This window comes from Gorilla gorilla, chromosome 19, assembly GCF_029281585.2.
Source record: "Gorilla gorilla gorilla isolate KB3781 chromosome 19, NHGRI_mGorGor1-v2.1_pri, whole genome shotgun sequence".
Lineage (NCBI taxonomy): Eukaryota > Metazoa > Chordata > Mammalia > Primates > Hominidae > Gorilla > Gorilla gorilla.
In genome coordinates this window covers 44037645-44098592 of record NC_073243.2, presented here as the reverse complement: position 1 = coordinate 44098592, position 60948 = coordinate 44037645, and the positions used below count along the sequence as shown (strand labels likewise).

Below are 60948 nucleotides of genomic sequence, written 5' to 3'. Positions count from 1 at the left end.
TCATTCAAAACCAAAACAAGAAGACTAACAGTCATCAAAGCCTCTTCTTGTAAGTACATCCCACACTTATCTTATATACTTTCCGAGCTCTAGCATTCTCTTCCTGTCCCTGTACACCCCGGAACTGCTCTCTCCAAAGTCACCTCCTGGTTCTCAGTCTAGTAAGTACCTAAAATCTATCACGTATATCTTTCTCTTGTTTTTCTCTGTTGCTTTATTTACTGGGGTTTAGTTTTTTGAATTTTTGGTTTCTGGTTGGCTCTTATGGGCCTGAGCCTCCTTGTGAGGAGCTCTTTTTATTTTTTTCACTGAAACTTTGCCATTACTATTCCTATGATGTTGTATTTGAAGGTGTTGGGTTAGCATGCAGATGAAATCAAGAGGCCTGGAGATAAAGAAATAGCTGAAAATTGGAGCCGTGAGAATGATTACAGAGTTTGGAAGCAGAACATGGCATGGAGGTTGGAATTTTAAAATGTATCTCAGAAGTCCATGGTAGAACAGTCACATTGGCCAGAGTGGCAGGGCTGGAATAGGCCCAGGTTTGGTAGGTTTCCCTGAGAGATTTATAGAGGGATACTGTTACCTCTTCTCCACACGAAAGAGATTGAAACCAGCCTGGGCAGCATAGTGAGACCTCATCTCTATAACAACAACAACAAAAACAACAATACCCCCCAGAGCCAAAAACTTTTTCTTCCTTTAAATTTTGTGACTATCCTCCCTCCCAGTTTTCCTTGGGGCTTGATTTTTCTTTTTTTGGCTGTTTGTTATATTTGTCTGTTTAATGTTGTCCACAGCACTTTTCCTGCTACAAACATTCCTGGTGTATCTATATCTCCTCCCAATCTTAAGTCAAGTGCTATATCTTAGTTCTAGACATTTTTCCTAAATTTCATTTCAGAATGTTGTCCATAAGGGATCTCAATATTTTCTGCTCTTTCCTCCCAAAGCTGCTCTTCCTTCATATTTTTGGACCTAAATTATGACACTGTTTACTTAATTCTCCAAGACATAAATCTAAACTCCTCCTTCTGCTTTACTATTAAGAGTAGATTAAGTCCATTAAGAATACTGCTTTCCCAACCTTCTAAACCAGTGGTTCTCAACATGCGGTTTGCAGACCACAAGAAGGAGCTCATCTGGGAACTTGTTAGAAATTAAAATTTCAGGCCCCACTCCAGACTTATTGAACTAGAAACTCTGGGGATGGGACCAGCAATTTGTTGTAACATGCCCACGGGCTGATTCTGATGCACACTAAAGTCTGAGAATTGTTCAAAACTAGTTGTTAATCTGAGAGATCTATGGTTGGACTTCAGGAGGACCAGAAAGCATCAGTAATTGTAGCTAAAAGTGAGTTTATGTCCATATATATTTTTCTGAGTGGACAGCTTTTATTCCTTTTATCTTCAAATGAGTTCAGTGATTCTCAAATTTGGGGCTGTTCCTTGCTTTCCACTACTACCACCTCTTACCTTTGTTCATGACCTCATTATAGCTTATTCAGATTATTGCAATAACCTACCCAGTTTCTTTGCCTCTAGTCTGTACCCTTTCCAATGTATCTCCAGGTTGCAGTCACAGTCATCACTTTCTTTCTTTCCTTCCTTCCTTCCTTTCTTTTTTGAGACAGGGTCTTACTCTGTCACTCAGGCTGGAGTGCAGTGGCACAATCACAACTCATTTTCACCACAGCCTCGAACCCCCAGGCTCAAGCAGTCCTCCCGTCTCAGCCTCCCCAGCAGCTGGGACTACAAGCATGCACCACCATGCCTGGCTACTTTTTTGTTGTTATTGTTTGGTAGAAACGGGGTCTCTCCATGTTGCCCAGGCTGGTCTCAAACTTCTGGGCTCAAGCAATCCTCCTGCCCTAGTCTCCCCAAATCCTGGGATTACGGGCATATGCCACCGCACATAGCCAGTCATTTTAGAACATGAATCTGATCAGGGTCACTCTTCAGCTCCGAGGTCTTCAGTGGCTCCCAGCTTATGATAAAGTAACCTCTACCATGACAAATAATGCCCTTCATAAAGGCTTATTCCTTTGCATGCATCTCTAGTCATTTTCAGCCCAGCAATAATAGACTTTGAATCTTCTGTACCTCACTCGAGCTCTCTTTTACCTTAACCCTGCCTTTGTATATTCTACATGCTCAGTCTGGAATGCCCTTCACTGCTCCTCCTTCCCTCCTTGCCTGGGTAATTCCTATTTGTTCAATATTCAGCTTAAGCAATATTTCTTCTGGGAAGTATTCCATTAGAACTAAGTTTAAGAGGCCCTCCTGTGTGCTCTGAATTCCCCCATGCTTATCCCTATGGTAATAATAATTCTCAAACATTTTGGTCTTGAGTCCCTTTACATTCTTAAAGATTATTAAGGACTGTAAAATGCTTTTATTACTATCCATATTATAAATTAAACCTGAGAAATTTGGTATTTTGAGATTCATTTAAAAATAATTATAAGCCCATTATGTTAATATAAATGATGCATTTTTTCTTAGAAACCAAGATTGAAGGCAAAATGATGCATTTTTATGATAAAATATTTTTCCAAAAAATTGGTGAGAAGAGTGGCATTGTTTTACATTTTTCAAACCTTTTTAATGTCTGCTTTAATAGAAGAGAGCTGAATTCTCCTATCTATGTATTCTTTATTTTTTTTCAACTTTTATTATAGGTCCAGGGGTACATGTGAAGGTTTGTTACATAGGTAAATTCATGTAATGGGGGTTTGTTGTACAGATTATTTCATCATCCAGGTATTAAGCCCAGTGCTCAATAATTTTTTCTGCTCCTCTCCCTCCTTCCAACCTCCACCCTCAAGTAGACCACAGTGACTGACATTTCATTCTTTGTGATCATGAGTTTTCTGTGTATTTGATCTGTTGTGATATGTTTTGGTTGAAACATATGAGGGAAATCTGATCTCATAAAGATAAGGTGTTGGAAAAGGGAAAACTACTTTATAGCCTTTCCAGATAGTTCTAGATATTATTCTTTGATACTGTACCAAACTTACATGTGGTAGTTTCTTAGCCTTCATTGCAGTGTGGACTGAATCTGAAACCACATCAATTAAGGACTGAAATCCATCAATCTATCTTGCACATACCAGAGGCTTTTTGCCTTTGTAATGGCACCCACTGGCCATTTGAAAAATAGGTGTCCACTAAGTTATAAAGATCACAAAAATGTTGACATATTTCATTATATAGTCAAAAATAAATTGTTAATATAATGCTTCTTTTACTAGAAAAGTCTTTAAGTACTGGCAAGCTGTCAAGCTCAAGTTGGTGGATACAAGTATAATAAAATTTGTATTTTTAGGTGAAAATTCAAAGAATTACACTAGTGCTTTTTCCGGAGACAACCATTTCACTTGGGCATGTAGCGGCAGTAGTTTCCATTTTTTCATACATATTCTTTAAAAGACGTGTAAGCAAGGATGGATTTGAAAAAAAATACACTTTTTAGTTATTTGTGAAGGACATTTTTAAAGTGAAACTAGCATATTTTAAAACCTTAAATGTTGTATGATGTGAAGAATACAAAATGCAACTACCAGTACAAGACTGGCGCCACTGCCTTGATTGCTGCTAAGGTGTCAGCAGTTTAATCTTTTACGTTACCAGTGCAAATGGCAACAAAGTGAAAAAGGTCAAAAAACTCTTAATATTATTATGAAAATCGTTTTGAGCTTGCCAACTTACTGAAAAGGTCTCGGTACCCTTAGGGATCTGCGGAGGGCATTTTGGGAGCAGCTGCCATGGACTCACTACTGTTGTCTCTCATTAGGTTGCAAGTTCTATGTGAACTGTCTTTAACTGTGTTACGTGCCCTTGCCTAATAGTGCCTGGGACATAGCACTCAATAAACATCAACACCTGTGGAACGAGGGAATAAAAACAGGTTATAAACAACCCCTGCACAGCCTTCATCTTACTGCCTCTTTCCTTAATTCAACCTGAACCTACGCATTTTGTAAAATTTTGTTTTTTTCACAATTAGGACGCCTGCCAACTTTTAAAAATAGTTGGAGTTGGGGTGCTGCCTGTATGTGATAAGGCTGCCCTACAGTTTGGTCAAGTGTTCTTCCGTGTTGTCCAAGAGTCATTCCTCCTTTACGGTCCCGCACCAGTAGGTCAGGCCGCTTGGTTTCCCAATCCGAGACCAGAAGGAACCAGGTAGACAGGAGCACAAGACTCTCATCGACTTTTGGGGAAAACAAAAACACCGATAAAAATCCAGGCGGTGAAACGAGCAGCAACAGCCCCAGAGACCCGGGAGCTGGAGGCCGCAGCCGCGCGAGAACCGCCGGGTTGCCGGGGCGACGCTTCCGGCTGGCGCGCGCAGCCCCGGGAGCAGGGGAGTTGTGAAATGGGCGGCTAGATCTGCCCGGCGCTGTGAATTCGCCAGCGGGAGCGCGCTCGCGGCCGCGCGTTCTCCGCTTTCCCGGCTCCGTCGCTGACGCGTCGTAGACGTTGGGGAGCGGGAAGGCAACGGCAGCGGGATCGGGATGAACAGCGGCGGCGGCTTCGGTTTGGGCTTAGGCTTCGGCCTCACCCCCACGTCGGTGATTCAGGTGACGAATCTGTCGTCGGCGGTGACCAGCGAGCAGATGCGGACGCTTTTTTCCTTCCTAGGAGAAATCGAGGAGCTGCGGCTCTACCCCCCGGAGTAAGTGCTGGAGCTCGGCTGGGGGAGGGGCGCGGGCGCCATAGAGACCTCGGGAGCCGAGGCGTGGAGGAGAGCGCGGACGCGGGCGCGCGGTGCATGTCACGTGATCGCCCGGGCTTACCTTGGTGCCCATATTTGATTAGGGCACCGGGTTCCGCCGTCCTGCTCTCCTTAGTCGGATTTGGGGGGTTAACTACTGCACGGAGCCCTTACCAAGGATTTAGAATGGTTGCCCTTACCGTGCCTCCGGGACTTGTGTTCGCTGCTGGGTCTTCGAATTCCGTGCCCCCACACTCTTATTTCCCCCCGAACTTAAGATGGCCGCAGGTGGGCCCGGAACAGCCCTCATGGCAAACGTCTCAGAGCGTTTTTCCCCTCCGAAAATCGCGGAGACCGCGCCTGAGCCACAGTCCAGTTTTTAAGGCCTTGGTGTCAGGCCGTTTTGCTGACGAGAAAGCCTGCTGCTGGTGACAAGATGGAACTGGGGCTGTGTTTATTTCCCAGGACGGTCGCACAAACTTAGCATCTTGATTTATCTAACCGAGCGCATCCATGTTCCCAAAGATCATGTCTGTTAGCCCTTTTGACAGCAGATTAAGTTTTCCTCCTGAAAGGTCACACTGTCCCAAAGCTTTCAGAAAAAGTGTAAGTCGGTGCAGGGTTATCCCTCCCGTATACATTTAAAGTCCAGATCTTGGCTGGCATTCACAGCTCGCGGCCACTTCCCAGATAGTGTATTTTGGAATGGTAAAATTTCCCTCGTACGATATTATTTAGAAAACTCGCAAGGGGTTTGTAGGTTGTTCACATTCTTGCACACAAACTTTTTTTTTTTTAATGGTAGATCTTACAGTATTAAGATCCTCCGTTTTTTGTTCATTATATCAAAATCCTTTGAGGGAAGGGGTAATTGTTCCCCAAGATTTATTTCTTTAAAAAAATTTTGATTTATTTCGTAGTGATGCATTTAGACCTATTTTTCTTTAGTTTTGTATCTTAGGTTATAACAGTGCTGTTGCATAACTATATAAAAGTTCTGTGGATATTTAAAATTTACTTTTTAAGTTTTTCTTCTCTGCTTTTTGTTTTGGAATATTTCATGCATGCAGAAAATTTGAAAGAGTAATACATTGAACATCCATGTTCCTTTTATGAGCATTTTGTCTATTTTTGGCTACAGTTGATTATTAAAATTTCCCCAGTTATTCTAATAATGCTTTTTTGTCTGCTTTTGATCTAGTATGTAATTAGATATACTGTCTCCCTTGAATATGCCAAGTAATCCATGTATTAATAGTTATCTCCTTTAATCTAGGACAGTCCCGTCCCCTTTTAAAGATTCTAAAGTCGTGACATTGATATTTTGTTTTGTAGTTCATTTTGTCTTGTAAAATGACTCATAATCTGAGTTTATATAGATGAGATATATAGATGAGGTATATAGAGATATGTGTATATATATATCTTTATATTCGTGACGAGATTCAGGTAATACATTTTTGACGAGAATGCTGCATAAGTGCACGCACGTACATTTTGATTGATTAACCGTGGCATTATTGCTTTGGTTATCTTAACTTTTGGAAATGCGTTCAGCCATCTCAATTTAAGTTCTCAGAACATTTCTTAATAGTTGAGAATAATTGAGAATTGTTTGGGGGAGTGCCGTATCCTGCAGGCATTGGAATCAATCAGTAAAATACTTTGTACATGAACCTTTGTAAATCTTGCTTTCAAGGCTGTGGTAATAAGGTATCTCATAGGTAGAAGAATTATATTGGAGAATGTTCTTCATTATCAACATAATATTTATTTGGTTGAAACCTGGGTTTGGGTGACAATACATTGCCATAACTGACAGTAATGGGCCACTTTTTTGAAATCAGATGTTATTACTTGGAGTTTAAAAGTCAAAGAGAATAAAAAGTTCTTTACTTAAACATATGGAAGATTACGGTAGTGTATTTCACAAACTGTAACATTAAGCAAAATTGTTGCATACGTGTAATATATATAGGCCAGGCAAAATCCTTAACTAGTTTTTCCCTAAGTGCAATACTAGATCCCTCATTCATGTTTTGCAGCAATACTGACATGCTTTATTCACAGGTTTTCTGCTTCGTAATGAAGTTGTCATTGCCTGGTCCTTATATTAGAAGATGTGTTTGCAAATTTGGACTGAAATGGATACAAAATGCAATAGTAGTAGTTGTATTGAAAATATATTGTCTTGCAGTGTCACATAAATTATTTTATGACATCTTTAGAGCTAAGTAGAAACTTAAATTGTTTTAAAATTGGAAATATATTTATTTTCAAATACATATTTCCAGGTATATTGGAAATACATTAATAGAATATGAAAATAGTTTCTCATTAAAATTTTGTGATTGAGCCAGGTGTGGTGGTGTGCACCTATAGTCCTAGCTACTCAGGAGGCTGAGGTGGGAGAACAGCTTGAGCCCAGGAGTTTGATTCCAACCTGAGTAACATTGAGACCCCTATCTCTTAAAAAAAAAAAATGACTTAAATGACTTAAGTTGCTAATATGAAAATTCAGATTTTAAATTTAATTCTTTTGGCATGATGCAGTGGTTGAGTTTCATATTTATTTTTTAAACGTTAAGAATTTTTTAAGGCTAGGGAATTCTTGTGAACATTCACTGTAAGCATTAAGAATTCTTATTTGTAGTTTGTCATCCTTTTTTTGTGCTGCCAGTTGATAAATATGTAGAATTACTGTTAACTTTTTGCACAATAAATCAATCTCACAGCTTGTGAAACTTTCTTACACAAGTAAGAAATCCTTGTTGTTTTCTTCAGTAAATTTTTCATTGAGGTTTAATGTACCTACAGAGAAGTGCACAGGTCGTAAGTGCAGGTTGGTGAATCTTTACAAAGTAAACATACCTATATAACCAGCACACAGTCAGGATTATCTGCACCCTGTAAGTTCCCCGTGACCCCCTTCAAGTAACTAAACCCTGAAGGGTAAGCCTACCCTGATTTGTAACACTAGACATTTTTCCTGTGTTGATTTTTTTTGCTTGTTGATTTCCTTCACTTCTCTGATCTTCTAAAGTTCTAAGAAAGAATGGAAAAATCTGTCAACTACTTAAGTTTATTTAGTTAAAAAAAAATATAACCACTAAAGCCACTTTATAGAAAATAGAGAAAAGGAAACAGCACTTGTGATCCCACCACTCTATCAAAGCTTCTCTCCATTTCCCTGCAGTCCTTTTCACAGGCATTAATAAATATTGGACATATTACCTCATTGGTTTTAAAAATAGTTGTATAGTGCTATCATTATGTAATATATGTAATATAGCGTAATCAAAGGAATCACACTGTTATTTTACTTTTTTCACTTTGTCATAAGCATTTTCCATATTGCTGTCTTATTTATAGTAATATTTAGAGATTAGTAATTTCTGAGTGTATTGTGTGTTTTTGAAATTCTATTGTTGGATATTTTGATTGCTTTTTTTGGTATTACAAATTAGTGGATTTTAGCTAGAAATTGGGAGGTTTGTCTTTTTGATTGTCAACAATGATTAGAGGGCCTGTTGGCATTTAGTGGGTAAATGTTAGCAATTTATAAGTAGTCTTAAACAGGAGGAATTGTGCTAATTCATAGGGCCACTGAAGCCCAGTGGAGAAACCCTGTTATAAATAATGCACCAACTAATATTTTTGTACATGATACTGTATGCTTCGCTCATGTTTTGGCATATCTTTTTTGGTAGGTCCTCTGTCCTCTAAAGGATGTGTATTAATGTATTGATAAAATATTGGACATATTATTACCTCATTGGTTTTAAAAATATTGTATAGTGCTATCATTATGTTTAATAAAAGACAAAATAACCAGTTAGGGCCAAGAAATTTAACTGATGCCCAAAAAGTTGGTTCTTTGGTTTCTGCGTTTACTACCCACTGAAAAGTTTTAATTTTTTTTGAAAAATTGATAAGATTTTGTATTTTAAAACACCAAAACTTAAGTCAACGAATGAGGTCAAACTAAAATCTGCTAAATTTGGGTACTGCTATTTTCTTCTTAAAATTTATTTCTAAAATTTTATTTATTTATTTAGTTAAGTAGAGACAGGATTTCACCATGTTGTGCAGGCTGGACTCAAACTCCTGGGCTTAAGCAGTCCGCCTGCTTTGGCATCCTGAAGTGCTGGGGTGACAGATGTGAGCCACTGTGCCTGGCCTGCTAGTTTCTATAGATGCATACATTTAGACCAAATGGAATATGTCATCCCTTTTTATGTGTTTTTTTTCCCCCAAGGTCTTCCTCTGTTGCCCAGGTTGGTCTTGAACTCTTGGGCACAAGCAAGTACACATTTGTTTGATGAGCTATCTGTTTGTTGGCTTGCTACTCTAATAATTTTAGTTTATAATGGTCAAAATAAAATAGTGTTACCTTTCCTGAAAATTTCAAATATTTGCATTTTTATAAAGTAAATGTAAGTTGGTCTTTATTTTAAGGAAGGTAATTGGAAATGAAGATTAAGAAAATTGGCCGGGTGCAGTGGCCCACGCCTGTAATCACAGCGCTTTGGGAAGCCGAGGCAGGCGGATCACGAGGTCAGGAGTTCGAGACCTGTGTGGCCAACATAGTGAAATCTTGTTTCTACTAAAAATACAAAAAATTAGCTGGGTGTGGTGGTGTGCACCTGTAATCCCAGGTACTCGGGAGGCGGCAGGAGAATCGCATGAACCCGGGAGGCAGAGGTTGCAGTGAGCCGGGATCCCGTCATTGCACTCCAGCTTGGGTGACAGTGTGAAACTCTGTCTCAAAAAAAAAAAAAGGAAAAGAAAAGAAAATTGCTTAAATCAGTGGAGTAGCCATACCTAGTATCCATACTTCCATGATAATGCTGTTCAGAACAGACCAGCATTTTTTTAACCAGTTCCCAGGCTTCTGAAATGTTGGTGGCATGTCTTCACATGTAGTTGCGTTACAAACCAGACTCAGAATTCCTATTCCTGTGGATGTTTTAAGTTTGAAATGAAGTAGATTTCAACTAGGGGTATTTGGAAATGTGGTTTTAGTTCTCAGTAGTGCTTACTTACGTTTACATTCCTTCACAAAAGGATCCGTCAGTTTAGGAAATGTTGCTTCAGAGATGACTGTCAGGCTCTTGAAGATTTCAGAGGCGAAAGAGTTATTCCTGTTGAAATTGCTAGGGCTTTAGTAGGTTATTATAATCACAGATTGTTTTTGGTTAAAAAGGACAGAAACAGTGTTACCCAAGGCACATCGAGAAGAGACATTATTATTAGAAAGATTTCAGTACGTTGAAAAATAAAGATTGTAGTACAGCCAGGCCTCATGGGAACTAGGACTGGGAACCAGAAGGGTATCAGCAATCAAGATGACTATCTGCTTCTTTCTCTGCAGTGGTTATTATCAGTTCAGTTTGTTTCTATCTACTCCATTTCTTTGCATACCTATTATGTACTCATCATCTGGCTTACAGCTTACTGTAAGTCACCTTCTAGCCCAATAGAGAGAACCTGATTGATTGATCTAGCTCATTTGGTTGAGCCTGACTTCCAAAATTAGAGGTTGCTGGTCAGCCAGGGAAATGGGCCCTTGAGACTGGTGACTAATCATTTATGGCTAGAGAAGCTTATAGGATCTTTTGAGGGTTTCACATAAGGAAACTGTGCTAAGGCCTGTGCCAAAGCAATATAGAATGTCTTGGTAGCACATGTAGGAGGCTGTACCTAATGATTGCGGTATCTTAAGATGGTTTACCAGAAGACTTGGAAATTTGAGCCTTGAAGAAAAGTGGAATTAGCATTCAAAATGGGAGTTAGCAAGGACATCGTAACCAAATGGAACAGCATATATGAAGACCCATATGTTTGTGATGTGTTGCTGGAACCACAGGTATAATTTTTGGGTGCACTTTCATGATGAGGCAAGAACAGAATAGTACCTTTAAGGAAATTTGATATGTGGAGTGACACAATGAAATTTAGTGTTTAGAAAGATCACTGTGGGGGCTTTGGTGGAAGACCATTAATAAGGATTTGAGGTTGGGTGCTGTGTGATTTCTTAAAAGCTGTTAAGTAATCCACATGAGAAATGATGAGGGTCTGAATTAAGGCATTGGTAATGAGAATGATGAAAAAATTAATGTGACAAATATTTACAGGGTACTCTAAGCAGGATATATTGACCAATTGGATGAGGACAGAAAGGTCAAGGATAATTTATCAGAATAAGTAGAGTTTTGGAAATAACTTCAGATCTTTGTAGTTTGACAATTTTTTTTTTCTTTTTTGAGACACAGTCTCACTCTCTTGCCCAGGCTGGAGTGCAGTGGTGTGATCTCGGCTCACTGCAAACTCTGCCTCCCGGGTTCAAGCAATTCTTGTGCCTCAGCCTCCCAAGTAGCTGGGATTACAGGTGTGTGGCACCACACCCAGCTAATTTTTGTATTTTTAGTAGAGATGGGGTTTCATCATGTTGGCTAGACTGGTCTCAAACTCCTGACATCAGGTGATCTGCCCGCCTCTGCCTCCCATAGTGCTAGGATTACAGGCATGAGCCACCCTGCCTGGCTGACAAAATATTTTTTAGACTAAATTCGTGGGGGTGGGAACTTTACTCATTGTGGTTATTCACTCTGGGATGAAGTTGATGAGTCCCAGCCATCTTTTGAATGTTGCCAGTCGTTGTGGCGGAGGAAAAGAGTCAAACAGTGGTTCTCAGAGCTTCTTCAGAATAGTGACACATGTCAGTTCTGCTCATATTTAACTGACCAAAGCAGGTTACATGGCCACACCTAACTTAAAGGAACAGAAAAATGGAATTTTATTGTGTACCTAGAAAGAGCTTTGGAAGTAGTTGGTGGGCAGTGCTTAGGACGGTCACACTAGTGACTCCTAGGTTTCAGACTTGGGTAGTATGATATCTTTTACTGAAATATGGAATGCAGGGGACAGAGGGCAAGACTGGTAAGGAAGGAGGTTGATGAATGTATTTTCAACTTAGTGACCATCAAGGTGTAATATTCCAGCAGGCACTTGTACCTGGGAGTCTAGATCTCACAAGAGGCCTGAATTGGTGATTGATTGGTCATGTAAAGGTGGTGAGTTAAGTCTGGATGTGCATACAGTTACCTCAGTGTCAGTACACAAGTTGCTTTGACTTAGGTGTTGGGTTGGGTAAGGAGGGGTTTTTGTTGAGGGCTGATGTGAATCCTGAATTGGATGCCCTTAGGCAGAAGTGAGTTGGAGGATGCTAAGAGGTACATCCTTTTTTTTTTTTTTTTTTTTGAGAAGGAGTCTCGCTCTGTCGCCCAGGCTGGAGTGCAGTGGCACGATCTCGGCTCACTGCAAGCTCCGCCTCCCGGGTTCATGCCACTCTCCTGCCTCAGCCTCCTGAGTAGCTGGGACTACAGGCGCCCGCCACCACACCCGGGTAATTTTTTGTATTTTTAGTAGAGACGGGGTTTCACCGTTTTAGCCAGGATGGTCTCAATCTCCTGACCTCGTGATCCGCCCGCCTTCTGCCTTGGCCTCCCAGAGTGCTGGGATTATAGGCGTGAGCCACTGCGCCCGGCGGTACATCTTTTATTTTCAACTTTAATTAGCCTTACTAATTGTGTTAATAATGTAAATAGTTTTAAGTTCTAAATGCAGATACATTTCATCACATTGTTTGGTTAATAGCATAAATATATATAAATTTAACCGTTATTAATGTGGTTATTCTACATTGTTTAAAGATGGTTTTGTTCCTGGACATGAAGAATTACAAAGAAATCTGGATTTTTGGATTTTAAAAACGGCTAATGTTTGTGGAATTGCTAATTTAATAGTATGTCAGAATGGTTTAAAGATTCTTGATTAGTTGAACGATTACAGTTGCATGAAGTTTGGAATTAGATGATTAGACATTAGATGTTAACTTTGTGATTTACTAGTTCTGGAATTATCAGTTTTCTTTCCTGTTTTGTAAATAAAAGTAAATGACTATTAAGTCATATATTTTTCAAGTGATCTCTCTTTTTTTAGTGTGAAAAATCTTAAATGTTTCAAATAGATTTTAATATAAAATCTGTGTTACAGATTACGTATATACTTAGTTTCGGTCTTTTTTTTCCTGCTAAAGACAATTACAGATTTTAATGAAAAGTAATTATGGATAGGCTGACAAAATGATTATCCATGAGGATAGTATATTTTCGAATCTAACAGGGTGTATTCATTTTAGGAAAAGTTCCTTTCATTTGTGCTTTGTCTGGTTCATTTTTACTATCGGCCTGCCTGGATTAAACTGAATCAAGTAGGACCAGTTAGAGCCTGTGTTGCCTATAAAATATGTAAGATTTTGTTTGTAAAATCTTTTGTCTGGAAAATCATCACTGTCCAGCTCTGGTGTATGCAAAAGACTTCAATTTAAATTCCATACTACCTGACTCTTTCTAAGACTGTTGTGAAGTTTTTTAGTGATGTAAATGCTTGGGAAACACATTTAGGAAGAGTTGGAATGATGATAAAATTTGAAATCTTGAGGATTGGAGCTTTTATAAAGGGATTTTTGCTTACATATGATACACTTTTTGAGTTAATTTTTGGGTTAAATTAGCTTTTTTTACATTCACTCAGATTAAGGATTGATTAATTTGAGTTCCAGGTTTTACAAGTAAGGCAGTAGGCCTGCCTGGATTGCCTTCTGTCGTGGTAGACAAATCACCATTAAATGACTAAGTTTCACTATTTTATGTGTTAATGATCCTTAATAACAAAATGTTTTAAAGTCTTAATTTCGTAAGATTATGTAAAGGTTAAGAAAGAAATTTTAAGTGAAAATGATAAAACCAAGCAAATGTTTATTAGTTCAATTGTTTTTCTTTTTATCTTGCAGCAACGCACCTCTTGCTTTTTCCTCCAAAGTATGTTATGTTAAGTTTCGTGATCCATCAAGTGTTGGCGTGGCCCAGCATCTAACTAACACGGTTTTTATTGACAGAGCTCTGATAGTTGTTCCTTGTGCAGAAGGTTGGTATCTTGCTTTTTTTCCTCTTATTTGAATTTCTGTCCTGTCTGTTATTGCCTTTAGCTTTCCTAGAGATTGGCAAGTAGACAGTACTCTTGGTGTGTGTGTGAAAGTAAGAATGAAATTTGGAGGAGGTAAACCTTTTTACCTAATAGTAATATTAAAATGGTTAATTTATGACATGTACATTTGAGATTTTACAATTTAACATTCATTGGCCTCTGGTTTGCTTTGGCTTTCTGCAGTCAATTTGCAGATTGCAAAGAAAGCTTTCTGAAATTAAATAATTGATATGGGAAATTATTTTAAATGCATAAACAAGCATTTACCTTGTGTGTTCAGTATTAATACTATTACAAATGAAAACAGTGTACACATTTTGGCAAATTGGGGTTAAGTGATATTTATAAGAAAATATTTGTAATTTATACTTTCAAGTACACTCTTAAGGTAATTTACCTTAATTGTTACTATGAGATCATTATTTTATATTCAATGTAATTGTTTGCTTTGCAACTGGAATTTAATTTTTTCTTTTATTGGCCCCAAAAAGGGGCAGGAGGAGTGTTGGAAAAAAAGGAAAGCAATTTTCCAAAGCCTCCGTGAAGGAAATAGTTGTTGAAGATAGGAACAAAGGCCTTAAAGTATCCATTAAATTTTATGACCTAAACTGCTTTAAGAACTAATTATTACTAATATTTTTTAGTAACTTCTATTTACAGAGCCACTCACGTATAATAGACTGTGCTGAATTTTGACACTTCTGGTGTGTAATTAACTTTTATTCAGAGCACTGACTAGCATGTGTACAGGATTTTAGAATTGGGTTATTATAAATTAAAATGTCTTAAAGTAGATTTTCTCTGGTGGATGATTGTAACTGAAACTGTTTTAAACATAAAGGTTTATGGAAAGCAGTTTGATGGGCTTTCATATGTAATTTTTAAAACCTCTTTTAGTGGCCAGGCTGACATTAAAATAATATATAATAAGCAATTTGCTGCACTTTCAAGGTTTTATGCTTATTTCAGAATGCCTGTTCTGGGATGTCAAAAACATTACAGTCTAATACAGTGAGTACCAGGCTCGTATTTTTTAAGTCCCAGAATAGGACATTCTCAGCATTTTTCAGATAAATTTGGAAGTGTCTTTCCCATGCTTAGGGGTTAGAGTGGGTAGGGAAGATAAAAATGGATTAAAGTTAATTATTGGCCAAATGTATCTTTATCTGCTGATCTGTAAGGCTACAGTAAGCCCCAAATTGGTGAGGTGGGAAAGGAGCTGGTGAATGGTTTCATTCTACAAACTTTGTAGTGAAATTTCATACTGAGAAACTGCATGGGAAAAAAGAAATCAGGTAAAAGGTTTATTAAACTGGAATATTAATTATATCAGAAAATTAATACCAATAACACTGGATCTTTTATTGTGTTAGCTTATTACTGAATTGGAAGGAAGAATTTTATCAGTGTTGCTTGGTTGGAACCTGCTTTATTCCCATAGAATCTTTCATATATCTGAGAAGCCCTACTGTATTTTCTTATAAATGTTCAAGATGATGGGCATGTAGATGTCCCTTTTATTGTTTATTTTACTTGATAGAGATGAATAAATGCACAGTCAGATGTACCTTTTTAGTGTTTTTAATATTACAACTTGGACAGTTTTACTGTTTTTGAACAGAAAAATTTAAGCATACTTTTATTGCAGTTTAGTTATGAGTAAGTAAATATTTTGAAACACTAACCTACAGTTGGTATTGGTGAAACATTCAGATATACGTTTTTCATTAGTTGTATTAAATACGGCAGAGATGAATTTATGGAACCTCGAGAATTTCACAGTGAGCTGTTAAAATACTGATTATGCACTACAAGCAAAGAAATAGTGCATTATTGTACTAAAAAAGATAGCAGAGTGAGTGTGAAATAACCAAAGGAAAGTATTCCAGTGGAGTAAGTTCTGTAAGAGGAGATGTGCTGTGGTGCTGTAAGCAAGCAGTGTTCTGCTGACCTCACTGAATGCATCCTTTCCTTGATGTTGAACAAACAGCATCATGACATAAGTGAGAAAAACCATAGAAAAAAATTTAAGAAGTGTTTTCAGTTTCTTTGAATTGCTGCTTTTTAGTGTAGACAGTAATGTGAGAAGATCCTAAGTTGTAAAAGTAACATTTGATGTGTAACAGTTTCATGCATATTAAGCCTTAGCCTTTGTTAATGAAACATGCCATTTCAAAATAAAATATGCTTTCATTATACTTGTCCAAATATGACCTCTTTTTGTTGTTGCGTGCATTTCAGATTTCTTTTTATAAATGTTAACACGTAGAAAAAGATACGGTCAAACATAACAAGGGTGTCAGCCTAATCATCAGTCATAACTTTATGTCCACATTTTCTGGTAGATGGATTTTGACTATTAATTTGGTTTTGTATGTTTTCTCTATGTGATATTTGTGCATTATTAGATGACTAGACTGGCCAAGGCAGACCTGTTACACTTGCCTGAGTTAGGCATTGTTTGCCATGCCACTAAACCTGCCGTCAAGTGAAACCTTCATTGGGGAAATGAGATCGGAGTCTGAACCGCAGAAGATGGACGCCCTGTCTCTGTTTTTTATTGTTTTACTTTAATTTCATTTCTTTTTCTTTATTTTGTCCCTTTTTTTGTTTTTGTTTTTGTTTTTGTTTTGTTAAATCTCTTTCACTTTAACTTGTGAGCTGGTTTTCCCAGTTCTTTGTAAATGGTATTTCATTAAGGGTTCATAACGTGTTGCAAATTATATTGGGAGATGATTAGTAGAGCTCAACCTTAAGATAAAGCAAATTTTCATGTGGTAAATTAGGATACAGTGTTGTGAAGCTCATTGTGAGTCTTAATTTGTGTGTATGGACTCATAAGGTACATTTTATTCTTGAAACATTAAAACACTGATAAGTATCTCAGGAACACTTTCTGATCTCAGCGCAACATTTTTCTAGTTTTTTTTCCCCCTAGTCTACATCTCTCATAAAAACTGATAGCTTCTAATTTTTGTCCTTCCCCCTGGAATTTTAGGCATACAAAATCACCAAGGAAAATAAGTAAATATAACAATCTGGGAGTAAAGAAGAGCCTTTCATTTTTATGATGGTTATTTATCATATAACTTATTTCCTTGACTTACGAAGACTTTTTGTTGCCTATGTGGGGAATGGATATTTGAGAAACTTAAGTATTTGCATGTAGGTTTTTGTTAGCTTGAATTTTTTGTTGAATATTTTTCAGAGGTTACTAGCTTCTAAATGGATTCTGAGATTAGGACTATTACTTTAATACTGTGAGAGATGTTTTCCTCAGTTGACTTTGAGGAGTATAGTTTGGGAAAAATGCTAAATGCTTATTTGTTTTATACTTTTATAAGCTCTGTTATTTGGAGGGTAACTTCGGTAGAATTCTATCTTGGAAATTAAGCAATGGAGCTTTTTCTTAAAGTACTTTTGCCATTACCTTTAGGTAATTAGAATAAGTATATAGAGTAATTAGAATGGTAATTAAAAGTTAATTTATTAAAACATGTGCTTATAGTGGAGTTATACATTTATAGTAGTATACTATATTTATAGTAGTATACTCTTTTGAAAGGCAGTGAGAGAGTTTGACAACCTACTGATATTTAAGCTGAAAGTGAAAGACTTCATAATACTAAGTAGTCAACTTTTGGCCAGTGTTGAATACCCTTTTTGTTTGTATAGTCTTTCTACAATGTCTTCAATAGGTAGTTTTGCTTATTAAAGGACAAGTAATATTAAATTTGGGACATTACTAGATTAGAACTCTTAGTTTCCTTAGGTGCATACATTAAGGTAGTGAAGATGGAGTTTCTGCCTCAAAACCTCAATTTATCAAGAATGTTCAGGTTTTACAAACCTTTTAAGATAATACCAATTTATAACAGATAAAACAGGTGAAATCAATATAAATAGTATAGTGTATAAGTGGGTATATATAAATACATGTGTTAATACCAATAACTAATACATATAAAGCAGATTATTGTTATTTGATGTTTTCAATAAGGCCTACCTGCCTTTTGTTGATGCATGTTAAGAAATCTGTTCTCCAGAATTTTTACTGAAATAATAAAGATAACTTTGTTTTTGAAAGTAATAAAGTAATATAAACTTAGATGCTGCAAAGGTAGAAAATAGTAGGTTTTATTTGCTTCCTATAAATAAGGCATAGCCATTATTTAAATCAAGTTTTAAATTCCGACTTGAGTTCCATCCATGTTTAAAGATATATTCAGATAATATTGTTTAGGGATTTATCTCTGCACATGTGGTTGTTTTAAATATTTTTACAACTGAAACCAGGCATGGTGCTTGTGGAAATTTACTGCATATGCTATATTTCAGTTTAGCATGATTTTGTGCATTGTCTTTTAAAACACTTTTGGAGAATTAATAATAGAAATGCTTTACCAGCTACCACATTGAGTGTTCTTCTAAATATATCCACATGTAGTCAACTATTTAAGAATTTTTTTTTTTTTTTTTTTTGCCTAAGGGGATAAGGAAAAATAACGTGAAAGTTGCAGTCCTTATCAGAAGTAATTGATTAGAATTCAGCAATGAATATGACAAATCGTACTTATTTCAGAGTAAGTTTTTCATTTTTTTAGGTTGTAGGGAGTGTTTTTCCTACTGAGTGTTATTAGATTATTTTAATGTTACTATTGTTATTAGGCAATTAAAATGTTTTTAAGCAAGCTTTAAGGCATTAACCTCCCCCTTCAGATAAGTATACATAAATTGGTTCTAAAAGTTAATAAGACGTTTTCTGAAACCAGGGAACTTTTTTTTTCCTAAAACATTTTTAGTAGTTTCCCAAGGCATATTTTTTGGAACTGAATTCTTTTAGGCATCTCTGATGTTGGTGAGATGCCTTATTAACTGAATGGATGTAGGCTTCCTTTTACTTTGAAGTTGATTACATGGAGTAAGTTTTTGTTTTCTATTTGAAATTAAATGGAATCTGTTGGAGGGTTATCAAAATTGTTTGCATCACAAATAGGTAGTTTCAGTAACAGGATAGGGGCACTCATTAAGAAATTTCAATTCGCACATATTTGTTTTTTCTTTTTCTTTTTTTTGACTAATTTGGTTATTTGCCATTTCTGGGGATTAAACTTTAAAAAATGTTCTTCTTTTCTGTATCTGATGTTCTGTGTGCTATTAGTGATGCAGCCAACACGAACGGTTGTCATGTGTAACACAACTTTCGATCACCGCGAAAACACCGTCCTGGGAAAGCGTCCATGCTTGATATCGTTTGGTTCATGAACATTAAGTTTCCAGTACAGGTGACCCATAGCTCAAAGTGTTAAATAATTGTCTACATTATTCAGTTTTTAAAATAATATTCCATTAATGAGATTGTTAATATTTGAAGTTTTGCTCACTTTTATTTTTCCTAGTAGAGCAGGATAAAAGGAAAGACTTAAGTTCTTATTTATTTCTTTATACAGATCTGATAGATAGATTCATTTATTATTATTATTTTTTAACTGCAAGGGTAATTGTAAAATCATAGTGTAAAGTTTGTGTGGTGTTTCTGCTTTTTGTAATGTTTGGAACTTGCCTCTGCAGGTAAAATCCCAGAGGAATCCAAAGCCCTCTCTTTATTGGCTCCTGCTCCAACCATGACAAGTCTGATGCCTGGTGCAGGATTGCTTCCAATACCGACCCCAAATCCTTTGACTACTGTAAGTACTATAAGCCGGCTTATGAAAGAGGTGAACGTTCAACTGTGTGACCAGTTGAATAGAGAGCTTCAGATTATTTGCATTTGGATCTTCTTCTTCTTTTTTTTTTTTAATAGAGAGGATTCAAAATCACTGCTTAAACTTTTTTTTTCGCTTTATCAGTGACTTATGCTGCGTTTTGGATTTACTCCTGAAGTAATAGGGGATTCATTTAAATTTGAGAACCCCAATAGATTATTCACTAGAAAATCAGTTACTAAAACTCAATATTTTAGATAGCATAGAGGATCTAGGTAACTGTATTTCTCAGTTAATGAGGATTAAATCCATTTAAAATACGTGAAATGATCCACAACTTTGGTAATGGGAAAAAACAGGTCTTTGATATTGAGAAAATGTAATAAGGTGAAAACATGGCAAAATATTTTTCCATTAACTATGCAGAATTAAATCATAATTTAGTAATGCTTCCTTTGTGATTTCCAAGTGGGATTAAAAAAGGATATTACGGCCGGGCGCGGTGGCTCATGCCTGTAATTCCAGCACTTTGGGAGGCCGAGGCAGGTGGATCATGAGGTTGGGAGATCGAGACTATCCTGGCTAACACGGTGAAACCCCGTCTCCACTAAAAATACAAAAAATTCTCCGGGCATGGTGGCGAGTGCCCGTAGTCCCAGCTACTCGGGAGGCCGAGGCGGGAGAATGGCGTGAGCCTGGGAGGCGGAGCTTGCAGTGAGCGAAGATTGTGCCACTGCACTCCAGCCTGGGCGACAGAGGGAGAGTCTCAAAAAAAAAAAAAAAAAAAAAAAAAGGGATATTACTATTACTGGCTCTTGGTTTTTGCTTAAAAAACTCTGGCCATATTTATTTTAAAAGAAGTGCCATTTTTCTTCAAAAGACAACGTAGAACAAAATACAAAGTTTGCCTTAATTGGAAGTTGAATCTAGCTTTGTGGTGTTGGATAGGGATTGAACTAAGAAATGAACTATGTGATTGTAGTTAATTTATCTAGATTGTAAGAGTGGTTTCTGAAATTTTGAAGTGCAAAATTTTAGATTTGTAGTTTTTACATAACATTGCTATGCTAAAGACCTGCATTCTGATTCTTGGGGGGAAATGTTTTTTAATTGAACTTATGTGTTCAAGGAACAGAGTGGTGGTCAGTATGGTTGAAGCATAGTGAGTGAGGGTCATGAGTGTTTGAGATTGGAGGGGATAGATAGGACACAGATTATGGTAGGGCTTTTTAGACCATGGAAAGAGGGGTTCGAGTTTTATTCTTAAGGTAATTAGAAACCATTGATGGGTTTTAAGCAGGGATATGACATGATTTGACATGTTTTAAAAAGATCAGACTGGCTGCTGTGATAAGAAGTGACATTGATTTCATAAACTTCTGTTTTCACCATTAGCAAGTGTCATTACTTAACAGTTGTTAAATCTTAGTTCTGTATCATATTTGTATATATAGTCATTAATGGTCAAAATGTTCTCTAATAGTATAAGTGGAAATGAAAAGAGTTGTCTTTTTTTCCTTGGAAGCTCTTTTCATTCTGAAAAATTTTTTCTGTTTTCAAATTCTGAGATCTTATATTTCTTCTAGTTTACATTCATATTAAAAATAATACGTTCCTTAATGCTGAAAGTAAAAACTGAATTTAGTGATGCTGTAGAAAGATCATTCAAAGTTTTTTTGAAGGTTTTTGTCCTTTTCCTACCATGGCATAAATAAAGGCTCAATATTTTAGATATATTTTCTTAGGTAAACTTTCAGCATGATAATAATAACCCATTTCTTAGGGTTGATATGAGGATTAAGTTACTACCTCAGTTAAATTCGATGCTATGATAATTGTTGACTATTAGGAACTCATACTCATACTCATCTGTGTTTTTCAATGACCAAGGTACAGTTGATTCTCATTCTTTGTGAATTCTGTATTTTTGAATTCACTTAGTAAGTAAAATTTTTTTGAAATCCCGACATCAACAGTTGGAGCACTTTTGTGGTCGTTCGTGGACATACACAGAGTGGTGAAAAATTGGGATTTGTCTGTTTGCACGGAGGTCGAAATCTTGTTTTGGCACTCAGGCGGTAAACAAGCACGCAGTCTGTTTAGTGCTATGTTCTTTGAATTGTTGTGCTTTTTGTTGGTGATTTCACTGTTAAGATGGGCCCACAAGTGTAGTGCCAAACTGCTGTGTAGTGTTCCTAAGTACAGGGAGATTGTGAAGTGCCTCATGGAGAAAATATTAAATACATGTATTAGATAAGCTTCATTCAGGCCTGAGTTGTAGCGCTGCTGGCTGTGAGTTCAGTGTTAATGAATCGACAATATATAACAGCTAAGGTGTCTTTAAACAGAAGCACATATAAAATAAGGTTAAATATTTTATTAGTTAATGTAAATGTGACCAGAGGCTTGTAGGAACTTCACCCTGTATTTTCCCTAGGAATAATGATTCAGTATTCAATAATTCATTGTTCACAGAAACTATAGAACATAGCTATGTCAAGTAATGAGAAACAGCCTGTCTTTTAGGGTCAAGTTTAAAAGTGGCTAAAATATCCAGACAGTAAAATATATTTCAAATTACATTTAAAACTAATGTGACCTTACTTTAATAACTCAGACATATATATGACTGAAAGTTCGGAGTCCCTAGTCTCCTTTCATTCTTGTTGAGTTAGTTCATTCTTTTCAAGATTAGAGAATGGTAGCTTTGGATACTAATAGAAAATATGTGTTCTGTGTGTTTTTTTTCTTCTTTCGATAGCTTGGTGTTTCACTTAGCAGTTTGGGAGCTATACCAGCAGCAGCACTAGACCCCAACATTGCAACACTTGGAGAGATACCACAGCCACCACTTATGGGAAACGTGGATCCTTCCAAAATAGATGAAATTAGGAGAACGGTTTATGTTGGAAATCTGAATTCCCAGGTAACTAATTAAAGAAGAAACAAAGCAGCAGTAGCCCTTATTCTTTTTCTCTTCTTAAAAATCATATCAGTGGATACAGTAATATTTACCTGATTTTTTAAATGGATATATTTTATCAAAGTGTCACTTTGTTCCCTTAGACAACGACAGCTGATCAACTACTTGAATTTTTTAAACAAGTTGGAGAAGTGAAGTTTGTGCGGATGGCAGGTGATGAGACTCAGCCAACTCGGTTTGCTTTTGTGGAATTTGCAGACCAAAATTCTGTACCAAGGGCCCTTGCTTTTAATGGAGTTATGTTTGGAGACAGGCCACTGAAGTAAGAAATCCTAAACAAAGAAATTTTAATGATTTTGAAACATTTAAAGTATTTTTGATGTAATTAAGGCTTTTTTTTTCTTTTTAATAGTAATTGGCAGTTTGTGGAAAGGAAGACTTTGTGTTAAGTATAAAATGAAATACATGAGATACTTACCATTTTAGTCTTTACATTCCTTTACTTAGAGACATTTATTTTCTCATTTTCTGTTTTCTAGGGTCTAATTCAGTGTTAACATTATTTATATACCCTGCGTAATGGTTCTAGGTCTTTTTCCATAAACTTTAATAAGTCAGGTTGGTTTTACATTATGACACTAGACTAATTGAGCAACTTAACAGGTGGGTTGAACTACAGTACTTCCAGTAACAACTGTGGTAAATTCAAAATCTACAGAAGGAAATTATAAGTGCCCAGAAATGTTTTAAACCAGAAATTTTGACTTTTGAGATTTGCTTACATCCTTGTTTGTAAAACGTTGATAATGGCCTTCGAGATACTCCAGACCAGAAATCGTATTTCATGCAGATTGTTGAGGCAAATATAGTTTTGCTTGAATTTCATAGATTGCTTTAGTTATACAATTTGATCAGGATTTTTCTGTTAAGGATAAGTTTTTAGTGGGTACTTGTCTTCTCAGTGTGGAAGGGGTAAAGCAAGACACATAATATCCATTCATGTGCATCAGAGAAGTCACTCTTACCTACTAGAGGAAGAGTTTTATCAGATGCCTTGCACATTCAAAGCTATGTCTAACTCAGCCATGGTTCAGCGTTGGTTAAAATGGTGTACATAATATGATGATATACAGGTAGCTTACCCTTCTTCTAGAGTGTACAGGATATCAGTAAGATCTTTTGATTTGAAAATAGAAATGATTCATTTTCATATTGGTATCAACATTTTAATTTATTTTAATTCTAAGCTATGGAAAAGCACTTAATCTAGTCTGTTTGAATTAAGTTAGCTAGGGTTCAATTTTTCTTTTCTCCCTGCTTTTGGTTGTATTAGCAAGGAATGATAGGAAGTGGGGATGAGAGATTAATCATGGTTTTGAGGTTGCTTTTGGTTATTCTGTATATCATTCTTACGTGCTTCTGAGATGTCCTCACGTTTATAAATATGTGTATCATATAAATGTTTGTTTCATGTTTTATAAAATGTGGTGTGTATTTGTGATATGCTAATATTTTTAATTTAGAATAAATCACTCCAACAATGCAATAGTAAAACCCCCTGAGATGACACCTCAGGCTGCAGCTAAGGAGTTAGAAGAAGTAATGAAGCGAGTACGAGAAGCTCAGTCATTTATCTCAGCAGCTATTGAACCAGGTAAGTACACAACGTTGTTACATAGGTCGTAGTTTAAAGATCATAGAATCTTAGAACTGGAAGGAATTTTAGAAATCATCTTGTTCAGTCATTTCATTTTACAAACAAGAAGACTGAAACTCAAGAAATAGTAAGTAGCATACTTATGTCAAAGAACAACTTAGCCCATATTTTATCTTTTTCTGTGATACTGAATTGAGGCACTTTAGTCTGAGCTAATCAGCTCTGTATTTTCATAGCAAAATCAGTGCTCAGAAGTGATTTGCTGAAAGCAAAAATGTTATTGCAAGGCTAAAAAGAGTACGTATATTTAAAATGTTACGACTCAGCAGGTTTACTTTTCCTCAACATTTTAATTTTAGAAGTAGAGAGCCCATGATTTAGAAAAAAATACAGATACTGTATTTTAGTAAGGTAAAGGAACATCTATTCAAACTTTTGTGTTGCTAATAAAAATAATTAAAAAACCCATTCTAAAAACATCTAGGTGGTTTACATTTGAGCAGATTTTCTAAATCAACACTTAGAATTTAAGCTTCAATTCTAGCAGAATAAGTGGAGAAAGGACTTAAAATCACTGTCACAGGAATTACAGACATGTTGTAATCGTACGTTACGGCAGCAACAAAATATTACGAACAGCTGTTTATAATCATCTGGTTTATATGTACTGCTGCAGGGTGGCTGCACTCAACGAGTTTATGCAATGACTTTCTTGGATGTTTCTGAAGGAGGAGGATGTACAGAGAGTAGGCCCCTTGCACTATATGTGGTACATTCCACTTGTGCCTGATTATTAACTGGGATCTTTAATTGTTCTGAGCTTACACTGCAAAGTGATTTTTTCCTCCCAGAGTCTGGAAAGAGCAATGAAAGAAAAGGCGGTCGATCTCGTTCCCATACTCGCTCAAAATCCAGGTCTAGCTCAAAATCCCATTCTAGAAGGAAAAGATCACAATCAAAACACAGGTGAGAATTTCTGCTGTCATATTTAAATTTTATTTTAGTTTTGTATTTAAAATATTAAGATTTTATGAGTTTTCGTCAAAATATCAGAAGTTAGAAATTTTAGTAGTGTACACCTGAAGTGTGGTTACCATTAAATATTGTTCTAATTGTAATACTGTAGTTGAGAATGAAATTTTGTCTAATGATACTTAATTTTTAAATATTTGAACTTATCTTTATTTTTAGAAGTTAGTTTTGTGTCTAAAGATACTCTATTCCAGATTTTTCTAAGAGTAAACTAGTCTTTATATAGAAGTGACAAAAGCTGTTTTCATTCTTCATATTGAGAAAAGGGAACATACTTAGTGACCATGCTGAAAATAATTGCTCAAGTTGCAGCTTTTTTGTTTTGTTTTCCCAGTCTATTCCAAGTTTGGGGAGCACCACCCCAGATCTTTCACGCAATTCCCTATTTTCAGTACCACGTATCCAAAGGAACACTTTGAGTCCTTGGTATTGCTGGTGATAAGAGCCTCCTCTGCCCACTTTTGGACCTGAAACACAGGAGTAACTTGCAGTTTCAGCTTCAGTTTTAGTACTTTGCTTAAGCTCTGTTTATCTTATTTTTGATCATAGCTTTGTCCTTTTGATTTTATCTGTCATTTCTTTGTCTTTGGTATAAAGGGGACCTTAAAATGCAAACTTGGCAATACCATCCTAATTGGAAGTACCCTAAAGATCATTACTAAAGTTACAAATTACGTTGTCTTTTTTAAGGTACGGAGGGGGCTGTTGTTGAAATGTGAAAGTATGTGTAGTGGATCCTAATTGTATGTTATGTGTACATATGTACTCATATGTATGTCTGGAGAGAGCAGGGAGGGAAGAGTGTATCTGTGTATGTTGAGATTTTAAAGAAGGAGAAAGGATTTGGGGGAGGGAAAAGGAACCAGTTTGTTGTACATTGTTTTACCAGCAGGCTCAGTTTACTTTGTTCTTGTGTGTGTGTGTGTGTTGATCAAGGAGATTCAAAGAATGAGGAAAAATAGGATGTTCTTTCTTAGATTCTAGTAAACAAGTATACACCAGATATACTAGTGTATACTTGTCTATTCTTAGTTTGCAAAATCTCCTTTGGAATATGGTTTTACTGCGTTTATCCAAGGACTTACAGTAAGACACTTTCAGAACCAAGTGAAGGAGGTTGTTTCACATACAAGAATAAGGCAGTGCAGCAGAGGCCAGAATCAGGAAAGGATAGTGGAACAGAAGCTGCAGTGATACTAGACTGTGGATATTTCCATATGTTGACAGGATGTGGTGAGGGTAAAGGAGATCAAGGAAATAATAGAATTGGGCTGAAGAGTAATATTACAACTTCTTTTCTGAGGAAGACTGATGACCTGGATCTCATATTGTGTTGATTCTAAGAGAGAGCTAATGTCCAAGACTGGAACAAGCCAAAACTTGATGATGAATAAAATTGTTGTTTCTTTGATGATCTAAGTGAAGTTTTATGTGCTTTATGTAGATATGTCTATACAGATGTATACACAATGTCTGCGTAGCATTAGAAATAATGTATATATATTCCTTTTTTTTTCCCCCCCAAGATGCAGTTTCAGTCCGTTGCCCAGGCTGGAGTGCAGTAGCCTGATCTCGGCTCACTGCAACCTCCACCTCCCAGGCACAAGTGATCCTCCCACCTCAGCTTCTCGAGTAGCTAAGCCACAGACACGCACCACCACGCCTGGCTAATTTTGTATTTTTTGTAGAAACGGGGTTTTATCATACTGCCCAGGTTGGTCTTGAACTCCTGAGCTCAAGCGATCCTCCCGCCTTGGCCTCCAAAAGTGCTGGGATTATAGGCGTGGTATACATGTTCTTAACTGACATATATACATACATACATATTTTTGTCAGCATATTCTGTTTTTATACATGCATGTGGAAACATGTAGCCTTAAGTTCAAGAACAAATACAAAAGAGAGAATGAGTTATCTTTAAATGAGAAAAAAAAAATTCCTTACCTAAAAACATTTAACTTAAAGATTCTGACCTGGAAGGATCCCACTATCCCCCAGAAATCAGGAAGGGGATGACAGGCCTTTCTTGACATTTCCTCCTCTGCTAGTGGGAGTTGTTGTCCTTGAATCTCACCCTGACCTGTTAGACTTAGCATGAGTGTGGGTTGCAGGAACCCTTTAACTTAAAGGCCTACCTTCTACTTTTTCACCATTTTCAAATGCTTCTAGAGCCATGCTTCCTACCTCCCAACCCTCCCCCACAGCCTTTCCCTGTTCCTTCTGCTGCTTATGGTTAGAGAGAGGAAGGGGTTTCTTGTCACTGTGACCTTGGCTAGGACTAGGGAGGTATGTTTCCATTTTATCCAAGTTTTGATGCGTGTTTTATTTATTGAGACATAGAAAAGATGGATAGTACTATAATTGTTATAATTTTAAGTAACCTTTATAGATTAGCACAGGAACTGTAAGACATTTTATAATATTTTAATGGAAAACAACTGATTTACAAATGAACTTTGATGCAGCATAATGGTAAGTTGCTGGTTTTTTACAGTTTAATTTAAAAATAAGATTTTGCATTATTCAGAATAATACAATTTCTCATTAAAAATGAGAGTTAATGATAAATCTTTAGTTAGATTAGATCTGCTCTTGACTACTTTTAGCATTCTTAATCAGAAAACTACTAGTGGGTAAGACTGACGTGAAAATATTTAACGTCACAGTTAAAATGTAATAATTACTCTTAGTCACTCACTGTCTTTTGACATCTCAGTTGCAGGGTAAGGTTGGAAGCCAAGTGATCAGTGCTTTTTATTAACTTATTTATGAGAGTTATACTTAATTTTTAAAAATAAGTTTTGCTTAAGGTTGGAAAGCATTGCTTTGAGGAAAACAAAAGAATTATATTTTTAGCAAGGACAACTTAAAACAGAAATCTTATAGTAAGACTTTTTATTAAGTATGTAGAAGCAAAGGCACTTTAAAAGATTACCGTATGTGGATATCTGTAAATGGACTAATAACGTTCTCAGTTTTGCAGTTTTGCCTTAACATCTACTCCTTAACTTTCATGGCTCTTAAGTACTAGTGATAAAGATTTCAGCAAGCTATGAATTATCTTCTTGTATTAAAAACATGGTATGTGATTTCTTATCTAGGGTCTTTGGAAAAAAAATAAAAAATAATGTGGTATGTTGAACCAAGTGAGGCTAAAAAAAAATATATGGAATGAAGACAATTGTATATTATTTTTAAAGCCAAATAGTAGATGAGTAGTTTAAATGGAAATTAGCAATTGAAATTTTGATTTGTAATGTTGATTAGTATTTTAATCAGCATTTTGACTAACTGAAAAATGTGTTTAAAAACAAAAGATTTTGTTATTAATGAGGATTATTTGGAGGTTGTTCTGGTTTCAGAGCATACCACAAAGCATGGTCTTTTTCTTTTTTCTTTTATTTTTGTGAGATGGAATCTTGCTGTGTTGCCCAGGCTGGAGTGCAGTGGTGCGATCTCAGCTCATTGCAACCTCTGCCCCCTCAGCAGTTGCAATCCTCAGCAATCCTCAGCAATCAGCTGAGGTTGATTCTCCCACCTCAGCTTCCTTAGTAATTGGGAATACAGGTGCATGCCACCATACCCAGCTAATTTTTGTATTTTTAGTAGAGACGGGTTTCACTATGTTTGGCAAGGCTGATCTTGAAATCCTGACCTCAAGGCAGGTGGACCTCAAGTACTACCTGCCTCGGCCTCCGAGAGTGCTGGGATTACAGGTGTGAGCCACTGTGCCCAGCCCAACTATATTTCTTTTACTGATAATTGTTCTAAATTTATTAAAACATGACTATCAAGATGAGTTTTAGCTGTATAAAGGATACTTATAGAAGTTCATTCAGCTTCCTTGGAATACGTACATAAGGATATAAAGTTTACATTTATGTTAACTTTTAATGATGATGACATTGAGAGTTAAGATTTTTAAACATTTACTTTGTGCTAGAGAATACTACGCAGTTTTACATACATCATCAGTTGTAATCCTCATGACAGCCCTAAGAGATGCAGGTATGATTCCTACTCCACTTTATAGAGGAAGAAACTCAGGCTTGGAGAGGTTGAGTGACTAGCCAGAGTTCTCACAGGTAGTGTGACTTTCAGAGCCAGATTGTCAGACTCCAAAGCTGTTGAGTCTAATCACTTTGCTATTTAAGTTGTGTACATCTGTTTTGTTACAATTTAATAAGTAGTTAGGATACCTCATTACGAAAAAAATCACATTCTCAAAAAACTTTTTCAGTGAGAAAGGGGGCCTAGTCCAAATTGGAATAACAGTTACTTTTCCTGCAATTAAACGTTTCCTGCAGTTAAAGGTTTCTTTTCATACAGGTTGAGACTCACAAATTTGAAAATCTGAAATTCAAAAGGCTTCAAAACTTTTTGAGCGCTTTCGTGATGCTCAAAGGAAATGCTCACTGGAGCATTTTGGATTTTTCAGTTGTGTGTTTGGGGTGCTCAACCAGTTTTATACGTGTGTATATATAGAATGCAAATATTCCAAAATCTCCAAAAATGTGAAATTCAAAACACTTTTGGTTCCAAGCATTTCACATAAGGGATACTCAACTGGTAGCTATGATTATAGTTACAGCTATAAAATCAAGGCATTGCAAATCCAATATTTGATTATATCTAGTTTTAACTTATGAGTAATGATTTTTATTTTCCTGTCACAGTGGCGCTGTCATTAGGACTGTGCTTCCTTTTATATATTCTTTTTGTTTGTTATGACAGACAGCACACATTCACAGGAACTATTCAACCACGTAACCACTACTCCCTGTCATGATGTGTTATGACCAGATTACATGCAAGTCAACAGGGAAAAATCTTCTATACTGATTTGAGGCATAAAATGACTAGCAAAAGCCACATCTGAAAAAACTGTTAAATTCTTTGTTTCTGTCTCTGTTCTAGACAATGAAATATCCGGTAAAGTTTCCAGTAAATGTATTTCAGATTATGTAACTAAAGTATTATTTAAGAGAAAATTTAAAAATATTGTTAAATACCGTTAGGACAGATTTTAAATTTTCTTGTTTGAAAGATCGTAAATTAAGTTTTGATATTCTAACAATTTTTTTTCTTTAGGAGTAGATCCCATAATAGATCACGTTCAAGACAGAAAGACAGACGTAGATCTAAGAGCCCACATAAAAAACGCTCTAAATCAAGGGAGAGACGGAAGTCAAGGAGTCGTTCGCATTCACGGTGAGTTTTAGAGAAATTAACAATATTTTTTTTTCCCTCAGAGTTAGTTCTGTTAGTGCTAAGGGATAGTATTTTAATTGGCTTCATTTGTTAAAAATCTGTTGTGGTTTAGGTTTTTAATGAGAGAAATTAAACCTTTTTTATTGTTTTAGTAATCTAGGATTAATATTGATTGCCATTGATCTGAATCTGATGTCAGTGTGACTCATGAGGTTTCCAAACTACTCAGTTCAGCTTATGTAGTATGAATAGCTTTGTTTAGCAGCTTCTTGTACACCTGAGCTATCTAAAAACGTATATGTAAATGTCTGTAGCTACTATAAATTGTCTTGTGTTGGTAATTGTTGAAGAGAGAGAGGTCTTTTTGGAGGAGGTAGAATTATTTTAGTTATGAATTTATTTTTGTTTTTAAAGGGACAAGAGAAAAGACACTCGAGAAAAGATCAAGGAAAAGGAAAGAGTGAAAGAGAAAGACAGGGAAAAGGAGAGAGAGAAGGAAAAGGAACGTGAAAAAGAAAAGGAACGGGGTAAAAACAAAGATAAAGACCGGGACAAGGAACGGGAAAAGGACCGGGAAAAAGACAAGGAAAAGGACAGAGAGAGAGAACGGGAAAAAGAGCATGAAAAGGATCGAGACAAAGAGAAGGAAAAGGAACAGGACAAAGAAAAGGAACGAGAAAAAGACAGATCCAAAGAGATAGATGAAAAAAGAAAGAAGGATAAAAAATCCAGAACACCACCCAGGAGTTACAATGCATCGCGAAGATCTCGTAGTTCCAGCAGGTTTGATAATGCTTAAAATTTTTACAAGGGGATTTGCTGATGACAATTGGAAACAAAATTTTTTACGGAGGGAGAAAAGGTTACTGTATGCAAGTGGAACCTGTAAAGTAATATAAGAACATTTTCTCCTAATTTCAGAGTAAACATTTCTCTAGCAGAGTGGGGAAAGAGATGATACTGGGCAACATTATTTAAAGAGTTTTAGCTATTCTTTGTAACCACTATTTTAATAGAATAATAATAATTGTTATTTTCTTACAGGGTGGGATGGCAGGGAAAGGTACTTTTTTTAAAAAGCACATTAAGAATTTGCCTCTTAGGCTTTTTCCTGAACTTTTTTTGAATGGTGTGATTAATTTTAATATGTAAAATGATTGCTGAAGTTGCAGTGTTAGCCCTCTTTGTCACCTAAGTTAATTTTTATCCTTATTTTGTTAAGTGCATAACATTTAAATTTTGGTTGTGTTTTATTTTGTCAGTTTTAAGGGTTAGAGTTTTTCCTTAGGACTGTGATTTCAGTTTATTAATAGGTTTACTACCACCAGGTGGCAGCAAGTTGCCATAGTAACAGCTGTACAGTGAGAACAACTTTTGAGATTTGAGATTATCTAAACCCACATCCTTTACTTCAGATGATACCATGACTGTAAATGGAAGTTCCTAACTTGTACTACACTATCTTAAAAATACTAAATATATATAAGCAAACTTTGAAGATTTTTAAAGATGGTTTTTTAATAGAAAATAATTTGAGATAAAGGAATATGTTTCCCATTTTTAAAACTTGTGCTTTAGTAGTTTATTTTTAATACCAGCCTTTGACTAGATAATAAAAGATAATCGTAGACATTTATTGTGCACTTTACTGTATGCCAGACATGATGTCAGCAGACTTTTTCATGTCTCACCTTATTTAATCCTCACAACAGGCCTGGGAGAAGATTATTATCATCACTGTTTTAAAACATGAGGAAGCTGACGCTCTGTATGAGAATATACGTATAGTAGCCCTTTTCCTTTATTTTAGAGATTAAGTTTGAGAATTCTCTAGTACTTGTACTTACTTTTAAAAACTACCTCAGAAGCATAAAGTTGAAAGCAGTAGTATATGTTAAAACAAGGCTCAAAATAAACAGATCACTGCTGGATTTCAGCACATTGAACCACAAATTGAAGAATTAATGTAACCTTTGCTGTGGGTACTGGTTTGAGCCTTGTAACCACACCTTTACTGCAAAGTGATTTTATTGATTCTGTGTCACACATGCCTTTGTGTTTCTGTGATTGTTTAGACATTACCTTTCACAGCACCAAATACTATTTTCATTCCTTTTTAATAACGAATTTACTTCTTTTGATGACATGGGAATGTTTAACTTTTTCTCGGGCCGTTTTAAGTTGTTTGGTGTAGAGGAAAGTTCAAGTGTTCACATTCATTCCTAAATATATACGTATATATTTTTTGAGACAGAGTCTTGCTCATCGCCCAGGCTGGAGTGCAGTGTCATGATCTTGACTCACTGCAACCTCCCCCTCCTTGGTTCACGTGATTCTTGTACCTCAGCCTCCCGAGTAGCTGGGATTACAGGTGTGCACCACCATGCCTGGCTAATTTTTGTATTTTTAGTAGAGATGGAGTTTCACCATATTGGCCAGGTTGATCTTGAACTCCTGGCCTCAAGTGATCTGCCCTCCTTGGCCTCCCAAAGTGCTGGGATTACAGGCATGAGTCACTGCACCTGACTTAAATACATTCTTCAATAACAACTGGGGCCTTGAGAATAAAAGATGACTGACATTAGTTCATAAAGGCAGCAATTTGGAATGTTTCATGCTTTCAGAAGAGCTTGGTAAAGAGTTACAATTTCTTTGAATTTTTTTTTTTTTTTTTTTTTTTTTAGACAGAGTGTCACTTTGTCACCCAGGTTAGAATGCAGTGGCACAATATCTGCTCACTGCAACCTCTGCCTCCTGGGTTCAAGCGATTCTCCTGCCTTAGCTTCTTGAGTAGCTGGAATTACAGGCGTGTGCCACCACACTCAACTAATTTTTGTATTTTATTTAATAGAGATGGGGTTTCACCATGTTGGCCAGGCTGGTCTCAAACTCCTGACCTCAGGTGATCCACCCACCTCAGCCTCCCAAAGTGCTGGAATTACAGACGTGAGCCACTGCCCCCAGCCAAGAGTTACAATTTCTTGTCTTTTAGCATTTTTCTGCTTTTCAGATGTTCTGATTTGTTTACTAACTGGAGAATATTTTAACTGTTCAAAAAATAGTTAATATTTTTATTTCTAACATTGTCTCCTAATTTATTCTTTTAAAGAAAATGATATTAAATAATTTTTTAATGCTTAAATTTACTGTCATTAAAGGTGATACCAAGAAAGGGAAGGAAAAAATAATATTTATTGAGCACCTACTCGGTATCACACTATGCTTTGCACATTACAGATTTTATCCTAAATCCTCAACAACCTCATAAGACTTGAATTATTAATTGTCTTTATTTTTCAGTTGAAAAAACAGATTAGGTTAAGTAATATGATCCTGGTTGTATAGCTGGGTAAGGTGTATAACTCAAATTTAAGTCTAAATCTCACCAACTTTAGTTGTTAATACAATTTCTTTCTCAAGTAATTGTCTAGATTGCTATCTATGGAGACTTTCCTCTCATCATCAGCTAGTAGGTATTAGACATCCACTTGTACATAGTGCTTTCTGAACAAATAAGTAAAAGAATTACACTGATCAAGGCAGAGCGATTTTGTGTAATCTTAAAGTCTGGAATACACTGACATTCACATGCTTTGAAAAAAGTATTTTTGGTTCTTAGGCTGAGCTGTTAAGAGAATGTCATTGATGTAATCAAATAATGTATCTAATTTCCACATTAGAAGTGTAATTTTGGAGTGTCTTGGGAATAAAAGTGAGTAATGGAGGAGAGAGTCTTAGGTAGAGGTAGAATTGAGTTGTGTTCTCAGAGTTCTTGAGCTTTGTATTTTAATACATATTATATATACCGTGTGAGCATTTTTTATTTTAGAAATGAAAAACTTAAAATATTTTATTAGTCTCTTAGAATCAGTTTCCTGAGATGGTAAGGATAACATGAATTCCAGAGGATTTGGTTTTTTAGCTATGTGGTCACTGATTATCAGAACTTGTGAGATAGATCATTGGGTATGTCCTCGTACCATATCCCTTAAATTATAGACCTAGTGAAGTTCATTGTTTCTGAGTTGAAGTAGTTTAGAATATGTATCATTTGCTAATCTGATAAGCAAAATGGTTTTTAATAATAATAACATAATCTATTTTATAATTATTCCTGTCATATTTACATTTCAGATTGTAACTGTTTTGCTTAAATCTAAGCAACTTGTACACTAAATTTTAAATTAATAGAACAACAGTAATGAAATGATAGGAGGTTGGAGGGAAAAGCAATTTCTCTCTAAAATGATAGTAATGTAAATGCTTTTTAAGTAGACGTTGTTAATAATTGGGTATAGAAAGTTCACATTTTACAAGCCAGTTTATGTTTCAGTTCTTGAAAAGGGCCTGTTACTTTATTATAATCCACAGTGGGGCAGCAAGGAGCTAGATACATGACAAAGGATTTGATAAGCAAAACATGTTTTAGCTGCTGAGAAAATATACTTGAGAGAAGCAGAAACGCCATTAATATTTTTTCTACTGAAGAAATTGTTCAAATAAATGAGGTGAAAAGGAGGAGGTCTTCTATTCTTCCTAATATGAAGTCTTAGATGATGTTTTCATCAGTCTGTAAAATTTATGGTTCATAATTTGACCCACTCTAAAGTTAGGTAATTGAACATGCTCATAAAGGACAGAAGTTTAAACTGGCCTCTAAAGAATACTGTTCATATGAGAATATCAAGGACCCTTTTGCTTTTGTATATTTGAATTGCCGTTTATTTCAGTTGCTGTTTTTAAAAATGATGTGTTTTTGATTTTCAGGGAAAGGCGTAGGAGGAGGAGCAGGAGTTCTTCCAGATCGCCAAGAACATCAAAAACCATAAAAAGGAAATCTTCTAGATCTCCATCCCCCAGGAGGTAGGTTGGAAGCTTGTGCTAAAACTAAACAGGAGAAAGCAATAAATATTTTTTGAAATTTTAAATTTCTCTCGTTATTTTTTAAACTTTATATTTTGAATGAATAATACATATGCATTATTCAGAAATTAAAGATAAAAGTTATGTATCAGGAAGTCTTAATTTCCACTCTTGCCCATCTACACTGTTCCCAGAAGTAATGACTTCATGAGGTTTTTTTGTATATGCTTCCAGTTTCATATACAGATAACAAGATGAGAATGTATCATTTTTTTCTAATACAAAAAGCAACACAAAATACACACTGTTGTGCACTTGGTTTTGTCATTTAACTACCAGGAAGTCTTTTTGTCACTTAACTTACCAGGTCAGAGAGAGCTTCTTCAATTCCTTTTTATAATTGCATAGGCTTCCATTGTATGGCTGTACCTTAGTTTTTTAACTAGGCTACAGTAGAAGGGGTTTTTTGAATTTTCTTACCATAAATTATGTAATGCTGTAATGAATAGCTTTGGACTTAAGTTGTTTTTAGTGTGCATGTGTGTAGGAAAAATCTCAAGAAATGGCATTGTTAAGTTAGATAATAAGCATGTTTGTAATTTTTGAGAGATATTTCCTAATTATCCTCTATAAGAGTTGGCAGCAGTTTGCACTCTTAATTATGAGAGAAGTGACCACTTCATAGATTTGAAAGCCATTTGTATTTCTTTTTCTGCGAATTGTTTGTATACTCTGCCCATTTTCCTGTTGGCCTTTTTGTTTCCTTTTCTATTTCCAAGAACTCTTTTATATTAGGGAGCTTATTGTTTAGTGATGTGATTATGAATATCATTCTCAGTTTGCTGTTTCTTTTAAAATATTGTTTGTGAGACTTGATTTTACAAAGGTTTTTCATTTTTAAAATAACTTTCTCTTTTTCTTTTATGACTTCTTATGTGAGTCAAAAACTGATAAAAGGCTTTTCCTATTCCAAGATTATGATAGAACTTTCCCATTGTTCCTTCTTGTACTTTTGTGGTTTTATATTTTGCAGTTAAATCTCTGGTTAGGGTCTTATTCTTGTGTACAATATGGCAAATGGGTTCAGTTTTATTTTACAAATGCTTCCGTGTTGTTGCAGTACCATTTGTTAAAAACTCAATTTTTCTAACATTAATTTGATATGTTGCCTTTGTCATGTGCTGTGTTTTTCTATGTGTTTGGGTCTATTTCTGGGTCTTCTGTGCCCTTGGATTGGTTTGACTGGCCATTCATGTGCCAGTGTCCCACCCTTTTAATTATTGAGATTATACAGTATTTTTAAGTATTTGGCAAGGCCTGTTCTCTATACCCCTCATTGCTTTTTTGAGTATAGTTAGCTTTCCTTTCAGTGGTTATTTTTCCGCTTGAACATGAGTCAGTTGTCTGCATTCCAGAAATAAAACCTATTGATGATTTGTGTTACAGTTGCATTCGATTTATAAATTAACTTAGGGAAAATTGATAAACAGGTTTATTAATAAAGATTCATGATGACAAGTCGTCTGTCCAGGAATATGGTTTATCTGATGAGGTCGGGCACGCTCAGGGTGATATGGCTGTAGACAAGGAATGTGGTATATCTTATTAGGTCATCGTTAGTGTTTTCAGGAATATTTCAGCGTTTGTTTCATACAGGCTTTATGCATTTCTTAATTCCTAGAAATTTTTGTTGTTGTTGCTGTTGGAAATGAGGTATTTTCTTTCATTATGTTTAATTGGGGGTTAGGTTTGTACATAGGAAAGTTTTGATTTCTGTATATTTATTTTTTTAATCCCACTGCCTTACTAATTGGTTATGGTTTTTTAGGCGATTTTCTGTGATTTTCCAGCAGAGGGGTCTTTTGTTTATTTGCTTATAGGTTTTTGGCTTTTGTGAGAATAACGGAAGGCTTAGGATACTATAGATGCAGGCCATGTTTGTATTTTTGAAACAAATACTTTACCCAGGAAAGTCAAAACTTTTCTCTTACGAACTGAAATTAGACAAAAAGATACATTCAGAAAATGTCACTCCTGTCTCCATTCCTTCTGCCTTGTTCCCATTCACCCTGTGTAATTGACCAATCATTTGATTGTCTTTCCTTTGTTTCTCTTTGCAAAATGAGGCAGATACATATTCATTTGGTTTTATTTTCTCCTTATTGCAGTACATAAACAAGTATTGAGTATTTGAAAACTATTAAGTAGGCTATGCCAAATAGTGTTTTATGAGAACATATGGTGGCCTCTGCCAAAATGACTTGTGTATCCTTAAGAAACTAACTGGGGTAAGGGTGGGGTAGGTCAGGTTGTAGGGCTCATTTATGTTACTTTGCAAACCAGCTTACTGTTGATGCTTATTAACAATGCATTATTTTAGATATCCAGTGTTAGAAAAGGATATTTTGTCAAGAATATAATAGATCTTACAATTTCTTAGAATTTAACTGACATATCAATATTCTTATAGCAGAAATAAGAAGGATAAAAAGAGAGAAAAAGAAAGGGACCACATCAGTGAAAGAAGAGAGAGAGAACGTTCAACGTCTATGAGAAAGAGTTCTAATGATAGAGATGGGAAGGAGAAGTTGGAGAAGAACAGTACTTCACTTAAAGTAAGCAGCAGTCATTCGGTGTCTGACACTTGAAATGGTTCTTTATTGCATACAAATGGTTTTAGACTGAAAGCTCTTTAGGGAACAGTGTCTTGTACATTGTTGGCATTTTAAAATATTTAAAATATTTAATTGGTAATTTAAAAAAACTAAATGTTGAAGAGATAAGAGCCAATTAAAACTAAAAAAACTAAGTTAAATCCTAACATGGCATGCAATAAGAAAAATTTAAGAAATCAACAGTAACAAATGTATTTGATTTTATATAGATAGGATTTCTGCCTGATGCCATTTTCCTCAATTTATGTTTCAGCAAGTTTGAAAAGACTTTGTGTAGTTAACATTAGGTTTGTTGGGTTAGAATACCTAATGGAAAACCACATTCCACCAAGTGAGCTTTTTTGTCACTTGGATAAATACTTCAAGTAGTTGTGAATTAAGTTACTTACACTGGTAAAGTATATTTGTATTTGGAAATTATGAATTTTGGAACATCTATCTTATAGTTTTATGTACTCTAATACTGATAGACGATTATCATCATCAATAACATTGATAACATTTATTAAGCATTTACGATGTGCTGGGCACTGTTTGTTCTCATTTAACTCTTTTAAATTGAGGGTAGAAATTGGAGTGTTCTTGAACAGCCTTTTCCAGGAGGCATAGTGACTTCCTTTTCCACATTTCCTTACTTTTGCTGCATTGGTTTGCAGATTAAAAATCTATCCTGGCATCCTTGGAAATTATTTCACTCTTTCAATAGATCTGTCTCCGTTTTTCAAGTCTGTCAGCAACATTTATTGAGCACTTGCTTAAAATTTCTGTTCACCAATTCTAATTTAATTTCCATGGATTGTCCATCTTTTATGAGCATACAAAGGGGAAATTGATAGTGTTTGCATATTCATTTTGTGTGAAAATGTAATGAGAGAAAATAATACCCAGTTTTTTAAATTTGCAAAAGATAAAGTTTCACATTTTTGTCGTCATAGCAGGCAGTTCTTGAGGAAAATATTAAATGCATACCTTAATTACTCATTGTAGGAGAAAGAGCACAATAAAGAACCAGATTCAAGTGTGAGCAAAGAAGTAGATGACAAGGATGCACCAAGGACTGAGGAAAACAAAATACAGCACAATGGGAATTGTCAGCTGAATGAAGAAAACCTCTCTACCAAAACAGAAGCAGTATAGGACCGACAAGTGTACCTCTGCACTCAATGCTGGAATCAAATCCAAAGCTTTTAATTCTCTCAACAAGATGTAAACAGGAAAGAAATCTAGTTGAGCATGAAGATAGGATCTAACAGCTTTTCCAGTTGTTAGATGACTTTGTGGCCATCTTGTTATTGAGTAAGAAAATAAAGCATGGATATCATGAAAATAACAGATGTTACCCAAACTCATCTGCTAAAATCTGTGCATTTCCATGGTGGGTGACACACTTGTCATGTGGTCTGTTAGTGTTTGCCAAGAACCATTGCAAATAAATTGAACATCAAAGATCCAAGTTTGTACTATCCCTAAAGACTGGAGATAAGCATTGGAGGCTCTTTTAAAAAATGCTAGTTACTGAATTTTGTATTGTTTTACTTTTTTTAATTTCAATATATACAGTTTGATGATGTGCTTGAAATTGGTGCAAATATATACACACCCTTGTAAGTGCAAAGTATGTAAGAAGTTTTAACATTTACTTCACAGGACTTGTGATTGTGTTAAATTCTCACTATTGTGTTTTCTTTTGCTCACCGTTTAGGACAATTTTTCTTTAAAATAGTTTTGCAGATTAAAATTGCTTAAATAAGTGAATTAAAAAACTGACAATGCATGCTACTGTTCTCTTTCAAAAGGAGGAGCAACCGTGTTGAATACTAATAATGATGAATTAGTATTCAGTGTTTAGAATCATTGGGTCTACCCACAAAGTGAGCATTTCTTTTTAAATTTTCTTGACATTTCCAAGCTTATTATGAATAATATTGCAGTGTGTCTTGTCAGCTGTAGGTGGCAAAGGTGCCCTTATAAAAAAGGAAACTGGCTTTTCAAAATGGGCTATGGGAGCACAAGCTGAAGCTTTAGTGCCTTCTACAATGTGGTATACTGTTTTCTAGAATTTTATATGTGCTAGTCATTCTCAATTCATATGGAATCTAGATGGATATTTCATGCATACCCATAGAGAAGTGTGTAAGTGGTATGTCAGAAGAGCTTCTTACTGATTTCACCTAAAATGAGAAGGAAGTCCTGTTTTCAAGAATGACATTAGAGTCATGCAGCTTTGGGACCATCAGTTTTATACTGTGATAATTGAAAATGAAACATGTTCTTATTTTCCTTAAATCGAAGAAAACCCTTTAGTTGTCTACATTGGATGGCCTTATTACCTCTCAATCATCTTTTCATAAATGATGTGCAGAAATTGTACTTAAGGACTTAGTATGGGAGGTTATTGGTTTTATGTTTAAGGATACGTTTACTTGAGTTTAAGATACAGGTCATCCATCATTCTTAGGCTCACTTTTTACAGAAGGTATGCAAATAGTAAAGTGACAACACTGCTAATGTTTTTCCCCAGTACTATAACTTGTGGTTTCTGAACTCATTATTGTTGTATTTCCAAAAAAGTAATACCTTTTAATTAGTGTATTAAAAATTAAGTGTAATTATTTTAATGCAATCTAATACAATCAGATTACTCAGTTGCCTTACCTCATGGGAAGAGTTACTTTTTTAGATCTAAAAAGCTGAATAGCATGTTAGTTACTTGGTTTCAACTTGAGTTTTCTTTTAATGTTAATAAGATTGAAACTTTAGTATTTAGTGGGGAATTGAAAGAGTTGCCCTTGTTGCAAGTAATGAAGCCTGATTTGATTATGAAGCTGCTTAATCACTCTTCATGTGTTCAGAATTACTGTTTTTTTTGTTTGTTTGTTTTTCCTTTTTGTCACTGTGTACATTAAAATTTTGGAAGATGCTTTACTATGTAAAGTATAGATGGTCATTTTAATCATTCAGCCACATATGGTTGGCTGGTAAACAGCTTATTCTGATACAAGAATGCTTGGATGCATATGGAAAGATTGTGAAAGAGTGTGTCTTGCATCAACAGCTGTCTTATTTATGATATATAAGTAGAAATAGAGCAAATGTTGGAATCTGTTATTTTTAGTACCATTTCTTTAATAAAGCTAAGTATTTTAGAGGAAAATATTTGTTTATGCATTTCAAAAAAGCATTTTAGTTTTATCCTGCTCGTTTTAGTTGGCATGGAGATTGTTGTGACGTGGAGAGTGCATGTTTGTGTGGTGTCTATAAAACAAGTCATTTAAGGTATGAGTGTTTTCTTGTACTCTGGACCTATTACATGTTTCTTTGTTGGTAATTAACATTTAATTTAGTTCTCGCTGCTAATTATTTTCTTTGCTGGTATTTATTAAGCTTTAAAATAATCGTACTATAATCTTGAAACACTGATTTGTAAAAACTAAGAATGAGTAGGAATACAAGAGATCTGGAGGAACAAATCAGATTGTTATTAGGGTTTGACTTTTTTTTACATGGGCTTATGGAAACAAGGCATTCTAGGGTCTAGAGGGATGTGTGTGTGTTTGTGTGTCCATGTGTGCACATGCGCACGTGTGTATCTGTTTGAGACATACTTTCTGTGTTCACTTAAAAGAGCTCATGTTTTCATTTGTTTATTCTTTTCTTTCAGGGTATTTTGTTTTTTTCTTTAAGACTTCTTTTTTTTTAAATCCCAGGTAGATGTTGTCAGATAAACTTGAGGTAAGGCCAAGAAGACAGACATTTTATGCTTCATACTTTCTGTAATTATCTTTTGTAGCTTGATTACATAGAGTACCCTCTGTTCCTTAAGTTGTAGTTGCTATTTATCATTGTAGACAAATTCTGTTGCCTTTCAGCAACGTATGCTGAACTAGTATCATAAGATGGTGCATCAGTTCATAAGCTAGTGCATAAGTTTTGTGTCAAAACTTTTAAATCCTGAAGTTCTGCAGTTATCGTCTTAGTTATTTTCTATCTAATTAGCTTATAATTGCAAACACTAGTCAGCTTGTGATCTCTGTGTTTCAAGTTCTTTTCTTCACGAGGTTCAGTACCTGCTATGTTGATCTTTGGCAGTGCCAGAGGCTTAAATTTTGACATGCTCAATTAAAAATAAACACTGGCGTTTATAATGAAAAGGTTTTTTTGTCGGGGGGGGGCTCAAGAGAATTTATTTTGTGATAGTAATAATTTTCAAGACCTTCAGTCATTCCTATGTCTATGTTGCTATCTTTATTTTAAAACTTAGAACCCTGATCTAACTCCCCTCTCAAGTGAAGATACTGTGTAGATTCAAGAATTATAATGTAGAGTAATAGGCCTTTAAGTTTTTTTTTCAATCTGTTAGAAATAAAGAGCATGATTTAATTATTGTTGAATTAACAATTAAAATGAATCCCTTTGGAGGGATGGCATTGAATAACTTATAATTTCAGTGAATCATTTATGTTTTCATTGGAAGACAGTATCTGATTTCAACTGGTGCGTTACGAAGTAGAGCCATTCCCACAAAGTAAATGTGCAGTGCCCATGTTTCTTGTGTTTAAATATTTTTTATTTTCACTACATATATATTATTTTCTCATGTTTATTTACTAATGTAATTTTCACTTAAAATTAGATGTTTATTTTCAAATTTTAAAAGCTAGTACTCTTAAAAGAGCTAAATTATATTTCTGGAAGCAGGAGTTTAGTATAAATGTAATAAAATTTTAAAATAAAATTGACTTCCCTACTTAATCTTGGGTTTGTGGGTGAGTTTGTTTTTAGTACACTCTTATTGGTGGTTTTGCCTGAAGAGTAATACATTATTATTATGACTTTTCTTTTTGAGACAGGGTCTCACTCTGTCACTCAGGCTGGAGTGCAGTGACACGATCATGGCTCACTGCAATCTTGACCTTTCTCGGCATGGATGATCCTCTCACCTCAGCCTCTTGAATAGCTGGGACCACAGACATGTGCCACCATGCCCAGTTAATTTTAGATTTTTTTTGTAGAGACAGGATCTTGCCATGTTGCCTAGATTGGTCTCAAACTCCTGGGCTCAAACAATCTGCCTCAGCCTTCTAAAGTGCTGAGATTACAGGTGTGAGGTACTGCACCTGGCAATACGTTATTTTAAAAGTAAACGCTAAGCCATTTATGACTTTGGTTATATTCAGTCAGTTGGATTTAGTAACTAATAACTAGCTTTCTTCCATTCTAAGGTACTTTTATAGTTTCTAGCAATTAGTTTGTTACAATTAGCTTATATCAGATATAACAGTTCTTAATATAATGTTTATAAAAGGTTTTAAGTCTGTTGCCTGATTTTTAAATTTATATCTAGTTAACATTTTAATTTTAAAATTGCCAACTTTTGGGAGATTTCACATATTTTACCTCTATATTTTATTTTTCCAGGATTGGTATGGAGGAGTAGTACCTTCTATTCTTGGTTTATTTTTATTTGCTAGACATAATTTCTTAACTACATATGTAAGTATAAATTCATAAAAATCACACTGAAAGAATAGGTTGATTTCAACCATTTTGAGGGTACTGGTAGGTAACACACTGTTGGGGAATAAACTAAAGAATTTCTGATTTCTACAATAGATTTAAGTATGAAATTTGAGTATACTGTGTAGCTGTGTAGATCAACTTAATGCTTAAAAAATTACCTCCTTAATGATTAGATTAATAGAACAGTGTTAGATTATCAAGGGAAGAGTTTGGAATGTAAACATAAACATGCTGCATAGGTGGTGGTTATTTGTGAGTAGGACTACTTTTAAATGGTACTAGTAAAGATTTATCAAACAATGCTGCTATTATGTTGCTATATTTTTAATAAAATGAAAATCTTAAAATCTTGCCACTGTTGAGTAGTAATTTCACCTATTTCTGGAACAGTTATTTGCATATTTACATCTTATTTCTATAACTGAAAGGTGATAATAGGCTTTTCCAGGGTTCAAGATTACTACCAAAAATGGAAGGTTTTGCATACAGGGCAATCTTCGTGTTTTGTGGCAGTTAACTCCAGTCAAGGCTTTTCATATTAAACATTTTGCAGTATCCAAGTAAGTGATAGCTGCTCTCTGAATCTCCCTTCTCCCCAGCCGCCACAAATTCAGCTTCTTGCTAGGATATTTGTACAATGAAAACTATCACTTTGTCTTTTAACAACAGGTGGAATGCCTTCTCCCACTTATAAGAGGTGTAACTCTCCATTTGGTGAATGAGCTGTGTGCTCAGGGTGGTCACTTAGGTAAGACAGCCTATTAGCCTATTAGTCTAAAAAAAAAAAATTACCTGTTAGATAAATTTAGAATCCTGCATGACCTGATGGCTTAGCTGGCCTAGAGATGTTGAGGCTATGTATATTGATTTATCTACATAGGCCATCTATCTTAGCTGCCTTCTGTGGCTAAAGGACATGAGCCATTTTGGTTTTCTTTTTTTTTTGTTTTCTTGGTTTTTTTTTTTTTGAGACAGAATCTTGCTCTGTCGCCCAGGCTGGAATGCAGTGGTGCTATCTTGGCTCACTGCAACCTCCACCTTCCAGGCTCAAGCGATTCTCATTCCTCAGCCTCCTGAATAGCTGGAACTACAGGTGCCCGACACCACGCCCAGCTAATTTTTGTATTTTTAGTGGATATGGGGTTTTACCATGTTGGCCAGTCTGGTCTCAAACTTCTGGCCTCAAGCGAGCCCTCCACCTTGGCCTCCCAAAGTGCTGGGATTACAGATGTGAGCCACCGTGCCCAGCTGCCATTTTGGTTTTCAGATGTGTTAAACTGCATGTGTAGGGGTGGGAGAGCAGAGGCCTTTAAAATGCACCCCTTGCCAGTAGTGGGTTTGTGAGTGTGGCGTTCTCCACAGGACTTCTTGAAAGCAGTGCCAGGTTAGAGTAGGAGCTGCTTTGAACAGCAGACTTCTACCAAATCGTAATTACTTAAGGAGTATCATTGTAGTAATTTAGTTTTTATAATTATCATTTTCTTACCTTGGGAAGAACATCCTAAGATTTGCAGAAAAGTATCTCTTTTAAAAAGTATACTACTGTATTTAATGTAGGAATAACCACAATTGATGATGAGAGGTGGTAAATGGAATCAATTATATAGGCATGACCTTCGGTACCATGTTTCCCTATCTCCTGAGCTTCAGTCACCTTTTCAACTATCTGACACTAAGAACTCACTGAATATCAGCTATTACAATACTGGGTATCTTATTAGCACCCTAAACTTATCTCATTCCAAGTAAAACATTGAGTTTTCAATCCCAAGTGTATCCCTTTACTGTTTATTGTCTTTCACCAGCACTACCATTTTTCTAATTGCACATTGCCATCATTACAGGCATACATCTTTTTTTTTTTTTTGAGATGGAGTCTCACTCTGTTGACCAGGCTGGAGTGCAGTGGTGCAATCTTGGCTTACTGCAACCTCTGCCTCTTAGGCTCAAGCAATTCTCCTGCCTCAGCCTCCCGACTGGCTGGGATTACAGGCACGCACCACCATGCCGGGCTAATTTTTGTATTTTTAGGAGAGATGGGGTTTCGCCATGTTGACCAGGCTGGTCTCGAACTCCTGACCTCTGGTGATACACCCATGTTGGCCTCATACTGGGATTAAAGGCATGAGCCACCGGGCCTGGCCGCATACTTCATCTTCTGGCACTTTGCAGATACTGTATTTTTACAAATTAAAAGTTTGTGACAACCCTGCATCTGGCAAGTCTGTGGACACCGTTTTTCCAATAGCGTGTGCTGACTTGGTGGCTCTGTCACTTTTTGGTAATTCTTGCAGTATTTCAAACTTTTTCTTATGGTGATCTGTGGTCATTGATCTTTGATCTTAACATTGTAATTGATTTGGGACTCCACAAACAGTGCCCATATAAGATAGCAAAGTAATTGAGAAACGTTTGTGTTCTGACTGCTCCACTAACTGGCAGTTCTCCTGTCTCCCTCTCTTCAGGTCTCCTATTCCCTGAAACAGCAATATCGAAATTAAGCCAATTGATAACCCTATCATGGCCTCTGAGTTTTCAAGGAAAGTACAAAATTTCATGTCTCTCACTTGAAAAGCTAAAAATGATAAAGCTTACTGAGAAAAGAATGTTGAAAGCCCAGATAGGCTGAAAGCTAAGCCTCTTGTACAATGCAGTTAGCCAGGCATGAAAGCCAAGTTATGAATTTAAAGAAGTTGAAGGAAATTAAAAGTACTACTTTGGTGAACACATGAATGATAAGAAAGCAAAACAGCCTTATTGCTGTTTTCGGTGGTCTGGATAGAAGACCAAACCAGCCACAATATTTGTTTAAGCCAAAGCCTAATCTAGAGCAAAGCCTCAACTCTTCAATTCTGTGAGGGCTGAGAGGTGAGGAAGCTGCAGAAGAAAAGTTGGAAGCTAGCAGAAGTTAATTCATGAGGTTAAAGGAAAGAGGCTATCTCTAACAAAAGTGTAAGGTGAAGCAGCAAGTGCTGAGGTAAGAAGCTGCAGCAAGTTATCTAGAAGTAGATTTTCTAGAAGCCAAGGTCATTGACGAAGGTGGCTACATGAAACAACAAATTTTCAACGTAGATGAAACAGCCCAGGAAGAAGATGCCACCTGGGACTTCCGTAGCTAGAGAGAAGTTAATGCCTGGCTTCAGAGCTTCAAAGCATAGGCTGACTCCTATTAGGAGGTAGTGCAGCTGGTGACTTTAAGTTGAAGCCAATGCTAATTTATCATTCTGAAAATCCTAGAGTCCTTAAGAATTGTGCTGAATGTATTTTGCCTGTGCTTTATAAACGGAACAAGGTCTAGATAACAACACATCTGTTCACAGCATGATTTACTATTTTAAATCCAGCTTTGAGACCTATTGCTCAAAAAAAAAAAATTCCTTTCAGAATATTACTGTTCCTTGACAATCTCCTGGTTGCCCAAGAGCTCTGATGGAGATGTACAAGGAGATTAATGCTTTCATGCCTGTACAAACAATATTCATTCTGTAGCCCGTGGATCAAGGAGTAATTTTGACTTTCTAGTCTTATTATTTAAGAAATACATTTCGTAAGGCTATAGCTGTCCTAGATTGTGATTCCTCTGATGGATCTGGGCAAAGTACATTGGAAACCTAGAAAAGAGTTACCATTCCAGATGCCATTAACATTTGTTATTCATGGGAAGAGAACAAAATATCAACATGAGGCCAGGCGGGGTGGCTCACGCCTGTAATCCTAGCATGTTGGGAGGCTGAGGAGGGTGTATCAGTTGAGGTCAGGAGTTTGAGACCAGCCTGGCCAACATGGCAAAAGCCCATCTCTACTAAAATACAAAAATTAGCCAGACATGATGGGTGCATGTCTGTAATCCCAGCTACACAGGAGGCTGAGGCACAAGAATTGCTTGAGCTTGGGAGGTGGAGGTTGCAGTGAGCTGTGATTGCGCCATTACACTCCAGCCTGGGCAACAGAGGGAAACTGTCTTAAAAATAAATAAATAAATAAAAATAAAAAGCAACATCAAGAGGAGCTTGGAAGTAGTTGCTTCCAACCCTCATGGATGGCTTTGAGGGGCTTAAGACTTCAGTGAAGGACTTCACTGCAGATGTAGAAATAGAGAACTAGAATTAAAAGTGGACCCTGAAGATGTGACTGAATTGCTGCAATCTCATGATAGAACTTGAAGAGATGAGGAGTTGCTTCTTATGGATGAGCAAAGAAAGTGGCTCCTTGAGATGTAATCTACTCCTGGTGAAGATGCTATGAATGCTGTTGAAATGACCACAAAGGATTTAGAATATTACTTAATTGATAAAGCAGTGGCAGGGTTTGAAAGGATTGACTCCAATTTTAAAAGTACTACATGGGTAAAATGCTGTCAGACAGCATCCCATGCTACAGAGAAATATGTGAAAGGAAGAGTCAATCGATGTGGCAAACTTTATTATTTTAAGAAATTGCTACAGCTACCTCAGCCTTCACCAATCACAACCCTGATTAGCAGTTACCAACATCAAGGCAAGACCCTCTACCAGCAAAAAGATTATGACCCACTGAAGGCTTAGACAATCGCTAGCATTTTTTAAGCAGTATTTTAAATTAAGGTATGTACACTTTTTTAGATATAATGGTATTGCACACTCAATAGGCCATAGTTATAAAACATAACTTTTAAATGCACTGGGAAACCAAAAGAATTTATGTGACTTGCTTTATTGTGATACTCACTTTATTATGGTGGCCTGGAACTGAACCCCTAATATCCCTGAGAATGCCTGCAACTTCCGTCTTGTTCCCACCCTCAGTCACATCTGCTAAGTCCTCCCAATTGTGCATTTCCTCTGAAATATCTTAAGTATGCCCTTGTATGATTTTAGTTACATGGAATAGAATCACTCTAGCAGAAAAGTAACTGTAGTATTAGAATTGTCATTTTCCTTTTAGTCTGCTTCTGTAGCCTACTAATTGGTCTTGCAACCCCAGACCTTTTTCAAATTCATTTCAACGTATGTTGCCACTTGATTAAATGTATTTAAATTGGTCTGAGTTTTTTTGTAATTTCATTCTGGTTTTGGTATAAGGGTCATGCTTGCCTAATAGAATGAGTTGGAAAGTAATTCCCTCCTCTTCACTTTTCTGAAGGAATTTGTGTCAAATTGTTAAGGTAGAATACCTCAAAAAAGCCAACCTGAGCCTGGAATAGTCTTTCACACTACAAATTCAGTGTTAAAACTAGATTTAGAGTTATTCAAGCTATTTATTCTTAGGGTTTATTTGTTTTGTTTTGTTTTGTTTTAGAGTTGGGGTCTCACTATGTGGCCCAGGCTGGTCTCAAACTCCTGAACTCAAGAGATCCTCCTCCTTCAGACTCCTGAGTAGTTGGGACTACATGCACACATCCCCATGCTTGGCCCTTGTTTATTTATTCTTAAATGAGCATTGATGTTGTGTATCTTTAATGAAATTTGTCTATTTTATCTAAGTTGTCAACTTTATTGCCATGAAGTTATTCATGATACTTCCTTACGACCTTTTAATACATGTAAGATCTATACCGATGTCCTCTCTCACTCGTAATATCGTTAACTTGTGTCTTCCTCTCTTTTTATTCTGATCAATCTAGCTAGAGGTTTATCAATTTATTTTCTCAAATAATCAGATTTCACTGTCATCAATTTTTCTTTTTTAGTTCACTGGTTTCTGCTCTTTTATTATTTATTTTCTTTTTCTTCTTTTGGATTTAGTTTGCCCTCTTTTTCTAGTTTAAGGTGTGAGCAGGAGTCACTGACTTCAGACCTTTCTTTTCTAATATATATATTTAGTGCTATACATTTCCTTCAAAGCACTACTTTAGCTGTATTCTAACAAATTTTGCTATGTTGTATTTTCATTTTCATTGAGTTCAAAATACTTCATAATTTTCTCTTAGATTTTGTCTTTGATCCATGGGTTATTGAAATGTGTGTTAATTAGTGTCCAAGTATTTGGGAATTTTCAAAGATCTTTCTGTAACTGATTTCTAACTTAATTTCATCAGGTTAGGACACATCATTTGTATGATTTAATTCCTTTGAAATTGTCTGATACATGTTTTATGGTCCACAAATAATCCACTTTGGTGTTTTGCATGCACTTGAAAAGAATGTGCCTTGCTTTTGTTGAGTGAAGTGATCTGTAGTGCCAATTAGGTCATGTTCGTTGATAGTGGTGTTCAAGTCTTCTATGTACTTAATAATTTTCAGTCTGCTTTTTCTATCAATTCAAAGTCTTGAAATTTCCAACTGGATTGTGGATTGTTTTATTTCTTTTAGCTCTGTTTCTTTTTAATTTTTAATATTTGTGGGGTTCATAGTAGGTGTATATATTTGTGGGGTATATGAGATGTTTTGATATAGGCATACAATGTGTAATAATCACATCAGAGTAAATGGGGTATCCATCACCTCAAGCATTTATCCTTTGTGTTACAAACAATCCAGGTATACTCTTTTACTTATTTAAAAATGTACAATTAAATTATTATTGACTATAGTAACTGTTGTGCTATCAAATACTAGATCTTATTCATTCTTTCTATTTTTTTTGTACCCATTAACCATCCCCACAGTTCCCCTCTACCCACCTGATTACCCTTCCCAGCCTCTGGTAACCATCCTTCTACTTTCTGTCTCCATGAGTTCAATTGCTTTTATTTTTAGCTCCCATAAATAAGTGAGAACATATGAAGCTTGTCTTTCTTTTTTCTGAGACTGAGTCTCACTCTGTTGCCCAGGTTGGAGTGCGGTGGTGCAATCTCGGCTCACTGCAACCTCTGCCTCCCAGGTTGAAGCGATTCTCCTGCCTCAGCCTCCCGAGTAGCTGGGATTACAGGCATTGCCACCATGCCCAGATAATTTTTGTATTTTTAGTAGAGATGGGTTTCACCATGTTGGTCAGGCTGGCCTTGAACTCCTGAACTCAGGTGATCCACCTGCCTCAGCCTCCCAAAGTGCTGGGATTACAGGTGTGAGCCACCACACCCGACCGGAATCTTGTCTTTCTATGCCTGACTTATTTCCCGTAATATAATGACCTCCAGTTCCTTCTATGTTGTTACAAGTGACAGGATCTCATTCTTTTTTATGGCTGAATAGTACTCCATTGTGTATATGTACCATATTTTCTTTATCCATTAGTCTCTTGATGAACATTTAGGTTGTTTCCACATCTTGGCTATTGTGAATAATGCTGCAATAAACATGGGAATGCAGATATCTCTTCGATGTACTGATTTCTTTTCTTTTGGGTACATACCTAGCAGTGGGATTGCTGGATCGTATCGTAGCTCTATTTTTAGGTTTTTTTTTTTTGATGGAGTCTTGCTCTGTCCCCCAGGCTCGAGTGCAGTGGCGTGATCTCGGCTCACTGCAACCTCCTCCTCCCAGGTTCAATTGATTCTCTTCCTTCAGCCTGTCAAGTAGCTGGGACTACAGGCAAGTGCTACCACGCCTGGCTAGTTTTTGTATTTTTGCTAGAGACAGAGTTTTGCTATGTTGGCCAGGCTAGTCTGAAGCTCCTGACCTCAGGTGATCTGCCTGCCTTGGCCTCCCAAAGTGCTGGGATTATAGGCGTGAGCCACTATTTTTAGTTTTTTGAGGAACCTCCACACTGTTCTCCGTAGTGATTGTACTAATTTAAACTTCCACCAACAGTGTATGAGGGTTCCCGTTTCTCCACATCCTTGCCATTTGTAACTGCCTGTCTTTTGGATAAAAGCCATTTTAACTGGGGCGAGATGAAATCTCATTGTAGGTTTGATTTGCATTTCTCTGATGATCAATGATGTTGAGTACTTTCCTTTCTTTCTTTTTTTCTTTTTTATTACATCACAGTTCTGTAGCTCAGAGTTAAAGAAGGCTTGCCTGGGTTCTCTGCTTAAGGTCCCACAAGGCTGAAGTCAAGATGTCAGACAAGGTAGGCTCTTATCTGGAGGCTCTGGGGATGAATCCAGTTCCATGCCCATTCAGGTTTGGGACAGATTTTGATTCCCACATCCTTCCTAGTTGTCAGCTGAGAACTGTTTTCAGCTTCTAAAGGTTACTCATATTCTTCTCAAATTCCCGTCTTCCATTTTTGAGCCAACAGCTTATATCAGATTCTTCTCTTGCTTAGAATCTGTCTGACTTCCTTTTCTGCCACTGGCCAGAGCAAATTCTCTTTTAATGGGGGCATGTGATTCAATTGGTCCCAACTGGGTAATCTCTTCTTTGATTAACCCAAAGTGAACTGATTTAGTAATATTAATTACATCTAAAAAAATTCCCTTTTTGTCATGTAACATAACATAATCATGGGAATGGAACTAATATTCATAATTCGAAGAGAGGAGAATATACAAAGGCAAGGGTCACTGGGGGGTCATTCTTAGAATTCTGCCTGCCCCAAGTGAGGAAGTGGGAGGACTCAAGTGACTCTTGAGATTTATGGTTAAGGTATTTGGGTGGATGGTGGGGCCACTCAGTGAGGTAGGGAAATCCAGGGCAAGAAGTAGAGTCGGTCATTCATTCATTCATTGACAGGATCTTTCTCTGTCACCCAGGCAGAAGGGCAGTGGCATGATCCTAGCTCATGGCACCTTCAAACTTTGGGGCTCAAGTGATCCTTTTGCTTCAGCCTCCCAAGTAGCTGGGACTACAAGTGTGTCCCACCACACCTGGCTATGGGGTTTAGATGTATTGAACTTTGGGTACCTTGCTACATCTAAGTGGAGACTCCAGAAGGTAGTGGTAGATATAGACCTGGAGCTCAGAAGAGAGGTATGGGCTAGAAATACAGATTTGGGAGTAATCTTCAAACAATGATAGTTAAAATCAGGCAAGTAGATGAGCTCACCAAGGGTGCATGTGAGAAACTGTCCAAAGAAAAGACCCTGTAGACATTTGCATTAAATGGATGGGTAGGAATAGGATCCTGGGAATTGTTAGAGAGAACCATGGAGAACTAGATGACGATGCGTCAAGAGAACGCTAAAAGGCAGTTGTGGGCAGCTGCGTCAAATGAAGCATACAGGGTCTGTTTCAAATAAAGATTTAGATAGTAAATCAACAAAATCCAGATGATTCGAATAGTCCTTTTTGCTGGGAACAGAAAGCAAAATGTTGAGCACCTTTTCATACACCCATTTGTCATTTGTATGTCTTCTTTTGAGAAATGTCTGTTCAGATCTTCTGCCCATTTTTAAATTGGATTATTAGATTTCTTTTTCCTATAGAGTTGTTTGAGCTCCTTGTATATTCTGGTTATAAATCCCTTGTCAGTTGGATAGTTTGCAAATATCTTCTCCCATTCTGTGGGTAGTCTCTTCACTTTGTTGATTGTTTCGTTTGCCAGGCAGATGCTTTTTAACTTGATAATTACATTTTTCCATCTTTGCTTTGGTTGCCTGTGCTTGTGAGGTATTACTCAATAAATCTTTGCCCACTCCAATGTCCTGGAGAGGTTCTCCAGTGTTTTCTTTTAGTAGTTTCATAGTTTGAGATTTCAGATTTAAGTTTTTGTTTTGATTTTTGTATGTGGTGAGAGGTAGGGGTCTAGTTTTATTCTTACCCAGTTTTCCTAGCACCATTTAATGAGGGCCTATCCTTTCCTGACTGTATGTTTTAGGCACCTTTGTCAAAAATGAATTCACTGTAGATGTATAGATTTGCTTGTGGGTTCTCTATTCTGTTCCATTGGTCTGTGAGTCTGTCTTTATGCCAGTACCATACTATTTTGGTTACTGTAGGTCTGTAGTGTTAATTTGAAGTCAGGTAATATGATTCCTCCAGCTTTGTTCTTTTTGCTCAGGATAGCTTTGGCTATTCTGTGTCTTTTGTGATTCCATATAAACTTTAGGATTTGTTTTATTTCTGTGAAGACTGTCATTGGTATTTTGATAGGGATTGCATTAAATCTGTAGATTGCTTTGGGCAGTATGGACATTTTAACAATATTGATTCTTCCAATCCATGAACATGAGGTATCTTTTCATCTTTTTGTGTGTCTTCAATTTCTTTGATCAGTGTTATATAGCTTTCATTGTAGAGATCATTCATTTCTTTGGTTAATTCCTATGTATTTTATTTTATTTATAGCTATTATAATGGGATTACATTCTTGATTTTTTTCAGATTGTTCACTATTGGCATATAGAAATGGTACTGATTTTTTAATGTTGATTTTGTATTCTGCAACTTTACTGAATTTGTCTATCAGCTTTAATAGTTTTTCAGTGGAGTCTAAGTTTTTTCAAACATAAGGTCATATCATTTACAAAGAAGGATAATTGGACTTCTTCTTTTTGAATTTAGATGCCCTTTCTTTCTTTCCTTTGTCTGATTGTTCTAGCTAGAACTTCCAGTACTCTGTTGAATACCAATGGTGAAAGTGGGCATCCTTGTCATGTTCCAGATTGTAAAGGAAAGGCTTTCAGTTTTCCCCCATTCAGTATGATACTAGCTGTGGGTCTGTTGTACATGGCTTTTATTATGTTGAGGTATGTTCTTTCTATATGTAGCTTTTTGAGTTTTTTTGTTTTATCATAAAAGGATGTTGAATTTGTTATCAAATACATCTTCAGCATCAATTGAAATTATCATATAGTTTTTGTCTTTATTCTGTTGATATAATGTATTACATTGATTTGCATATGTCAAACCATTCTTGCATCCCTGGAATAAATCCCACTTGGTCATGATGAATGATCTTTTTAATGTGTTGCTGAATTTGGTTTGCTAGTATTTTATTGAGGATTTTTGTATCAATGTTTGTCAGGGATATTGGCCTGTGGTTTCTTTTTTTATGTGTCTTTGTCTAGTTTTGGTATCAAGGTGATACTGGTCTCATAGAATTAATTTGGCAGTGTTCTTTCCTCCTTTATTTTTTGGAATAGTTTGAGTAAGATTGGTGTTAGTTCTTTAAATGTTTGGCAAAATTCAGCAGCAAAACCACTGGGTCCCAGGCTATTCTTTGCTGGGAGACTTTTTATTATGGCTTCAATCACATTATTTGTTATTGGTCTGTTTGGGGTTTGGATTTCTTCATGGTTCAATCTTGGTAGATTATACGTGTCTAGGAATTTATCAATTTCTTCTAGGTTTTTCAATTTATTGGCATATTGTTGGTTATAGTAGCCTCTAATGATCCTTTGAATTTCTGTGGTATCAGTTTTAATGTCTCCTTTTTCATCTTTGATTTTATTTGGGTATTCTGTCTTTTTTTCTTAGCCTGGCTAAAGATTTGTTCATTTTATTTATCTTTTCAAAAAACCAACTTTTTGTTTCATTGATATTTTGTATTATTTTGTTTCAATCTCATTTATATCTGCTCTGATCTTTATTATTTCTTTTCTTCTACCAACTTTGGGTTAGATTTGTTCTTGGTTTTCTAGTACTTTAAGATTGTTAGATCATTTATTTGAAGTTTTTCTACTTTCTTGGTATAGGCACTTATAGGTATAAACTTCCTTCTTAGTACTGCTTTTGCTGTATCCCATAGGTTTTGGTATGTTGTGTTTCATTTGTTTCAATAAATTTTTCAATTTCCTTCTTAATATCTTCATTGACTCACTGGTCATTCAGGAGCATATTGTTTAATTTCCATGTATTTGTATAGTTTCCAGAATTATTCTTGTTATTGATTTCTAGTTTTGTTCCCCTGTGGTCAGAGAAGGTACTTGATATTATTTCAATTTTTTGAATGTTTTAAGATTTGTTTTGTGGCCTAACATATGTTCTATCCTTGAGAATGATCCATGTGCTAAGGGGAAGAATGTGTATTCTGCAGCTATTGGATGAAATGTTAAGTAAATAACTATTAGGTTCATTTGGTCTATAGAGCAGATAAAGTCCAATGTTTCTTTATTGGTTTTCTGACTGAATGATGTGTCCAATGCTGAAAGTGGGGTATTGAAGTATCCAGCTATTATTGTTTTGGGTCTATCTCTCTCTTTAGCTCTAATAATATTTGCTAAACTGGGTGCTCCCAAATTGGGTGCATATATATTTACAATCGTTGTATCCCCTTCCTGAATTGACCCCTTTATCACTATATAATGACCTTCTCTGTCTCTTATTATAGCTTTTGTCTTGAAATCTATTTTGTCTGATATAGGTATAGCTATTCCTGTTCTTTTTTGGTTTCCATTTGTGTGGAATATCTTTTTCCATCCCTTTTTTATTCAGTATATGTCTTTATTGGTGAAGTGTGTTTCTTGTAGGCAACAGATTATTAAGGTCATGTTTTTTATCCATTCAGCCACTTTATATCTTTTGATTTTGCTTTCTGGTTGTTTTGTGGTCTTCTCCTTCCTGCCTTCATTTTAGTGAAGGTGATTTTCTCTGGTGCTTTTTATTTGTGTATTCGTTGTATGTTTTTAGATTTGATGTGACCATGAAACTTGCAAATACTATCTTATAACTCATTGTTTTAAACTGATGACAACTTGATGCTGGTTGCATGAACAAACAAGCAAAAAGAAAACTAATAAAAACTACACTTTAACTTCATCTCCCCCTTTTTAAACTTTTTGTTGTTTCTATTTATATCTTATACTGCCTATGTCTTGAAAAGTTGTTGTAGTTATTGTTTTTGATTGGCTCATCTTTTCATTTTTCTCCTTAAAATATGAACTGTTTACACACCACAATTATAATGTTATAATATTCTATGTTTTTCTGTGTACTTACTGAGTTTTGTACCTTCAGATGATTTCTTATTGCTCATTAACATTCTTTTCTTTCAGATTGAACTCCCTTTAGCATTTCTTATAAGGCAGGTCTGATGTTGATTAAATCCCTCAGCTTTTGTTTGTCTTGTAAAGTCTTTGTTTCTCCTTCACGTTTGAAGGGTATTTCCACTGACTATACTATTCTAGAATAACAATTTTTTTTTCCTTCAGCACTTTAAATATGTTACGTTGCTCTCTCCTGGCCTGTAAGTTTTCCACTGAAAAGTCTGGGGCAGATGTTTTGGAGCTCCATTGTATGTTACTTTTTTTCTTTTCTCTGGATGATTTTAGGATCCTTTCTTTATCCTTGACTTTTGGAAGTTTGATTATTAAATACCTTGAGGTAGGTCTTCTTTTTTTTTTTTTTGTCCCCGAGACGGAGTCTTGCTCTGTCACCCAGGCTGGAGTGCAGTGGCGCAATCTCAGCTCACTGCAAGCTCCACCTCCTGGGTTCACGCCATTCTCCTGCCTCAGCTTCCCAAGTAACTGGGACTACAGGCACCTGCCACAACGCCCGGGTAATTTTTTGTATTTTTAGTAGAGATGGGGTTTCACCGTGTTAGCCAGGATGGTCTTGATCGCCTGACCTCGTGATGTGCCTGCCTCGGCCTCCCAAAATGCTGGGATTACAGGTGTGAGCCAGTGCACCTGGCTGAGGTAGGTCTTCTTTAGGTTAAATCTGCTTGGTGTTCTAAAACCTTCTTGTACTTGAATGTTGATATCCTTCTTTAGGTTTGGGAAGTTCTCTTTTATTATCCCTTTGGATAAACTTTCTACTCCTATCTCACTCTACCTCCACTTTATGGCCAATAACTCTTAGATTTGCCCTTTCAAGGCTATTTCCTAGATCTCATAGGTGTGCTTCATTCTTTTTTATTCTTTTTTCTTTTGTCTCCTCTGTGTATTTTCAAACAGCATGTCTTCAAGCTAACTAATTGTTTGTTCTGCTTAATTCTGCCATTAACAATTCTGATGCATTCTTCAGTATGTTACTTGCATTTTTCTTTTTTTTTTTTTGAGATGGAGCCTCCCTCTGTCGCCCAGGCTAGAGTGCAGTGGCGCAATCTCGGCTCACTGCAAGCTCCGCCTCCCTGGTTCACGCCATTCTCCTGCCTCAGCCTCCCGAGTAGCTGGGACAACAGGCGCCTGCCACTGCACGCAGCTAATTTTTTATATTTTTAGTAGAGATGGAGTTTCACTGTGTTAGCCATGATGGTCTCGATATCCTGACCTTGTGATCTGCCCGCCTCGACCTCCCCAATGTGCTGGGATTACAGGCGTGAGCCCCCATGCCCTGCCTGTTACTCGCATTTTTCAACTCCAGAATTTCTGCTTGATTCTTTTTTAATTGTTTCAATCTCTTTGTTAAATGTATCTGATAGGATTCTAAATTCCTTCTCTGTGTTATCTCAAATTGCTTTGAGTTTCCTCAGAACAGCTATTTTGAATTCTCTGTCTGAATAAACACATATCTCTGTTTCCCCAGGATTGGTTCCTTGTGCTTTATTTAGTTCATTTGGCGAGGTCATGTTTTCCCAGATGGTCCTGATACTTATGAATGTTCATCAGTGTTTGGCCATTGAAGAGTTAGGTGTTTATTGTATCTTTGCAGTCTGAGCTTGTTTGCACCTGTTCTTCTTGAGAAGGCCTTCCAGGTATTTGAAGGGCCTTTGGTGTCGGTATCTAAGCCATATCTATGGTAGGGCACACCTCAAGCCCAGTAATGCTGTGGTTCTTGGAGACTTGTAGGGGTTCTGCCTTGGTGGTTTTGGATAAGACATGGAAGAATTCTCTGGATTACCAAGCAGTGATTCTTGTTCTCTTCCCTTACTTTCTTCCAAAGAAATGGAATCTTTTTCTCTCTGTGCTGAGCTGCCTGGAGCTAGGGGAGGGGTGACACAAGCACCCCTGTGGCCACCACTACTGGGACTGTGCTGAGTCAGACCTGAAGCCAGCACAGCGTGGGGTCTTGCTCAAGGCCTGCTGTAACTACTACCTGGCTACTGTTTGCATTTGCTCAAGGCCCTAGGGTTCTTACCACCTACGATCAGTAGGTGGTAAAGCCAGCCAGGTTTGTGCCCTTGCCTTTAGGGCAGCAACTTCCCTCAGGCCCTGGGTGGGTCCACAGACAGTGTCAGGGAGCCAGGACCAGGAGTCAGAAACCTTAGAAATCTATGTGGTGCTCTATTCTACTGTGGCTGAGCTGGCACTGAAACCACACGACAAAGTCCTTCCCACTCTTCCCTCTCCTTTCCCCAGGCAGTGGAGTCTTTCCCCATGTCAACCATCATCACAGGCCCACAAGGAGCAGTGCCAGGCTACTGCCAACGTCCACTTAAGGATCAAGGACACTTTTAGGCAGTTTGTGGTGAAGGCTACGAGTCCTGAATCTCTCCCTTCAGGGCAGTGGCTCCCCTCTGGCCCAGGGTAGGTCTAGAAATGCTGTCTAAGAGCCAAGGCTTGGAATCAGGGATCCCAAGAGGCTGTTTGGTGCTCTACTCTACTGTGGCCAAACTGGTATCTAAGCTGCAAGACAAAGTCCCCTTTACTCTTCTCTCTGCTTTTCTCAAGCAGAAGGAGCCTCTCCTTGTAGCCACCACAGCTGTGAATGTGCTGGGTCACACCTGAAGCCAGCACATCTCAGAGTCTCACCCAAAGCTTACAACACTGCTGAGTATTCAGGGCCCAAGAGCTCTTTAGTTAGCAGGTGATGAATCCTGCCAGGACTGTGTCTTTCCCTTCAAGGCAGTGGGTTCCGTTCTGGCCTAGGGTGTATCTGGAAATGTCATTTAGGAGATAGGGCCTGGGATGGGGCCCTCACAACTCTGCCTGGTGCCTATCCTACTGTGGCTGAGCTGGTATCCAAGTTGCAAGACATAGTCCTCTTTACTTTCCCCTATTCCCAAGCAGAGGGAAGGGGTGTCTTTTAGAGCTGTGAGCTGCACTGCCTGGGGTTGGGGGAGGGGTGGTGGAAGCACTCCATTAGCTGCCTCAGCTGATGTCTCTCTAGGTCACATGCCCCTCAAGTCTACTAGCTCTGAGCCCAACACAGCACTAGGACATACAGTCCTTGTGGCCTAGACTGCCTTTCAAGTTTATTTAGAGCACTTTAGCCCATGGTGGTCAGGCTTGCTGACACTCAGGTTTTGACCACTGGGATGGGTGATTCCCCTCTGGCTAGGGCTTGTCTAAATGCTCCCTCTGTGGGTATCCACTGAGTTCTGTCTGGTGTTGGCAGCACTGAGTTCCAATGCAAAGTCCCACAATTGCTGTACTTTCCCTCCTCCAAGCATACAGATTTTCTCTGCACAGTACATGTCTGCTGCTGGGGGGTGGGAGAGGGGTAGCATGGCAATTCAGGACTGTCTTTTCTACCCTCTTCAGTGTCTCTTTCAGTGATATTAAGTTAAAACTAGGTACTGTGATCACTCACTTGATTTTTGTTTCTTACGAAGATTTTTTTGTGTAAATAATTGTTAAATTTGGTGTTCCTCTGGGGAGGATGATCAGTGGAGGATTTTATTCAGCCATATTGCTCTGCTTCCCTCCCTTTTTGTTTTTTGTTTTTGATATGGGGTCCTGCTCTGTCACCTGGGCTGTAGTGCAGTGGTGTGATCATAGTTTACTGCAGCCTTAAACTCCTAGCCTCAAGTAATCTTCTTGCCTCATCATCCTGAGTAGGTAGGACCACAGGTGCATGCCACCATGCCCAGCTAGTTAAAAAAAAAAAAAAAATCTAATAGATAAGATCTTACTATGTTGCCCAGGCTGGTCTTGAACTCCTGGCCTCAAGCAATTCTCTCACATCAGCCTCCTGCATAGGTGGGATTACAGGCATGAACTACCATCCCCAACTTAGTTCTGTTTTTGTTTTATGTATTTTGAATCTCTGTTATTAGGTTCATAAATGTTTCAGATTGTTATGTCTTCATATTAAACTGACCCTTTAATCATTATTAAATTACCCTTTTTATTTCTCTGATATTTTTGTTTTAAAATCTTTCTGAAATTAATACTAGCATTGCAATTACAATTTGTTTCTTGTTTTTTTTTTGTATTAGCATTGTATAATCTTTTCCTATCCTTTTACTTCAAACTTCTTTGTGTTTTCATATTTACAGTGCACTTCTTGTGCGCAGTGTATAGTTTGATGTTGGCTTTTTATCCAGCCTGACAACCTCTGCCTTTTAGTTGGAGTGTTTAAGCCAGTTGTGTTGAATGTGATTATTGAGATCACTGGATTTAAATGTGCCACGTTGCTATTGTCCTCTATTTATCTCTTCTATTTTTGTTTCCTTTTTCCTCTTTGTCTTCTTTTGAACTAATTGAATATTTTTAAAACTCCATTTTATCTTCTCTGTTGGCTTATTAGCTAACATTTTTCATTTTAATTTTTAAATAGTTTTAGGGTTTTGTGTGTGTGTGTCTGTGAAGTGAGTGTATTTTTAAAGTCATCACAGTCTTCTTTTATGTAATATTATACCATTTCATATATAGTATAAGAACCTTACAATAATATTTATTGATTTTTAAACTCCCAAATTTGTGCTAATTTTGTCCTGCATTTTACTTAATGTATGTGTTGAAATCCCCACAATATGGTGTTATTTTTGCTTTAAACAGTTTTATTAAAAAAATAAAAAATTCCTCATATTTACCCATAGATTTACAATTCATGGTACTTTTCACTTCTTTGTGTCAATTCAGATTTCTACTTCACGCTATTTCTCTCCTGCCTGAAGACACCCTTTAGCATTTCTTATAGTGCAGGTCTGCTGAGGATGGATTCTTTCACCTTGTTAAAAGAAAAAACCTTAGACAAATTACATTTAATAGAGTTTAATTGAGCAAAGAATGATTCAAGA

The 60948-nt window shown here is 36.5% G+C and overlaps 1 protein-coding gene across 5 annotated transcripts; it reads left to right on the top strand.

Annotated features, from left to right (window-relative positions):
• The first annotated feature begins 2674 nt into the window (after positions 1–2674).
• SREK1 (splicing regulatory glutamic acid and lysine rich protein 1) lies at positions 2675–40993 on the top strand. 5 transcript variants are annotated; one of them, XM_019013568.4, is made up of 12 exons: positions 2675–4683; positions 13580–13713; positions 19345–19460; positions 22240–22404; positions 22545–22723; positions 23925–24055; positions 24910–25024; positions 30182–30301; positions 30716–31084; positions 35069–35164; positions 37638–37779; positions 38827–40993. In XM_019013568.4, the coding sequence occupies exons 1-12, from the start codon at positions 4523–4525 to the stop codon at positions 38974–38976; spliced, it is 1878 nt and encodes a 625-aa protein (XP_018869113.1). In that variant the 5' UTR covers positions 2675–4522; the 3' UTR covers positions 38977–40993. The 5 variants fall into 5 exon arrangements, with proteins under 5 accessions (XP_018869113.1, XP_004058814.1, XP_004058816.1 ...); XM_004058766.5 differs by having other exon boundaries at positions 37635–37779; XM_004058768.4 differs by lacking the exons at positions 2675–4683; positions 13580–13713 and adding exons at positions 13742–18356; positions 18935–19058 and having other exon boundaries at positions 37635–37779.
• Positions 40994–60948: the final 19955 nt, after the last annotated feature.

Coding starts and splice junctions, on each gene's coding strand:
- SREK1 (XM_004058766.5), top strand. CDS start 4,523: ATGAACAGCGGCGGCGGCTTCGGTTTGGGCTTAGGCTTCGGCCTCACC. Junction 25,025..30,181: donor AGATCACAATCAAAACACAG/GTGAGAATTTCT, acceptor TTTTTTCTTTAG/GAGTAGATCCCATAATAGAT. Junction 37,780..38,826: donor AGAACAGTACTTCACTTAAA/GTAAGCAGCAGT, acceptor TACTCATTGTAG/GAGAAAGAGCACAATAAAGA.